The following is a 72,089-nucleotide window of genomic DNA, read 5'->3' as shown; positions in this document are numbered from 1 at the left end:
CTGATGACGGGCATTTAGGCTGCTTCCACTCTTTGGCTATTGTGAATAATGCAACTATGAACATAGGGGTCCAAATGTCCCTTCTAATTAGTGTTTGAGTGTTCATTGGATAAATGCCTAAGGGTGGTATTGCTGGATCATAAGGTGTTTTTATTTGTTTAAGGATTGTTCATACAGTCTTCCAAAAGGCTGTACCAATCTGAATTCCCACCAGCAATGTAGCAGAGTCCCTTTGTCTCCACAACTTCCCCAATAACTGCCATTTCCTGGTTTGTTGATATAAGCCAATCTCTCAGGTGTGAAATGGTATCTGATAATAGTTTTAATTTGCGTTTCTCTAATGATAAGTTGTAAGACTTGTGAGAGCTATGGTGGTTATCTTTGGGAGATGGGAGGATGGGGATACAGAACTTTGGTAATGGGGTGTCAGGTGGTAGCATGGTGAGTTAAGTGTACATGGTGTGAAGCTCAAGGACTGGTGTGAGGATCCCAGTTCGAGTCCCCGCTTCTCACCTATAATGGGGGGTCACTTCACAGGCAGTGAAGCAGGTCTACAGGTATCTATCTTTCTCTGCCCTCCTCTCTGTCTTCCCTTCCTCTCTCCATTTCTCTCTGTCCTATTTAACAACGATGACATCAACAACAACAACAATAACTACAACAACAATAAAAAACAACAAGGGTAACAAAAGGGGAAATAAATAAATATTTTAAAAAATTTAAAGAATATTTATTTTACTAATACAGGTTATGTAATATAATCTAAATTGCCAGGCTAGCATAAGGGTGTTTCTTCATGGGCTCTCTGGGTTGGAGAGAACTTGACCGGAACCAACCTGGGCTGCTGCTTACTCAGCGACACAGAAGAGAAACCAGGAACTCGTGATGGAATGGAAACGCAATGCAGTGCCTTTATTGATCAACGCCTTTTATATCTTAGAAACTGGAAGTGGCAAATTGGAAAAGGAAATGGCTAGGAAAGGGGATGGAGAAAAGGAAAGAGCGGGAGCATAGTTTTAACTGGTGGAATTAACCAATACCCTGCAGGCAGGGTGTTTCTAAGACAAAACAATGATTATGTAAATAGACCACACTATCAGCAATGCAGCAGGGGAAGCTGGTTTAATGTCCAACATAAATAATTTACTATTTAAGGGAACTATTTGGGGGATATGCAAGAAGTCTTGGAGATGACTTTGTTTTTAGGCTTTTGTGCAAATACTCCATAACATCCATCACTTGCACCTTTTTGTGTAAAATGGGTCTGTGCATGTTATCTGGGGGTGGCCCTGTCCCTACAGATTAGCAGGGACTCAGTACCCTCTGAGGCATGGAGGGCCAGCAGGGCCAATGCTCTGAGCACCTTGGAGGCCACATGCATGTTGGGGGAGCACTGGCAGATATCTTCCCTGCTACACAGGCTAGAGAAGCTGTCCTCCTGGTAGCACTGGTGCACCATTATCTCAGTTCTCTGGTAGGGAGAGCACTTGGTGATGTAGAGTGAATTGGGCCAGGTGACTGCTTCTCCAACAAAGACGCCCAGCAGTGCATCTGGGGTCTCATTTTTCATAGCAGTCACAGAAAGTTGTCATTGTGCGGAATCACATGTCATCCAGCACATCACTCCCAAGAGAATGTTGTGGCCAGTGTGGTGCAGGGCAGAGTTGCTGTCCTGTGGCGCACTGTGGGTTCCCTTGCCCCTAGGTACCTTCATGGATGGGGTTGGTGAGAGGAATCCGGGGCCAATATGGTCAGGCCTCAGGGCACCACCGGGGCCTCGTGCATGCCCATGCACAGGGATTGCTGCCAGGTGGCTTCTCTCTGACACAGGATGGAAAAGATCTCATGGTTGTGTGGGTTCTCATCTATCAGGTGCTAGGGGCTGGGAGTTCCTGGTGATGCCCTGGAGTGCTCTCCAGGGGGCTTTCCCACCAGCAAGGAGTCTGGACTTGGGGACCAGCTTCCCTGGGGTCTTGTCACACATCTGCTCCAGATAGACGATCTCTCATGTCCTCTCCTCCCTCTGTATATGGTGGGTGTCCCGAGTAGCAGTTTCAGACTGGTCCTTGTCCTTAGCAAGAGAAATGAAGTTCTTTTTTAAAATTGTGATTTATTTATAAAATGGAAATATTGACAAGGCCACCAGAATTCTGTATGCAATTCCCTCCCTTGACAGTTTTCCTATTCTTTATCCCTCTGGGAATTCAGACCCAGGATCATTATGGGGTGCAGAAGGTGAAAGGTCTGGCTTCTGTAATTGCTTCTCTGCTGAACATGGGCATTGGCAGGTGGATCCATACTCCCAGCCTGTATCTCTCTTTCCCTGGTGGGGCAGGGATCTGGGGAGGAGGGGCTCCAGGACACAATGATGGGGTCGTCTGCCCAGGGAAGTCCAGTTGGCATCATGGTAGCATCTGAACCTGGTGGCTGAAAAAGAGTTAAGATATAAAGCAGAACAAATTGTTGACTAATCATGGACCTAAAGGCAAAAATATTGCAGATGAATATTTGGGGTTCTGCTTTGCAGAAATGAAGTTCTACAGACAGGAATGCCACTCATGCTTTTCTGAACAGATGAGAAAGTAACCATGAGGCTGGTGCTGAGCCAGCCTAGAATCAGCAACCTCCTGTCTCTGCTGGAGGCTCTTCTAGGCCTCTCCAGGCAGGCAAATACCCACATGCTGCTCAGTGTTAGAGAATGCTTGATCCTGAAGCTGCATTTAAACTTTGAGTTAGAGATGAACAAGACATTGAGCACCAATACAGCTGTGGCGCCTGCCTCCTGTGGCCTCTTTGGAGTGTGGCTATGGTGACCAGCAGCAGCCTGCCACAAGGCTTTTCCCAGGTGTCCTCTCTGTCAGAAGCAGCAGTGTCCTCAGAAGACTCTTCCATGGTTTTTGGACTTTGGGAGCTACAGCTTGCTAAGCCAACCCTCTACCACTAGGCTATGGCTCTGTTCTGCTTCTGGCCTCAGGTTTTTCTTCTTCAAATTCCACTGGTGGGTGTCTTAGGCTCGGGCCCTGGTCCTGTGGGCTTTTGGCAACAGGTTTTCCTTCTTGTGATTCCATTGATGTGTGTTTGTATTGTTGTTGTTGTTGTTATTGATGTCATCGTTGTTGAATAAGACAGAGAGAAATGGGAAGAGTAGGGGAAGACAGAGAGGGGGAGAGAAAGATAGACACCTGCAGACCTGCTTCACTGCCTATGAAGCGACTCCCCTGCAGGTGGGGAGCCGGGGGCTCAAGCTGGGATCTTTAAGCTGGTCCTTGGGCTTTGCGCCATGCGCTTAACCCACCGCCCTATGGGCTGACTCCCAGAGTTTTGTTTCTTAACCTGAGTAGGAAGGTGGACACATGAAGATTCATTTTGAAATTTGTTGTGTACATAGAGGTTTATTTTTTGTTTTGGGTGGGGTTTTTTGCATTTTATGTACACTTATTATATTTCATAATTAAATCGTTCAGTGCTTTTCTGAGTCAGTAAAAATTATAAGTTCACTGAATGGCTTCATTCAAGTTTCTAATAGTTGTTGAAATAAGGAACAGATAGATGAGTGATTTCAAATCTATTCAACTAATTAATGACTACAGCCCAAATGTGTAAGGATCCCTGCCAGGTTTCATACTGTTAAATACATCATAGTGTTTACTGTTTAGTATTTAAGTAAAAGGAAAGTAAAACTTGGGGGCCCGGCAGTGGCGCACCAGGTTAAGTGCACATAGTACAAAGCACAAAGACCCACGTGAGGATCCCAGTTCACAAGCAGTGAAGCAGGTCCGCAAGTGATATCTTTCTCTCTCCTCCTCCGACCCTCAGTTTCTCTCTGTCCTATCCAATAAAATGAAAAAGGAAAAAAAAAACCCTAGAAGTGGAGTCGTAGAGCTGACACTGAATCCCACTGATAACCCTGGAGGCAAAACAAAAAAAAGAAAGTAAAACTTAATGAAAGACACAAAATAGCTATTTTATTTCACTATTTATAGAGTTCTTATTTTTTCACTATTGATTGACATACAACTAATATATATGATACATGTAATATAAATATGGAATTAGCACAAAAATGAAACCCTGAGTGCATATATATATATATATATATATATATATATGCTAGACACAGACTTTAAAGAGAAGAATATGTATTTAAATGTAATGCTTGCAACCAAATTTATATTAATGTTAGTTTTGAACATTTTAATCTATAATCGTACAACTTTGGAGAATGCTTGTGAGAAAGGAAAAAATGGCATTTATTCAGTATCCACTAAAAGCTAGAGATATAATATTTTTAGAGAGAGATACCACAGCACAGCTCCATCATCCACAGAGTTCCCCCCCCCCCGGACACCTATGGTGCTCCCATGTGGTGCCAGGGCTCGAATTCAGGGCCTCCTACAATGTAGGTACTTTCTGCTGCATTATCTATCTCCTTGCCCCAGAGTCATAACATTTTAAAAGTCATGGATAATAATAAATCATTCAACATAAGTGCTGTTATTTTATTTTCTCTTAATCTTTTGTTTATAAGTACTTCATTATTATTGCTATTACTATTATTTTACCAGAGCACTGCTTAGCTCTTGCTTATAGTAGTGCAGGGGATTGAACCTGGGTGGTGAGGGGAACAGGGAAGAAGATGGTAGAAAAAGGGAAAGTCCTGGATGAGCAGATACTAAAACTATTCCCCTTAACTGAAGATAAAACTTCAGTTTCTGAAATAGTAAATCACCTATAAGTTTAGACCAGGGAGAACAATAGCAACTGTTGGCATCACTTTATAAGCTACAGCTGTATGTAAATAACATTAAAGGACATAAATTACGGGGAGGTCTTGTGTGATACGGCAAATCATAACAATGGGATTTTCAAAGTTAACCAACTGCCAAATAATTTGGTTATAGCAATAACTATCTATTGTCTCCTTAAACCCTTAGACAGCAGGAACATTCACCATTCTCTACAAAACCCGTATTTCCCCAAGTCCTGGAACTTCTGGGGTGGGGCTCACTTTCCTGTATGCTTCTCCCAATTCATACCAATTGATACTGCATCCAATGATCCCAAGCTATTCAATGCAACCAATACCACCTCGACATGTTTCACTTTGGATTGTGTCCAGAGACGTCAGGCACGGAATGTCAACCCTCCAGCTTCATTACTCTGGTGAGGTCTTTCCTAACTCTTAGGACTCCTTAATTCCATTTCAGGTGGTTCACTTCTTAACAAAACCTCAAAACCTGGATATAGAACAGGGCCCATGAAATAGCGCATATGTACACATGTATCCATAAGTTAGGGGGAAATACACACCTGAAAGCAATAGTGCACAATAGTTTGCAGTGAGTCAATAAATGCAGCAAGCAAGTAGAAAGACCTAAAAAAAAAAAAAAAAAAAAAAAAACCATGAAGTACCTAATCAAATAATTTCTACTTAGACTTAGACACTCTCCGCACCTACTTCCTATTCCACTTCCCTCAATTACTCCAAAGCTAACCTTGTCAGACAAAGTAAGGATTGCAAAAGCTGAATAAGGGCAAAAGGCTGGCATAGTTTAAAGATGACTCTTTGGTCACTACCAGGCCACCCCACCACCTGGGGCTCTAGTCAGGGAGCCCTGGGGTTCCCACACAGACATGATAGGCCTAGACCTCTAACAGATCCCTCTCACCACAGTCACTGGCCATCTCCATCAGGAACAACATAATGGACCCCTTTGTGGGCCCCTGCAGGGCCTGTCCTCAATGTGGATCAACAATGCTAGGGAATGTTCCCTCCAAAGGGAGGTTGAACAACATACTCTACCTACCATCCGAGGAAGATAGGTCCTGAAGTTAAAGCAACCTGGAATGTTCCTAGCTGTAACCACAGAATGTGAGCTCAGACCTACAGGGATTCAGAGGTTACATAGTCTTGTCCTGAATATGGGTCCCAGATCAAATCGATAAGGGTTTACAGTTAACAATATTTATATACTTCTCCAATATTTGGGAGCTACTTTTTCCCTGATCCAACTTTCTAGTTCTTTTTCCAACTATGACACCATCTCCTCAGGCAATACCTTGGGTCCACCTGCAAGTTAGTTGTCAGACTTAGGCAAAAACTAGTAAAGTCATGGGCCCCTTGGAATATACCTAAAGTAGGTGTACTAGCTCTTTCCAAAACAGAGACCCCAAAATCTTCATCTGCAATATTCTTGCCTTTAGGTTTATGATTAGTCAACAATTTGTTCTCCTTTATATATTAACTCTTTTTCAGCCACCAGGTTCCAGATGCTACCATGATGCCAAACAGACTTCCCTGGGCAGACAACCCCACCAATGTGTCCTGGAATCCTGCTTCCCCAGACCCCTGTCCCACTAGGGAAAGAGAGAGATAGGCTGAGAATATGGTTCAACCTGCCAATGCCCAAGTTCAGTGGAGAAGCAATTACTTCCACCTTCTGCACCCTGTAATGATCCTGGGTCCATACTCCCAAAGGGGAAAGAATAGGAGAGCTTTAAAGGAGTGGGGAGGGGGGATAGGATAGGAAATTCTGGTGGTGGGAATTGTGTGGAATTTTATCCCTCTTATCTTATGGTCTTGTCAATATCTCCATTTTATAAATAAAAAAATTAAATGTGAAAAAAAACTTCAGTTTCTGTATTAAAATTCATGCAACGCAATGCATATTTCTGCTGTCAGGGGTATCCCCTTACTTTTCTTTAGTGACCACGATTGTCATGCCAAGACAGAATAAGTCACTCTATGAAGACTCCATTTTTCAGTTGTCAGAAGTTACAATGCTCTCGAGAGATCTGTAGTGGCCTGATGTTTCTGATTTATAGCTGTCTAATGTGCCCTCTCCATTCCAATTTAATTCAAGAAGTTGAGAGTCTATATTCTTTCTATTTTCTGTACTGAAAATCCAGACCTGTTTGTGATACTTTTTCCCCCTGCTTTTAAGATGTAGTTATTTTTAAAGCTCTTGTATGATACATTTAGTTACCTTCCCTGGGAAATCTGGAAACCAACACTGCCAAACAACTCTGAGAAAGGAGTAATCAAAACACATCCCTTTGCTCAAGCAATTGAGAATTTATTGGAAAATTAAGAGTATATACAGGAGCCAATTAAATTTCTTAGTAAGGTTTGTGTTCTTAAAGAAAATGTACCAGAGATTCCAGGGAAGCAAAAAAAAAAAAAAAAAAAAGAACACCTGGGTATTTAGAGATATTAAGGAGGGACACACATATTAAGGTGGCACACCTGGTTAAATGCATACATCACAGTACGCAAGGATCTAGGTTCAAGCCCCTGCCCCCACCTGCATAGGGAAAGCTTCACAAGTGGTGAAGCAGAGCTGCAGGTGTCTCTCTTCTTCTATATCTCCCCCTCCTCTCTCAGTGTCTTTCTGTCTCTATTTATATAATATATATGTATATATATGGAAAGGGAAAAATAGTAAGGAGTGTAAGTGTATGTATGTGTGTGTTTTGGTTAACTAGTGGTGTGGTATTTTTATTTCTCCAAAAAGTTCCTTCTTTGAGAGATACTGGAATATATACAAATGGAGTGTTTTGGGTATCTGAAGATTTACACCCAAGTTATGTAGGCCATGGGAATTTGTGAGGCATGAATGAGACAGCCTGAGCTGATAATCATAAAAATTAGAGGGTAGGCACATGGGGTTAGCTACAGCATTTGGTCTACTTTTGTATCTATTTGAAAACATTAATAATAACTGATCACCACACTTCATTTAGTCTTCCTTTGATTGTGAAATCAAAGTTCTAAATATTACCAGTGCCTCATGATCCCACGCACATCATTTGACACCCTCACCACCATCAGGATTCCAGCCAGGTGGCCTGGCCTGGCCTTTCTTTCTGGACCTCCCAGCCTCCCACAGTCAGTATCTGCCCTGCCTCACTGAGTGCCAGGGTGGGAAGGAGATAATGACAAAGAAGCTTGGGTACTGGGGCAGTTGGCACTTACTAAGCTCTAGCCTGGCTTTAACAAGCTCTACTCATTCAGAAATCAAAAGGAAATGATTTCCCTGTGTCTTTGCTCGGGACCAGTAGAATCTTGACTTCTCTGGGATGAGCTGACCCATTCTAAGCTGGAACTTAAATAACTATATGAAAACCAGTTTACTCATCCCTTACATTCTCCCCTTTCACTAGAGATAGCGACCGCTGCCAGCATCACCGTTCCTGTTTCCTCCAGCACTAGGCTGCATTAATCAATAGAGGTTAGAACTAACACAATGACAAAATCCAAATTAAAAAATAAAACCTTCCGGGAGTCGGGCTGTAGCGCAGCGGGTTAAGCGCAGGTGGCACAAAGCACAAGGACCGGCATAAGGATCCCGGTTCGAACCCCGGCTCCCCACCTGCAGGGGAGTCGCTTCACAGGCGGTGAAGCAGGTCTGCAGGTGTCTATCTTTCTCTCCTCCTCTCTGTCTTTCCCTACTCTCTCCATTTCTCTCTGTCCTATCCAACAACGACAACAACAATAATAACTACAACAATAAAACAACAAGGGCAACAAAAGGGAATAAATAAATAAAATAAATATTTAAGAAATATATATATATATATATAAAATAATAAAACCTTCCATAAAAACACATGGGAAGTTATAAAATGATAGTTTAATATGGTACAGTCTTTTCAACTAAGATGAAAGGAATTTGCTTTCCTTTTGCTTTGAATTTGCATTGAAATTCATAGTATAAGCCAAAATCATTTCTTTTGTTGTGTTCCCTCCACTCTGTTGAAAGTGTCCCTTCCCTTTAATTCACTGAATTACATCAGTGTGATTACCAGGCCTCTGTGGCTAAATAGAGCATCGGATGCCACCATTATTTCAGTGCACTTTCATTGAGGTGATCCCACCAATAAGAATGGAGTAGATTTTTAGTATTTTGAAGGCACAATTTCTTTTTTTTTAAATTTTTTATTTATAAAAAGGAAACATTGACTAAACCATAGGATAAGAAGCATACAACTTCGCACAATTCCCACCTCCAGAACTCAGTATCCCGTCCCCTCCCCTGATAGCTTTTCTATTCTTTAACCCTTTAGGAGTATGAACCCAAGGTCATTGTGGGATGCAGAAGGTTGAAGGTCTGACTTCTGTAATTGCTTCCTTGCTGAACATGGGCGTTGGCAGGTCGATCCAGACTCCCAGCCTCTTTCTTTTTCCTAGTGGGGAAGGGCTCTGGTGAAGCAGTGTTCCAAGGCACATTGGTGGGGTTGTCTGTCCAGGGAAATCTGGTCACATCCTGCTAGCATTTGGAACCTGGTGGCTGAAAAGAGAGTTAACATACAGAGCCAAACAAATTGTTGAACAATCATGGACCTAAAGGCTAGAATAGTGCAGATGAAGTGGTGGGGGCGGGGGGAGGGTCCTCCATTTCGTAGATAGCTAGTAGGCATATTTTAGTTTTATTTCAAAGGGCCTAAGGGCCTGTAGCTATACTAGTGTTTGTGGTTTTTTTGTTTTTTTTTTTTCCTGAGCCTAAAATCTGATATGCAGGTGGATCCAAGTTATTGCCTGGAGAGATGATGTCATGGCTGGGAAAAGGACCAGAAAGCTGGATCAGGGAAGAGAGTAGCTCCCTAATATGGGAAAGGAGTATAAACATTGTTGACTGTAAACCCTGTCTATTTGATGTGATCTGGGGCCCATAATTATCTTAGGAGCCTGTGTGACCTCTGCATCCCTCTAGATCTGAGCTCACATTCTGTGGTCATGAGTAGGAACACTCCAAGCTGCCCCAGAATTGACCCATCTTCCTCAGGTGTAGCATAGAGTATGTTGTCCATCCTTCCTGGAATATTCTCTACCATTGTTGATCCCAAGAGAACGATTTTCAATAGATCAGATATATTCATTAAAAAGCCATAAAGTAATTTGTCTTTTAAGTAAAGAACACATACAGTTCATAATGAGTTTGAAGTATTGTGTATTACCACTCTGAACTAAATAAATACTGCTAAAAAGAAAGAATACCAATCTGTTAGTAGTAAAAAACCTTTTCTTTATTATCATTTATTAAATAGAGACAGAGAGAAATTGAAAGGGAAGTGGGAGGGAGAGAGAGAAAAAAAGAGAGACCTGCAGCACTGCTTCACTGCTTGTGAAGCTTTCCCCTGCAAAGGGGGACCAGTGGCTTGAACCCAGGTCCTTATATACTGTAATGTGTGCTATCAACCAGATATGCCACCACCTGGCCCCTGACAGCTTTTCTTCTGCTGCAGCAAGATAGTTTCTGTTACATTTTTCTACAAGTATCAAGAGTCGCCACAAAATAACCTTGGTAGCAAAATCATGAATACTCTTCCTTTTTAAATTAATTAATTAATTTTTAACCAACGCACTGCTCAGCTCTGGTTTATGATGGTATAGGGGGACTAAACCTTGGACTTAGGACCTTCAGGCATTAAGGTCTTTTTGCATAGCCATTATGCAAAATGGGATTTATTTTATTTTTTATTTGGTTACTCTGGATATTTATTTATTTATTTATGTATTCTTGTTATTAGGCTTTGCCACTGTGAGCCAACTTTTTCAGCTAGAAAGACAAAGACAGAGTCATAGAGGGAGAAGAATCTTTCAGCGAGGTGCAGGTGGGTTTTGAACCTGAATCTCTGGCACAACAAAGCAGACACATTATTCAGGTGAGCTATCTTGCAGGCCCTCCCATGAGCACTCTTGCAGATGAGTCCCCCTTCTCACTGACAGTTGTATGAACTAAAAAAATGACCTTTGGTAGTTTTCCTTCTCCCACTGTTGCTGTTCTCTTGCTATAAGCCAGCCCCTCTGGCTGCTGCTGGAGAGAGGAGGCCTTCTGAGGCCCACTGGCTGGCAGGCATACACTCCACAGGCAGTGATAAAATAAGTGGTTTATTTTAAAGCCCTTTGTCTCCTTGCCAGCCTTCTCTTCTGCTCTGGACTCTCAGTTCAATCCAATCTAGTTCGTTGAACAGAGGAGTAGATGCTCAAAAAGAAAAAAAAAAAAGTGATACATTGTCCCTGCCCATTGAGAACACCCAAACCGGTAGTCGGTAGAGGGAACATGGAGACAGTCAGCAGGGACCAGTGAACATCACGTGAGAGAAAACTGGTGTTCACAGAGGTGGATTGGAATTCCACAAAGACAAAACGAACATCCTATCAGTTTGTGGTCTCTGGCGTTGGTGTCAAGGCTACTTTCTGGCAGCTGAGGCCACATGTCATATAGTTGAGCACAAACATCTGGCTCAGGAGTGGAAGAAGCTGAGGGAGGATCCAGCGGAAAGGAGAGAAGTTGCAGGCTCTGTGGCTGTTTTATGTCAATGAGGTGAATCAAACAGAGCTTCTGGGATCCACAAGATGGCTATTCACCTTCTGTCTGACAGATTTCTCAATTTTTTTCTTTATTATTTTTTTGATAGGATAAAAATTGAGAGGAGAGAGAGAGACCTGAAGCACTGCTTCACCACTCATGAAGGGTCTCTCCTGCCAGTGAACCCAGGTCCTTGTGCATGGTAAAACCAGGTACAGTACCACCTGGCCCCGTCAATATTCTACTCATATAGCCTGAGCTCATAGGAAGCACACAACAGGAATTCAAGGAGAGGAAGGTCTAATGAATTCCAAGTTATCATTGTATTGATGGGCTCTACATACACAGCGTGACCTACACTTGTCACTCAACCCATATGCTTATTCAGTCTTTAAAATTGTCCTGTAGGGTTGGGGAGATAGCATAAAGGTTATGGAAAAAAACTTTTATCAGGGCCAGGTGGTGGAGCACTTGCTTGAGTGCTCACGTCACAAGCACAGGCACCTGGGTTCAAGCCCCTGGTCTCCACCTGTGGGGGGAGGGCGGGAGGAAGCTTTACAAGTGGTGAAGCAGGGCTGCGTGTGTTTCTTTCTCCTCTCCCTCTCAATTTCTCTCTGTCTCTGGCCAATGAATAAATAATATATAAATGAATAAATAAAGACTAAAATAAAATCAGATAAATCAAAGATCGTAAGGGAGAGGTGGAACTATTCCCCTGTAACATCAACCACTACGTAAACCAGAATTACCCTCAATAAAGTGATTTAAGAAAAAAAGGAAGAAGATTATATCGCCTGAGATTCCAACATCCCAGGTTGATTTGCCATCATCACCATAAGTCAGAGCTGAGCCATGCTCTCTCTGGTAAAAATAAATAAATAGATAAATAAATAAATAAATACAATTTTTAAATTGTAGTGTCTTCGACTAATGTTCTAAGTTGATGACCCTAAAGAGGGCCTGAATAGGGAATTTTATTGAGTATTTGTGCTGTGATACCTTAAACTAGCAGTTTTTTCTGGGTTTAAGGAATTTTTTTCCTCTTCTAATTTTTTATTAGTGATTTAATAATGATTAACAAGAGGGACTTTTCAATGGTAAGGATCCTGCAAGAAGACAGTAAATGACTTTCTTAGTTTGCATGTAACCAGTGGGAATTTTAGTTTGAAAGAGGTCAGGAAGAAGTCGGGGCCACACAGGACCTCCCTTTTCTTCCTGAATGGCATTCTGTTGTACAGATAGATTTTCTTCATTTACTCACCAGCGGATTAACATTGGAAAAGTTTCTAGGGTTTTTTGTTTGCTTGTTTGTTTTTTGTCTTTTACACACAAAACTGCTATGATTATCCTTGTAAACCTCTCTCATTACTCCCGGATAAATACCTAGTGGTGGACTTGCTGGACATGATGTAAGTTCAAGTTTTTAGGAAGTGTTTTCTTTTCTTTTTTTAAAAATGATTTTTTTATTATCTTTATTTATTTATTTGGATAGAGACAGCCAGAAATTGAGAGGGAAGGGGTGATAGAGAGGGAGAGAGACAGAGAGACACCTATAGCCCTGCTTCACCACTTTTGAAGCTTTCCCCCTGCAAGTGGGGACTGGGGGCTCAAACCCAGGTCCTTGCACATTGTAACATGTGCGCTCAACCAGGTGTGCCACAACTTGGCCCCAGGAAGTATTTTCTAACAATTTTTATAGTACATGCCTATCAGCAGGGCTGAGGGCTCCACTTTCCTTACATGCTCGCAACAGCTTAGGAAAGTCCTCCTTTTTCAACACAGACATTCTTGTGAATATACAGAATTATCTCAGTGTGATCTATATTTGCTTTTCTCTAATGACTGATGACGTTGGATTTCCATATGAAGGTTAGGATCAGCTGGTCAATTTCTTTTTTTTTAATATTTATTTATTTATTCCCTTATTGTTGCCCTTGTTTTATTGTTGTAGTTATTATTGTTGTCGTCATTGTTGGATAGGACAGAGAGAAATGGAGAGAGGAGGGAAAAACACAGAGAGCTGCAGAGAAAGATAGACACCTGCAGACCCGCTTCACTGCTTATGAAGCGACTCCCCTGCAGGTAGGGAGCTGGGGCTGGAACCAGGAGCCTTATGCCTGTCCTTGCGCTTTGCACCACCTGCACTTAACCCGCTGCGCTACAACCCGACTCCCCAGCTGGTCAATTTCTACAAAGCCTGCTGGAATTTTAATAGGAATTACATTGAATTTACCTATCAGTTTGCTATTCAAATAATACTTATTCCTTCAATCTGTAAAAATGGAATATTTCTCTATTAAGATCCTTGATTTCTCTCATTAATTAATGAGAGAAATCAAGGATGTTTTATTAATTTTTATTAATAAAAATGTTTTATTAATTTTATTGCAGATTTTTTTTGAAATTTTTATTTATTCTATTTAATTAATTTATTTATTTTTTATTTAAGAAAGGATAAATTAACAAAACCATAGGGTAGGAGGGGTACAACTCCACATAATTCCCACCACCCAATCTCCATATCCCACCCCCTCCCCTGATAGCTTTCCCACTCTCTATCCCTCTGGGAGCATGGACCCAGGGTCATTGTGGGTTGTAGAAGGTGGAAGGTCTGGCTTCTGTAATTGCTTCCCCGCTGAACATGGGCGTTGACTGGTCGGTCCATAATCCCAGTCTGCTTCTCTCTTTCCCTAGTAGGGAAGCGGAGCTCCAGAACACATTGGTGGGGTCTTCAGTCCAGGGAAGCCTGGCCGGCATCCTGATGACATCTGGAACCTGGTGACTGAAAAGAGAGTTAACATACAAAGCCAAACAAACTGTTGAGCAATCATGGACCCAAAGCTTGGAATAGTGGAGAGGAAGTGTTAGGGGGATGGATACTCACTGCAAACTCTAGTGTACTTCTGCTTTCAGGTATATATTTTGCAGTAGTTTACGGATACGTGTGATATGCTCTCTCTCATAGAAACTGGTGTATATCTAGGTTTTGGGACTTTATTAGAAAGTGAGCCACCTGAGATGGAATTAGAGTATACTATGAAAGGAAAGGTCTCACCCAAGTAATGAAGCTGAAGGGTTGTCATTCCACACGTGAAGTCTCTGGACACAGTCTGAAGTGAAGCATGTGGAGGTGGCCATCGTTGCGTTGATTAGGTTCTGATCGGCAGATGCAATATTATTTGATATGGATTGGGAGAGGCATACGGGAAAGTGGGCCCTATCCAAGTGTTCCAGGACTGGGGGAAGTAGAGTCTCTATAGTAGAGATGTGAAGTTCCTGCTGTCTTAGGATTCCAAAAGACAATCGATAGTTAATGTTATCATCACATTATTTGGTAATTGGGTTAACTTTGAAAAGTCCTTTTGTTATGGTTTGCTGTATAGTATCCAGTATCTTGTATATAGCTGTGCTATTGGTTGCTTCTGATCTATTTGGTCTAGGCTTTTGAGAGAGTCCACCTATCAAATACACAGCCTATATATTAAAAAGATTCAGTCTGTGTTTTAAAAAACTTTGAGACATACAATTAATTTTCCCCTCTCATATTAACTAGTGATTTATATGACTACATTTTGCTAGGAGTGTACATAAACACCATTCCCACCACCAAAAGACTGTGACCCATCCCTCCCACCCACTCCCACTCCCCACTGGCCCAGGAAGCTGCATGTCTACCCCTCACCACAGGGTTTTTACTTTGGTGCCCTACTTACAATTTGGTCAGGTCCTGCTTTTAGTTTCCCTTTCAGATCTTCTTAGTCAACTTCTGTTGGTGAGTGGGATCATCCCATACTCATCTTTATCTTTCTGACTTAGCTCACTTAACATAATTCCTTCTAGCTCTGTCCAAGATGGGTCAGAGAAGGTGGGTTCATTGTTCTTGATAGCTGCATAGTATGCACAGATCTTTTATTTTCTTTTTTTTTCTCCATCCCCCAGCCCCACCCCCTGGCCACAGAACAGTGCTCAGCTCTGGCTTATGGTAATGCTGGGGACTGAACCTGGGACTTTCAGTGCCTCAGGCTTGAGTATCTGTTTGCATAACCATTATGCTATCTCCCCAGCCCTCCTCTGTCAAATGTATCGGTGAAAATTGTTTGTATTTTTGATGCTATTGTAAATGGGATAATTTTCGTAATTTTGAATTGTTTATTGTTAGTATATAGAAATACAAGTGGGGAGTCAGGCCGTAGTACAGTGGGTTAAGTGCACATGGCGAAGCGCAAGGACTGGTCCAAGTATTCCCAGTTCGAGCCCCCAGTTCCTCACCTGCAGGGGAGTCGCTTCATAAGCAGTGAAGCAAGTCTGCAAGTGTCTATCTTTCTCTCCCTCTCTCTGTCTTCCCCTCCTCTCTCCATTTCTCTCAGTCCTATCTAACAATGACGACATCAATAACAACAAGGGCAACAAAAGGGAAAATAAATAAATATTTTTAAAATTTAAAAAAATAGAGAGACAGAGAGAAGCTCATGAAGTTTTTCTTCTGAAGATGGGGACAGCCCCTTGAACCCTAGTTTTTGTGCCTGTTGATGTGTTTGCTTTACCAGGTAGTCCACCACTCAGCCCTTAACTTAGTGTTTTGTTGTATATATATATTTTTTTTCTCTCTCTCTCTCTAAATTAACTATACTTCTGTACAAGATTGATTAGAAGTGGCGAGAGCTAATATTTTTGCCTTGTCTCCATTATAGAGAAGAGAATTCAGTCTTTCATCCTTAAATATGATTTTTAGTACTAGGAATTTTTTAGTTGATAGAATTATCAAGTAAATAATTTCTTTTTTTTTTTATTTAAATTTTTAATTTAAGAAAGGATTAGTGAACAAAAGCATAAGGTAGGAGGGGTACAACTCCACACAATTCCCACCACCCAATCCCCATAACCCACCCTCTCCCATGATAGCCTTCCCATTCTCTAGCCCTCTGGGAGCATGGACCCAGGGTCGTTGAGGGTTGCAGAAGGTAGAGGGTCTGGCTTCTGTAATTGCTTCCCCGCTGAACATGGGCGTTGACTGGTCGGTCCATACTCCCAGTCTGCCTCTCTCTTTCCCTAGTAAGGTGTGTCTCTGGGGAAGCTGAGCTCCAGGACACACTGGTGGGGTCTTCAATCCAGGGAAGCCTAGCCAGCATCCTGGTGGCATCTGGAACCTGGTGATTGAAAAGAGAGTTAACATACAAAGCCAAACAATTTGTTGAGCAATCATGGATCCCCAGATTGGAATAGTGGAGAGGAAGTGTTAGGGAGGTACTCACTGCAAACTCTAGTGTAATCCTGCTTTCAGGTATATATTTTGCAGTAGTTTATGGATACGTGTGAAGTAAATAATTTCTTTTCTATTCCTGTTTTGTTCAGAAATTTTATCATGAATATTGATTTTTGTTAAATGTTCTTACTGCATTGGTGGAGATACTTTTCAAAGTATTCTATCAATATGATGTGCCATATCAATTGACTTTCTTTTTTTTTTATTTTTTATTTATTTATTTTTTTCCTCCTCCAGGGTTATTGCTGGGCTCGGTGCCTGCACCATGAATCCACCGCTCCTGGAGGCCATTATTTTTTCCCCCTTTTGTTGCCCTTGTTGTAGCTTCGTTGTGGTTATTATTATTGCCCTTGTTGACGCAATTCGTTGTTGGATAGGACAGAGAGAAATGGAGAGAGGAGGGGAAGACAGAGAAGGGGATAGAAAGACACCTGCAGACCTGCTTCACCGCCTGTGAAGCGACTCCCCTGCAGGTGGGGAGCCGAGGGCTCGAACCGGGATCCTTACGCCGGTCCCTGCGCTTTGCGCCACATGCGCTTAACCCACTGCGCCACCGCCCGACCCCCCATTCTTTTTCTTTTTTGCCACCAGGGTTAAGGCTCAATGACTGCACAATGAATTCACTGCTCCTGGTGGCCATTTATTTCCCTTCTTTCCCCTTTCTTTTTATTTATTTTATTTTTTTAGTTTTTATTTATAAAGTGAAAATATTGACAAGACTATAGGATAAGAGCGGTGCATTTCCACACAATATTCACCCTCAGAGCTCCATATCTAATCCCCTCCCTTGATAGCTTTCCTATTCTTTATCCCTCTGGGAGTATGGACCCAAGGTCATTGTGGGATGCAGAAGGTGGAAGGTCTGGTTTCTGTAATCGCTTCCCTGTTGAACATGGGTGTTGGCAGATCGATCCATACTCCCAGTCTGTCTCTCTCTTTTCCTAGTGGGGGAAAGCTCTGGGGAAGTGGGGCTCCAGGACACATGGTAAGATTATCTACCCAAGGAAGCCAGGTTGGCATCATGGTAGCATCTGGAACCTGGTGGCAGAGTAATGAAGCTAGTAATGTGTGCTCAACTAAGTGCACCACTGCCCGGCTCCCTTTGATTTTCAACTACTAAACCAACACTGCACTTTTAGGTGCTTGTCCTGACATATAATCCTTTTTATACTTTATTGAATTCCATTTGCTAGTATGTTTTAAGATTTATTTTATTGGGGTGGTGGGCCAAGAGAGAGTCCAAAGTATCACTGCAGCAAATGCAGTGCCAGGCACTGAACCGCCGGGCCTCAGGCATACAAGTCCTCCACTCTTAACCTGCTGACTCATTCCCCAACACCCACCAGTCTGCTAATATTTTAAAAGAGTTTTTGCATCAGTGCTTGATAGCCATGCATCAATAATTTTCTTTGGTATCTTTTTTGTCTGGTTGGTTTTAAATCAAGAAAATATTAACCTTCTGGAATTGACCACAATGGGCTTGTACAGATGTGGGTGAGCCAACAGAATTTGCATCACTGTAATTGCTGCGTTTACTCATTTTTTTCCTACTGAGAAACAAGTTAGCTACTTTAATTTCTAAAGAGTTATTTCTTCTATTTTGGAGAGACCAGAGCTCTAAATCCAGTGCCAGGCATCAAAGCTCACTCATAAGTTATTTTTAAAACAGAAACCAGATCTTATCTACTGGGTTGACCACCAAAATATAGTCACTATTTCATCTAAGAACCTGTCCAGTGTCCTCTATTCACACTGTCTGTCCTGTCTATTGCAGACATGATCAGAGACAGGTGGCATGCCAAAATGCCTCAGAGTCAAACTGCCTGGCTAAGCCCAGACAGGAGAGGAACAAGTTGTCACCTCTGCTTCTCTTCTGCTGTAAGAAAAGTTTGGCAAATGTCTCGAGGTGATTGTTGTCTGTGATTGTGAGTTCCTGTCACAGGCCTTAAGATCTGGGGAAAAAATGAGATAATCATACACATTTTTACTATTATAAGTGTTGATTGAAGAGACATATGAAGGTAGCAGGAAGAATTGTTTCTTTCTAAACTTTGCTTTAAATTACTTTCTTCTTCTGTAAACACACCATGCCATCTCAAGTTGAGATAAATATATAATTAGTCGACTCCATTAGTCAAAGTGTTTCCAGATGCCAGAGCCCCGTCAAGTATCAGAAGAATCTGTATATTGACAAGAAGTTTGTAGGGCAATTGATTATCCAGTGTTTGCCACAGCACAGAGCCCTATTACATGCTGTGACCTTAGTTGGTTTGGTTTTTTTTTTTTGTTTGTTTGTTTTTAGTCTATGTGAAATGTAAAGAATATTCAAACAATCACAATATTCTATGTAAGTGTGCCTTTTGATTAAAGAGACACTCTGATGTAGCAGAAAGAACTGCTTTTTTTAAAGCTTCACTTCAGTGGTGAGACTCAACCATCATTCATTCAGAAGCTCATGCATGTTCATCTCTTTCACAAGTCCTTGTTGAGTGCTTACCACTGATGTTACTTGCTGGATAGTATACCCTGTCTCACTATTCTCTGCACAGTCATCTGAGGTAGGTATTTTATTGATGAAGGAATTGGGGCTCATATTAAGAAATATACCAATAACACTCATAACAAATAGTAACCCAGTTCAAACACAAATCCTGGTAACCTGAATCCTACAACAGAATGCACTTTCTGTCTCTAGTTCTGTTGTACAACCCCTTTTAAAAACTCTATTCCCGGGAGTCGGGCTGTAGCGCAGCGGGTTAAGCGCAGGTGGCGCAAAGCACAAGGACCGGCATAAGGATCCCAGTTCGAACCCCGACTCCCCACCTGCAGGGGAGTCCCTTCACAGGTGGTGAAGCAGGTCTGCAGGTGTCTATCTTTCTCTCCTCCTCTCTGTCTTCCCCTCCTCTCTCCATTTCTCTCTGTCCTATCCAACAATGACAACAACAACAATAATAACTACAACAATAAAACAACAGGGCAACAAAAGGGAATAAATAAATAAAATAAAATATTTTAAAAAGAAAAAAAAAAAAACTCTATTCCCATCTTCTGTAATTTCCATACTGTCTAATCCTGAGTTCCAGAGGTGGGTGGCAGGGAATGTCTATTTTTTTTTTTTGTCCCTTCGTTATATTCCCAGCACTTCTACATTCCTTTCTTTGTCTCTTTCTTTCTCTCTTCTTTTTTATTGATTTAATAATAATCAACAAGACTGTAGGATTAAAGAGGTACAATTCCCATTGTAATAGTTCTGTAGCCCATCCCTTCCATTGGAAGCTTTCCTCTTCTTTATCCCTCTGGGAGTATGGACCAGAATCTTTTATGGGTGCAGAAGGTGGAAGGTCTGGTTTCTGTAATTGCTTCCCCACTGGACATGGGCATTGGCAGGTCAGTCCATACTCCCAGCCCGTTTCTATCTTTCCCCAGTGGGACAGGGCTATGCAGAGATAGGGTTCCAGGACATATTGGTGAGGTTGTCTGCCCAGGGAAGTCAGGTTGGTGTCATGGTAGCATCTGCAACTTGGTAGTAGAGTAGTGGAGCTGAAGGGTTAACATCTCATAACTGACAAGACCATTTGCTTCTGGTCTTCCTGACCCAACATTATAGGTGATTAACAATTTCATTTTATTTTTTACATTTATTTATTCCCTTTTCTTGCCCTTGTCTTATTGTTGTAGTTATTGTTGTTGTTATTGCTGTTGTTGTTGGATAGGACAGAGAGAAATGGAGAGAGGAGGGGAAGAAAGAGAGGGGGAGAGAAAGACAGACACCTGCAGACCTGCTTCACTGCCTGTGAAGCGACTCCCTTGCAGGTGGGGAGCTGGGGGCTCGAACAGGGATCCTTATGCCAGTCCTTGCGCTTTGCACCATGTATACTTAACCCACTGCGCTACTGCCCAGCTCTCAATTTACTATTTCAAACTTGAGACCCAAAGAAGACTTACTGTTTCAAACAGAGACCCAAAGATGTGCCCAGTTACCCAGAGAGAAAAAATAGAAATGTTATATTAGTCCACAGCTCTTTAATCTAACCCTATAGTCTTGTAGAGATGCCAAAGTTGATGCCACTCTTCAATCTTCAAGTTATGTAAAAGTAACACAAATGTTAAAGAAAATAACAAGGGATCTGAGCTACAAATAGTGTTAAGATAACATTGCAGGAAAAAATCCACCACTGAGATAATGTTATTCTCTACTTCTTTGAAGAAATCACCCATCTCTAAGATTAGACATTCCTATTTTTGTTTCAAGATTTACTTATGCATGTATTCATTTATTTATGTGAAATAGAGAGGAGAAAGAACCAGAGCAGACTCTGCCATACGCATTGCTGGGGGTCGAACTCAGTACCTCAGGCCTGAGGATTCAGCACTTCATTCACTGGACCACTTACTAGGTCACAATTTTGGGCTTTTTCTAAACCACAGAATCAGCTGAACAAACAAAACACCTGTCTCTGGGGTGATGGACTAAGAACCTAGGTTCTGAGCCATGTGCTGCCCTCCAGGTATATGACCCTGCCACGTGCCCAGCCAGCCTGAGTGAGGTGTTCTCTTACACACTTTACAGCTATGTTGTTATTCTGTAGGCTGTATCCTATCAATCAGGAATGAAAATAATCCCTTCCTCTCTACTAACTCCTCCCTCTGGCTCTTTCCCGCCAGACCTGATCTGCCAATTGTGCCGTCACCCACACCTCCCCAGAGCTATCTGTGGGGCCTGACCCTGCTCCTTCCTGCTTTCTTCTTTTCCAGTTCACTACATCCCCCACACTACTCTTAATGGTCAGCTTGGCAACAAAAGCAAGGGCTCTCTTCAAATTCTCCAAAGTCCTTCCTTTTGTTTCAGAGTAGTGATCTTCGGTCACAATATTTTCCTTTCATCCTCTTTTAGGTGACAGAATTCTGCCATGTAAGACACCAGGGAAGCTCCATGAATAGTGGAGCAGTGTCGTGGTGCTCCTTCCTTGTCTTTCTTTCCTCCATTCTCACTAAAGAGAAAGAAAGAAAGAAAGAAAGAAAGAAAGAAAGAAAGAAAGAAAGAAAGGAGGACATGAGAGAGAGGAAGGAGGAAGAAGGAAGGAAGGAAGGAAAGAAGGAAGGAACGAATGAAAAGAAAGAGAGAGAAAAGAAGGAGGAAATTGGGTCCATGAGATAGCACAGTGGTATCCTGTATACAGAAGGCCTTGAGATAGCACAGTAGCATCCTGTATACAGAAGGCCTTGAGTTCATCCCCTAACCCAGCTTTTCTTTCTTCTTTTCTCTTTCTTTTGTTTGTATTCTTTTCACTGGGGACTTTTACAGCTCTCGTTTATGGTGTTTCCTAGTATTAAACCGGAAACCTTGGAGCCTTAGGCATGAAGGCTTTTTGCATAATAATTGTGCTACTTGCCACCCCCTGGCTCATGCATTTTATAAAATGTGAGAGGAGAAGAGATGAAGTCAAGAAGTTTTATCCTTCAGTTCTTTGTGTTCAAGGACTCTTGGTGCTATAGTCTGTATCTGTTACCAAATGATCTGCATTTCTCTGAGAGACTGCTACTGGATGGTTTTACTCATAATTACAGTAAAAAGAATTGAATCACATGAACGTGAAGAAAACAAGAGAGAAAGAAAGAAGGAAAGAGGGGGAAAAAAAAGAAAGCTAAACTATCGCAAAAATTTTGTAGAATCTATGGTGGTTCTGGGGTGGGTAAGGAAAGAACTGTAGTGGTGGGTGTGGTATGAAGCTATATCCCTGTAATCTTACGATTTTTTAAATATTTATTTATTCCCTTTTGTTGCCCTTGTTGTTTTATTGTTGTAGTTATTATTGTTGTCATTGTTGTTGGATAGGACAGGGAGAAATGGAGAAAGGAGGGAAAGACAGAGAGGGGGAGAGAAAGACAGACACCTGCAGACCTGCTTCACTGCCTGTGAAGCGACTCCCCTGCAGGTGGGGAGCCAGGGCTCGAACCGGGATCCTTTGGTCGGTGTGCTTCCTGCCATGTGTTCTTAACTCGCTGCACTACTGCCCGACTCCCAATCTTATGATTTTTATAAACCATTATTAAATCAAAAATTCAAATAAATTAAAGGGGGGGCAGGTTAGGTGGTGGAGCACTTGGTTGAACGCAAACTTCACCACTTCACCACTTCACCATGCTCAAGGACCAGGGGTCAAGGCCTGGAGAAAGCTTCATGAGCAGAGAAGCAGGTCTTACTGCTAGTGTCTCTCTATCTCATCTTCCCCTCTCAGTTTCTCTCTGTCCTGTCAACTAAAAAAATAAATAAAATCAGGGGCCAGGTGGTGATGCACCTGGATGAGCGCACATGTTACACTGCACAAGCACCCAGGTTCGAGCCCCTGGTCCCCACCTGCAGGGGGAAAGCTTTGCAAGTGGTGAAGCAGGGCTGCAGGTGTCTCTCTGTCTCTCTCCCTATCTCCCCCTTCCCTCTTGACTTCTGGCTGTCTCTATCCAATAAATAAATAAATAAATAAATAAGGATAATACATTAAAAAACAAATAAATTAGTTTTAGAAGAGTGACCACATTTCATTTTATCTCTAAAGATCTTTTCTAAAATCATGTCTTTCCCCCCAATGTTCTGTTGGGTTCTTCCAGGACTCCCACCAAGGACGAGTCCATTTAAACATCTTCAGACCCCTCCTCTGACTTCTTCCTATGCCACATTTAGTGTCAAAGTGCTAATCTCTCAATTTCAGTATTCTACCAGTTTTCTTGTCTTTCACAATACTATAGGATTATCCTTCCCCGGATGTTAACTTTTTTTACATTTTATAATATTTATACAAGTCTCCTTCACCATGTTCTTTTCTCTTCAATCATTCAAAATAATTTCTTTGAAAAGGTTGACCCATCTTGAAGGAAATGGAGAAAGAGACATTACTTTTGTACTAAATAGGCCTCAAAAAATACATCACCTCTGAGGCTTGGGAGCTAGTTCAGCAGGCAGAGCATTAGCCTTGCATACCCAAGGTTCCCGGTTTGATCCCTGGGGCCACATGTACCATATAAGGCTTCTATCTTGTCCCTCTCTTCCTCTCTGCCTCTAATTAAAGTCTTACTTTTATATGTAGTGAAATAATTCTTTTTTTGTTGGTAATGAAATAATTCTTAAAAATACCTCAAAACTGGTGTACCCTGTAAGTACATATTAGCATGCACAAGACATGGGTTCAGATCCCTGGGTCACATCTGTAGGGGTGAAACTTCATGAGTAGAGAAGCATCTCTTTCTCTCTCTCTTTGCATCCTTTCTCAATTTCTCTGTCCTATCAAATAAAAAGAAAGAATAAGTTTTTTTTTTGCCTCCAGGGTTATTGCTGGGGCTCAGTGCCTGCACCATGAATCCACTGGTCCTGGAGGCCATTTTTCCCCCTTTTGTTGCCCTTCTTGCTGTAGCGTTGTTGTGGTTATTACTATTATTGTTGATGTTGTTCTTTGTTGGATAGGACAGAAAGAAATAGAGAGAGGAGGGGAAGACAGACACCTGCAGACCTGCTTCACCGCCTGTGAAGCGACTCCCCTGCAGCTGGGGAGCCGGGGGCTGAAACCAGGATCTTTACGCGGGTTCTTGTGCTTTGCGCCACGTGCGCTTAACCTGCTGCGCTACCACCCGACCCCCAGAAAGAATAAGTTTTTTAAAAATCCCTGCCAGGAGCAGTAGTTTTATCATGCAGGTACAGAGTCTCAGTGGTAACTCTGGTGTGGGGGCAAATAATAATAATTAATCATAATCATAAGAAAATAAATAAATATAAAAATCTCTCAAATTTTTATACAAAGTATTAATGAAATGTATTCCTGTATGTTTCTTATGTCTTGTTTCAACTGAAAAAAATATTGCACAGAAATCATATTTGACAGGATGATGGCATATTCAAAGAGAGGAAAATTATTTTTTTTCTGATGTTGAAAATACTTTTTTAAAATTAAAAACATTTTATTTTAATCAGAGAGAGATAGAGAGATCAGAATACTGTTCAGTTCTGGCTTATGGTTGGCATTGACTCTAGGGCTTCAGGCATGGAAATCTGATGCACAAGCCACTATGCTTCCTCCCTGGCCCAAAGTTAGAGTCTGAGCCCCAGTACACTGAAGGAAGCCTTGCTACTACGATGTTTTTTGTTCAGTTGGTTGTTTATTTATTTTGCTATGATGTTTTTTGCTCTATTTTTTCACTGTTTTAAAGAAATTATTTATAAAATAAAAAATATCAACAAGGCCATAAGAAGGGTAAAATTCCACAGAATTCCTACCACCAGAGTTCCGTATCCTATTCCTTCCCTTGAAAGCTTTCCTAATCTTTATTTCTCTGGGAGCATGGACCAAGGGTCATTATGGGGTGGAAGGTCTGGCTTCCTTAATTGCTTCTCCATTGAACATGGGTGTTGGCAGGTCAATCCATACTCCCCAGCCTGTTTCTATCTTTCCCTAGTGGGGCAGGGCTCTGGGGAGGTATGGTTCCAGGGTGCATTGGTCAGGTCATCGGCCTAGGGAAGTCAGGTTGGCATACGGTAGCATCTGCAACTTGGTGTCTAAAAATTCACCAAGATAATAAAGAACAAATCTTTTAATAATCAGGAACCTAAAGGCAAGAAAATAGCAGATGATATTTGGGGTCTCCACTCTGGAAAAAGCTAGTAGGTCTATTTTAGGTATATTTATTCCAAGAGGTTCATGACTTTACTCACTTTTTGCCTGAGCCCTAGAGCTAACATGCAGGTGGAACAAAGGTATTGTCTGGGGAGATGGCATCAGAGTTGGAAATAGAACTAGAAAGCTAGATGAGGGAAAGAGAATAGCTCCCAAGTATGGGAGAATTATATAAATATTATTAACTGTAAACCCCATTGATTTGATCTGGGGTCCATATTCAGCACAAGACTATGTAACCTCTGCATCCCTGTAGGTCTAAGCTTGCACTCAGTAGTCATAGCTAGGAACATTCTAGGCTGCACTCATTGCTGGATCCATCTTCCTCGAGTGGTAAGGGATTTTGGTCCAACCTATCTTCAGAGAATGGGGTAGTCCCTACCATTGTTTATTCACAATAAGGTCCTTTCTATAGGGCTCCACAAAGGGGTCCATTATTACGTTGTTCCTGGTGGAGATGACCAGTGATAGTGGAGAAAGTGGTCTGTTAGAGGTCTAGGTCCATCATGTCTATGTGGAGAGCCCAGGATTCCCTGACTAGGGCCTCAGGAGGTGAGGTGGCCTGGTAGTAAGAGCCATCATTAAAGTATGCTGGTTTCTTACAGGCAAATTCTTGGTGCTTGGTACTTACCTACAAATTTATACAAGTGATCTTTATTTTTTTAATTTATTTTCCCATTTTTGTTGCCCTTGTTTTATTGTTGTAGTTATTATTGTTGCTGATGACGATGTCATTCATTGTTATTGGAGAGGATAGAGAGAAATGGAGAGAGAAGAGGAAGACAGAGGGGGAGAGAAAGATACATACATGCAGACCTGCTTCACCACCTGTGAAGCGACTCCCCTGCAGTTGGGGAGCAGGGAGCTCGAACCCGTATCCTTACCCCGGTCCTTGCACTTTATGCCATGGGACGAGTGACCTTCTTAATCATACAAATTGAAAACATTCATCCCATGCATAGGGGATAATCTTAATTCCATATATACTTAAATATGCAATTAGCATGTACATTTCAAGCAGATTCTTATTGTCTTCTTGTCAATTATTCTCTCCAGTTGAACTATGCTAGCTTTCCAAATGCTAAGTGCTTTAGGCTTGCTGTTGGCTACATATAGATATAGCTCAGTTTTGCTTTAGGCTTCATTTATTTCATTTATTTCACAACTTCCATTTGCTAAGCATCTACTGCCTAGGTCTGACCATCTGTGGCCACTGAGTACTTAAAATGTGACTAGTCCAAGTTAAAAATTTTGGAACCTTGGTCATTATTTTTTCTTTTTCTTTTTTTTTTCTTTTCTTTTCTTCCTAGAGCACTGTTCAGTTCTGGTTCATGGCTGTGAGGGAGACTGAACCTGGGAGTCTCTTCACATAACCATTATGCTATCTACCCCCTCAATATTAAAAATTTTAAGCGTAAAGTACTCACCAGATTGCAAAGGCCTAATAGGGGGGAAATGTAAATAGTCTCCATAGTATTTTCTAGTGAGTACATTCTGAAATACTGATACTGTGGCTATCTTCAGTTAAATCAAATATGACAAAACAAGTTAAAAATTGAAAATAGGTAAGTTGAGTTGGTGTGATAGTTCACTGTGGAAGGTGGGAGGCTGGTGCTTCACCAGGCCAATGGCAGACTTCAAGCCCCAGCACCAAATTGGGGGGGGGTGATTTCTATGACACTATGGAAGTCTCCAGTGCTGTGCTGTCTCTCCCTCTGTATGTCTGTCTCTATCTGAATGAAAAAGTGGCTGGGAGAGGTGGAACTGCATGTGAGCAACCTCTCACCTTCCCTCAACTTCACAAAATGGAACCAATAGGCAAAACAATTTTTCTTTTTACTTGAGGTGTCATTATTAGAATTTTTTAAATTGTATGTACTTAACATTTGTGGTTTTGATTTGATTTGCCAGACAGATCTATTTTCCGTGCTCTATACACTCAGAAACGAATAAATGAGAGCCTGGGTGGTGATGGGACACCGGAGAGAGCACTCATGTAATAGTGTACAAAGACCCAAGTTCAAGCTCAAAGTCCCCACAAGAGGATGAGTGGTGAAGCAGTGCTGCAGGTCTTCTCTGTCTCCCTTCCTACATCCACCTTCCCTCTTAATTTGTCTCTATCATAAATAAAATAAAAATTTTTAAGAAAAAGAAATGAATGAGACTGGTCAAAGTTTTCTGATCTTTGAGGACAATTCTCTATACTCTACCAAGAAGTCAAAGCAAAATAGGGTGTGATATACGTACTACAATTCAACCCAATTTTCTCATTTCGGGATTGAGAATACCAAATCTCAGTTCAGTCTGTATGCCTTATGCACTAGCCACTGAATAAAAGTAGGAGATAAGGTACTGATTCAGTACTAGTGTTTCCTGTCATCAGTGGAAAATGCTATGGTTGGTGTCGAGGGGAAAACACTCCCATTTCTAGAGAATCATCTAATCTGCTACCAGAAGAAATGCTTCGATTATAATGATTTCAAGAAACACATCCTCCACAATTGACCTGCAGCCTCATGTAGGAGGGACCAATAGGACTGCCCAGAGAGGTCCAGGATGTACACCTGGGGTAGTGAGTCATTGTGACATCATCAGTGATGGTCTTATTTAGCCACTGCTGGATCTCCAGTCTCAGTTGCTACCTCAGTCAAGTCCATTCCTCTACCATGAGTGTGGAGCAGCTAAAATCAACAGGTCCACATGTACCTTGAGGTGACAGACTGGCTCTGGTGATTATGCCCATTTTCCTATTTAAGAATAGTGTTTTGTTTTGGGAGAATTATGTTGTCTAGTGTCCTAGAGATGATCCTCATAGTTTCTCTCTTTGCTCTGAATAAGGATTCCTCTTCAAGTGGTTTAAAATGTAGGGCAGAAGCCCTAGTCTGTTGGAGATTTCTTTGGCTCCCTTGGTAATTCTTTTTTATATTCAATAGGACAGAGAGAAATTGAGATGGGGGTGGAGATAAAAAGGGAGAGAGAAAGTACAGTAAAAAAAAAGTATTTTTTGCCCTGGTAATTAAAAAAAGAATTATCATTAAGAACTAAGGAGAAAGAGAGAGAGAGAGAGGAGAGAGGATGAATCAAAGCATCACTCTCACACATGCACTACTTGGGACTGAACACAAGATCTCATGCTTGAGGGTGTCATCTCCCGGGATGCTCCCTTGTAATATTTATCAGGGAGCAGGGAGCTATTTCTTTCCTTACTCTGGTAAGTTTGGGGTTAACTTGGGACAAACACTCATAGTAGACTTTCTTCCTTCTATTATTTATTTATTTATTAGAGACAGAGAAAGAGAGTGTGAGAGAAAGAGAACACAGTACCAAATCTTCTTTCAGTGTAGTGTGGGCTGAGCTCAAATTTGGGATGGACACACACACACACACACACACACCAAAGCAGAAGCAGTACACTACCCAAGTGAGCTCATTGGCCCATACATTAGACTTCTTGCAACTATACCAGATTCCATCCTGGATCCTGAGAACTGATTCTTTCTGATTTATCCTTTAAAAAGAAAATTATACTTTGGAAATGATAAAATCCATGTGCCATGTTTTACTCAAAATAAGCTGCATTGGTCACACTCAGCTACTTTCCTACATTTATAAATAGGCAAGCTGGAATTTAATAAGTACGTTTCTGTAAATGTTGGGCAAATTGAGTTCACCCAAGTTAAATGTAGGAGGGTGGTAGTTGTGGATCCCAGACTACTGTATTTGAACTGTAACTGTGAATACATAGCTACCCTGCAGGCTTAATTTTAGCTAGACGATCTACCAGAAATGTTAGCAATCTGTCTTTTCAGCTTACTTTTGGTCTTTCTCTTTGTGAAAAGTCAGATTTTTTAAAAAGTATAGAATCCTTCATTTCATATTTGAACTCTAACAATTTAAAGTATCTGAAGCTACAATTTCAAGCAGTTGCATGTTCTCACTTGAAAAAAAAAGTCATAGTAATGCATCTGTGTAGCTATAGATTTATATTGAATATATATATCCCTTCAGTTAGATGTTTCTGTCTTATTCTTGTATTGAGATTGTCAATACAGGAAATTATCTTTAAAAATTTTGTTGTTGAAAAAAACCTAAGTCTTAAATATTTGAAACTTCATGGTAGATAATATGAACATGTTGATAAATACCCAACAATCAAATGTTTATAATTCATGTTTCATCTTCAAGACTTTTTAATTTTAAAAGTAACTAAGGACAGTTTTTAACAGATGTTTTCCTCATTCAATAATGATGATTGAGTAAGAATTCTCCATTTCACATTCAGTACTGGCGCTTGGAATTGCAGCAATGGGTACAGTCGCTACTACATTTACCATCTGGCCATATGGTAGAAGATACATCTGCCAAGGAGGACAGACATTCCATTAAAATAACAAAGAATAGAGACACAGTCTCCCCCTGCAAAAAAAAAAAAAAATCCATTTTATTGAGAGGATAATGGCTTACAGTACAGTTGTTGATACATGGGAACAATTTCTCACCTCCCCCTGATAGGTGTCTACAAAACACTCTCACCCCTATAGCCCAAGCTTTAAGGCAGATCAACAGGCATCAGTTAGATATCCTCTTTTTCATTTCTCTGACTATTGCCATGTAGCTCCTATATGTCATCCATGTCATGAGTTTTGACAGTGAAAACTTGAAAATGTGTGTAACTAAGTCTCTGACCTGGAGCAGCAGAATCAGGCGGAAACACATTCATGCAAGGAAATTATCTTCCTATGATGTCATAAGTGAAACAGAATTGTACACAGGGTGTCACAGAAGTGCAGATGAGAACCATGCCTAACTGCTGGAACCCAGGGATGATGAGGTCAGGAGACAATTACAGAGATGACGGTCTGTGAGTTGAGTATGAGTTCTTGGCAGAACATAGTGTAGAGGCTGAGAGAATAGTCTCAGTATCAGGCACATTATCTGGGCTTGGATGCCTGTTCTGCTATTTGCCACTCAAGGAATCACAGACATGCTATTTAACCTTTCCATTGTCCAGTTTCTCTGTGGAATGGGCATAATCATGGAGCACAGCTCATGGACCTGAAGCAAGGGTTATGTGAGTGAGGTTTAGAACAATGCATGGTGATTGGGATGTCCTCAGTATTTGCTAGTGTGTCGGCAGCGGCAGGCTAAGAGCAAGGAGACAAGAAGGAGGGTGGCAGACTTGACTTGCTAAAACTGAAGTATGAGGTGCCTTTATGTGGAAGTTGGGAAATGGCAGGGTGAGTGTACAGACTATGGTGAAAGAACCTTTATGCCACAGCTAAGCGGCTCATGTTTATGAAGATTTGGTAAAATATTTATTTTATCTTTTTTTTTATTGCTACCAGGTTTGTTGCTGGGGCTCCATGCTGGCACTATGAACCCACCACTCCTGGCAGCCATTTTTTCCCTTTTATTTTTCTCTATTTTACTAGCTAGGACAGAGAGAACTGAGAGGGGAGGGGATATTAAGGAGGCAGAGAGAAAGAGAGACACCTGTACCCCTACTCCACCACTTGTGAAGCTTCCTCCCTGCAGATGGTAATCTGTGTGATCAACTGGATGTACCATCGCTCAGTCCTCCCTGGTAAATTTTAGGGAAACAGTTCAAAGTTGTATTAAAGAAAAGTAACTAAAAGCCAGATTAGTGAAGAGGTTCCTGATGAGAGAACATAGTAAAATCTCTATGGTCACATTCTGGCAAGAGCACAGATTTAAGTTATTTACAAGATAAAACTGACAGACATGATCAATTAGATAAAGGGAAATTATTTAGAAGGTGTTATGAACAACTCAGATTTCTACTTTGGATGAGCTGGTAAAAAGATGAGAGAAAAAAAATGAGTTTGGTAATGAGGCTTGGATCTGTTAAGACTTGGGCGGCTTGTAGAGTGATCGAAACTCATGTACAGGCCCACCACTGACTTGGTAGACAGACCTGGATGGCAAGACTTGGGACTTTTCTACCTATAATCCTCATGTAGACTTTGTGAGGTGAGTGAGGACATGATGCAGGTTGCATACAAGAAAAGATTCAGAAGTGATCTGGGAAGTCTGACATGTGAAATACCCAGAGAGAATTGATTCAGCAAGATAGAACGGTCACAGAAGGAGAAGGAAACGTAGAAGGGGGATCATGGGAGATGATGGAGGGCTGGCGAAATAGCTCAGTTGGACAGTGTGCTGCTTTGCCATGTGTATGACACAGGTTTGGGCACGACTCCCATTGCACTGAAGGAAATTTTGGTGCTGTGATCTCTTCCACTGACTCACTCTCCCTCTGTCTTTACAAAAAAAAAAAAAAAGGATAATGAAGAAATTCAAGGAAGAAGAAACAGCAAGTCCTCCGCATTAAGACTCTTGGTGTTAATGTCCCCGGTCAAATGCCAGGGGAAATTTCTGGAGACCATCTAAGCTTTATAGCTACAGAAAAAGACATCAGATTTGCTGAATAAGATCAGACCTGGCCTATCCCAGAGAGGTCTTCCCAGCCTTAGCAAGCAGGGTGGCTCCTAAGTATGTGACAACAAACATTGGTGGAAACAGTGGAACAAGGCCTGTGGTGGTTAGGGGTGTTTGATACGAGTTCCAAGAAATTCTGCATATGGTTGGCTTCAGGGAGAGCTTTCGAGGCACTCGAGAGTTAAAGTTTTGTTGCCTTGCTATGACTTAAAGACTGAAGTTATGAGGTTGATCTAGTAGCATTTGCCTGTGTTGGGAGCAGAAGGTGCGATGGGGACACAATAGATTGGTCCTTTTCTCAAACACATCTGAACTCCTGTCTTGGTCTTAGGCGACTTTCTGTCCAGGTCTGTCTATACTCAGTTGTCTTATTTCCGTCCTTTGTGTGTGGACCTGTTCCATCTCTTACATTGGGGAGTCAGTTTCTTCAGGACAGGGACCACCAAAGGCTGTTGTCCCTTCTTGAAGCACGGCTGTCCATCCCCTGTCCAGCTCAGGATTTTGGTACCGTGCAAATCCACCAGACTTTGAACCAAGTACAAGAGCAGCCTAGCAGTTGCCGAGTTAACTCCCCCAAACTGAGTTGCCCAGTTAACTCCCCCAAACTTAGCTTTGCAGGGTTCAACAGCCACCTGCTGCAAGTGTGGGCCTTGAACCCTGAGTTCCCAGAGGGCACCCCAGGGCTGTTCCAGGGGTCTCCCCGCGGCCTGGCAGTGTGGGGTAGGGTGGTCCTGGCCACAAAGAAGCCCTCCCCTCCCCCAGCTAAGTCTCCTCTGGTGTGTCCACGTGGTGACCTGCTAAAGCCCGGGTGCTAGAAGTGGAGGGAAAACGGAATAAAAGGAACGGGGAGGAGGTAGACTTTTTGTTTTCTTTTTCACTGTTTTCTTGCTTTTGAATAAATATATAAAAGACGGGGTGGCTTGGGGAGGTTGGAGCGCCGCGGTCCCGTTCCGGCAGCCGGCCCTGGCTGTGCAGACTGCCGGCCGCGCGCCTCTGCTCGAACCCGGGCGCCTGGAGGCGGAAGCGGCGCGGAGGACGCGGGAGGGGGGCGCCCCGGCTCCTGCCCGCCAGCCCGCCCCGCGGCGGAGGATGTCAGCAGCGTCCCCCCGCTCGCCAGCGCCCCCGGCCCGGGGAACCCGCGCCCCGGGGCAGCCCCGCGCCGGCCCTTCGCCGCCCGCCGCAGCGCCTCCGCCTCCCGAGGCCCCGGGGCTGCCTCCTCGGGCCGCGCCGGGCCGCCCCGCACTGCGCATGAGCGGGAGCCCGGCGAGCCCGTGAGAGGAGCCGCCGCCGCCGCCGCCGTCCATTCGCTGCGGAGCCGGAGGAGGAGGGGAGCGGCCTGGAGGACACCAACATGGTGAGGCACCGCGACCGCCCGCCGCCCGGGGCCGCCCGCCGCGCACCCGCGCCCGGCCCCCGCCCCGCCGCCCGCCGCCCGGCCCGGCCCGAGGCCCGCGTCCCGACCCCTGGCGCGGCGCTCCCGCCCGCCTCTGCCGCCTTGCGCCCCTTCCCGCCCGGGCGCCGCCGCTACGCGAGCGCCGAGGAGGCGGAGGCAGCCGGGCCTAGTTGGGAGCCCCGGGAGTTTGGGGCGCGGGGAGACCCCGGAGGCCCGGCCCGGGGAGGGGGAGGCGTTGGGCGGGGGGAGGGGACGGGGCAACGGCCCGGCCGGGTCGGGCCCCTCGCCGGCTCCATTGTGTCTGGCCGGGACCCGGGTCGGGGTTCCGGGTGAGCAGCCCCCCCACCCCGCCCGGAGCCGGGCTCCCCCGCGGGCCCGGCAGTGGGGAGGACTCGGCGGCGCCCCGCTCCTCCTCCTCCGCGTCGCCCGCGCCGGCGCCCCCGAGCCTCCCCGCCGCTGCGCTCGCCCGGGCGGCCGCCCTGCCGCTCCGTCCCCGCTGCCCGCGCCCCGGCCGCTCCGGGGCCGGAGTTTCCCCGGCCGGCGGCGGAGGTTCCATTTCCCTCCGCTGAGCAGTGGGGACCCCGGGCGGGGGGCGGGGAGCAGTACGGAAGTGCAACCTGTTCTCGCTTCAAAAAATTGGGAGACACACGGACTCGCTACCTTTCCAGCTCGTAGAAATACATGCTTTTTTTTTTTTTTTTTTTTCTTGCTGGGGTGGGAGAAGTAGTGGTTTTATCCTGCCGGTTAAAGATCACTGGTGATCTTTTTAAGAGCGGTCTGTAAGTTGTCTATCTTTTGCTGGGGGGTGGGATGGAGGGGAGTTTTCCGAGCTGGCAGGCAGGCAGGCAGGGAGAGTCCTAGTGACCTGTTGACATGTGGGCTACGAAGTACCTGACTCTGTTGGGCTCCACTGGTTTTCCCGGACCAGTGTTTGGCATTCTGTAGCATGGGCAGGAGTCGGATTCCATGCACATTACTGTATGAATGGATAGCAAAAAAAAAAAGGTATTGTTGTCCCTTTGCTCATGGAGCATTGTCAAAGCCACTTTGAGGAGGGTGCTGAAGAGAACACCCCCCCCACCACCACACCACACACACACCCCAGCATCTTTTCGTTTTATTCTTTAGTTGGTCTTATTTCTGCTGAATAACACTCACCAGCCTCCTCCTTGGGAGTCTTTTTTTTTTTTTTTTTAAATGTCATGTGTCAATATATGGTTCAGTTTGCTGTGTCTTTAAATTTATACCCTGTAGTCATGTCCGTAGTCATTCCCATTGATTTGTTTGTATGGAAACCACCACAGGTCAGTGTTTGGATTGATCAGGACAATATTCAAGAGACCCACTCATTTTCAGTTTCTAGCTTAAGAATTTTGACTGTTACAGACATTGAGCCTAAAGAGTCCACACTCCTGGCAAGGATATTGAGTAGTAAGCTGGAAGGAATGAAATATAACTCCCTGGTAAACACCGAGAGGACGGATATGTGTTCTCTTGGTAATAGGGTAATAGTCTACAAATCAGAATCATCCTCTAAAATCCACGGTCTTGATGAACCTCATCACCTGTCCAGGAAATCAACCTTTATGTGGTTCATATGAGAGTTTTAACAAGGAGTGGAACTTTAAAAAACTTTTATGCTTTCTTTAAGATTTACTGAGAGGGAGAGAGGGAGCATCACTCTGGCACTGATGATGGAACTTTAAATCTCACTCTTTTTTTATGTCTTGAGCTCTCCTACTGAACCCCAGCCTCAGAGGTTCTCCTGAGTGGGCGTGGGAGGTCAGTGCATGCTTGCTGTGGACTGGGCCTGGGTTCTAGCCCTGGTACCTCGTGGGAACACCGTGGCACAGGGAAAAAGCCACTCGGGGACCAAGCTTTAGTGCTGTATGATCTCTCTCTTGGTCTCTATCAGAATTAAATGTTTTAAAAGTTAGCCTGGGGCTGCCCCCCTACCCCCAAACACACACCAGCTAACTTGGAAATTTAGCCATATTTCATATGATAGGAGTAGTGATAGGATATTGCTAAAACTTTCTGTGACTGAATTCATGTCACTGTTCCTGTTAAGTGCTCAGAAACTTAACCACAGTGGGCCCTGACAGAAGTATTAGTCCGTAAGAATTTTATAGTTTTTCATTGTAAATATATCTTAAAGTTGTTTCTTAATGATTTTTATGCTGTTTTCAGTTTTCTGGTGTGTATACTGGTCTATTTCTATTGTCAACTCCAAGATAAGCTTAAATGATACATTATCTGAAATATTTTATGTAAGGACAAAAGTTGTTCAGTTAACATCTAACATAAAAAGAACTCCAAATTTCGATACTCTCCTGTTACTACTACTTTTCTTCTTTCTTTCTTTCTTTTTTTTTTTAAAGATTTATTTATTGAGAGGAAGAGAGAAAAAAAACCAGAGCATCACTGGCATATGCTGGGTTTCAATCTTGGGACCTGTGCTTAAAAATCCAGCCTCTTATTACATCTCCTAGGCCTTATGTTCAAACTATTAAGTGTTTAGGAGTTTGAGACTGTCTTGAGTTCCAGTACACAGACACACACACATATACACACAAACTTAAATACAGATATTTTATAATTTTCTTTTTTCTTTTTTTTTTTTTTAATATTTAGTCCCTTTTGTTGTCCTTGTTTTTTTGTTGTTGTTGTTGTTGTAGTTAATATTTTTGTTGGCTAGGATAGAAATGGAGAGAGGAGGGGAAGACAAAGGGGGGGAGAGAAAGATAGACACCTGCAGACCTGCTTCACTGCTTGTGAAGTGACTACCCTGCAGGTGGGGAGCTGGGGGCTCAAACTGGGATCCTTAAGCTGGTCCTTGCGCTTACTCTTCTTCCCTTTGCAGAAGAAGAAATTGAGAATCGAGGTTTTGAGGTTCAAATGTGCTAAGTTGTTAATTGCAGAAGTGAAACTATTTTCTTCTGGCTTGCTATTTTGGCCAGTATTTGTGGCACATAGAAATCTTTTAGCTCACTTGAGATCTAGAAAAATGACTGAAAATTGAATTTGAAACTATATTAATTATTCATAGGAAAACAGCTATTAAGGAATATTTTAAATAAAAAACTCAAATTAATTAAGAGATTAGTTAGCATGCTTTTCATAGCAAAACGTGTTTTCAAGAAACCATCAGAACTTATAACTTCAAATGAATGGTGGTCTGTTCAAAGGTTCTCCTTTGAGAACTTGTTTAATATTCTTTTTTTTTTAAAAAAGCAATTATTTTTAAAATTTTATTTATTAATGAGAAATATAGGGGATTTATTTGCTGGTATATATCTGGTATATGTGCTGCCAGGCATTGAACTTGGGACCTCATCCACTGTGCCACCTCCCAGACCACTGTTTAATATTCTTTCGCACATCCACAAGTAGATTAGGGCTCTTTCCTTCACTTCAGTGTTTACACTCAAGCCTACTGTGTGTAGATACAGTTCTAGATACTGAGGGTCTGGAGGTGGGGGAGGGGCATGGGTGCAGTGAGGGCTACAGTGAAGCACTGAGACAAATAGTAAACATAGTAGAAAATTTCTTTTTTTTTTTTTAACCCTTACAATAGAAATTTTCTTGGGAAGTTAAGTGTCGTGGAGGGATAACAGCAGTGTTAGTGTAGGATATTGGGGGTGCTTGGGCACAGTGGGTTAGGGTTGCAAGATGGTGTCTGCACCAGTGCTGAGATGAATTTTGAGCAGAGTAGGAGATGAAGGATCAAGCCTTGAAGAAATTTGGTGGGGAGAGAGTTTGAGGAACAGTGACACCAACCAGTGTGACCAGATCAGTGTGTGTGTGTGTGTGTGTGTGTGTGTGTGTGTGTGTGTGTGTGTGTGTGTGTGTGTGTAGGGGCAGGGGGTGGGACCCTGTCAGGCATCAGAGCGGAAGAGGCCTGAGTGAGGAGTGGGGATAGGCAGGGTCTGCCTGGCCAGCCTCCCCCCAATACCTTTTCAGTATCATATTGAGACAGAAAGGAGACACTGAGGAGAGAACCACAGCATTGCTGCACTACTGCGTGTGAGGCTTTCGCTGTGCGTGGTGGTACAGGGGCCTTGAGCCCAGCTGGTCGTGCATGGTAAAGTGTACACTGCTGCGTGAGCTGTCTCCCCTCCCCCATTCTCAGTGTGTACAGGCTTAGAAAATTATTACTAGCTTCATTCTGGGTTCTTATCATAATGGGCCACATTGAATGGTGACGTAGTTGTTTCCATAACAAATCAAATGATCCCACATCAACATTTAAGTAATGAATAAGGCCCTTTTGGCATGTATAGTTTTTTAAAAAAGTTGAATATAAGATTAATTCATGTGGTGGTAGTGGTTCTCCCCCAAATTAAAAAAAAAATCTCATTTAAGCCAGTTGACAAATTATGGCCTTATACACTGGTCATGAATGAAAATCTGAAAAGCTCACCTTGTAAACCTCAGTACGTGTTGTTCATTGTGACAGTATCAGCCACGCTGCCTGATGGAGAGACAGTTTCGAATGGGATTCAGACAAGCTCTAATGCACTTGCTGTTTACCTAATCACTTGAGATACGTACACCTCCCCTAAGAAAAAGCAAAAGGGAAAGGGGAAAAAAGCCACTAAAGTGTCTTTTAATACTTTGTTGAGCCCATTTCATGGAATTAGCACCTAACCACTAAGCCGCTTGTCTGTGTTATAAACCCTAAGAGATGGACGGACCAGGTGTGGCGCGCCTTGTAGAGCGCACGCGTTTACATGTGCGAGGACCCTGGCACAAGCCCCTGCTCCCCACCTACAGGAGGGGAGCTTCAGGAGTGTTGGAGCAGTGCTGCAAGTGTCTCTCTCCCTCTCCTCTCTCATTTTTGTCTTTATCCCCTATATGTGTGTGTATATATATTTGTGTACGTGTGTGGATTTGATTGTCAGAAAAGTCATAATGCATTTTTCTTTTTTCTTATTATTGACTTAGAAAATTACAAAATAAATAGGGGTACAATTCCATGCTGTTGTCACCACCAGCTTTCTGTGTCCCCATTCCTCCACTGGAAACTGCAGTAGTTCTTCCAATCACAGATATGAGTTGACTCATTTTTTTAAAAACTTTTTTATTATTATCTTTTTATTGATTGGATAGAAACAGCCAGAAATCCAGAGGGAAGGGTGGGATAGAGAGGAAGAGAGACAGACACCTGCAGCCCTGCTTTACCACTCATGAAGCTTTCTACCTGCAGGTGGGGACCGGGGACTCGAACCTGGGTCCTTGTGCATTGTGACGTGTGCCACCTCCTTGCCTATTTTTTCTTATGGTCCTGCCTTCCTTTTTTTTTTTTTTTTATTTAATTTTATTGGTGATAAGACAACAGTGGTACATCCATTCCCTCCATTGGAAGCTACATCAGTTCTAAGGTTGCAGACATGGGTGAACTATTATTTTGACAACTGTCTGTCTATACTTGCATATATTTACCCATTTGTTTTCCATGGTCCCATCTTCTCTTCCTTTCCAAGTCACATACACACCTGTTACTACATCCAAACGTCCCTCCCTTTTTCCTCTTCTCTCTCTGGGTCCTGATGGAGTTCAGGGCCCTCTGGTCACCTTCCCCTGTCACGTCTCCCCCCACTTGGGAGTATGAACCAAAATTCTTTATGGGGTGCCAAAGGTGGGAGTTTTGGTTTCTGTAATTGCTTCTCTGCTGGACATGGGGGTTGGCAGGTCTATGCATATCCCCAGCCTGTTTTTCTAACATGATGTATTTTTCTGTGAAAAAGTGCATCATTGCTTTTCCAACAGTCTAATATATCCTCCAGGAATCCAGACACCAAGCCTGGTGGGGCAATTAAAAAAAAAAAAAGGCGAGCAAGAGATCTACTTTAATTTTCTTTCCAAAAGTGTATTTTATTTCATATGAGATAGTTTCACATCAAAGAAAAAGAAGCCAGGACTCCACTTTGCACTTGTGGCCCCAGGTACCTCGCCAGGAGCCTCAGGTATATAGGTCTGGCCCTCTCCCAGCACCAAATTATGAGGCCCGCCTTTTTTTCCCCCCCTTTTGTTGCCCTTTTTTTTTTTTTTTTAATTGTTGTTGTAGTTATTGATGTTGTCGTTAGATAGGACAGAGAGAAATGAAGGAAGGAGGGGAAGACAGAGGGAAAGAAAAAACACCTGCACACCTGCTTCATCACCTGTGAAGTGACTCCCCGTGCCCACGTGATTCCATCATTCCTGACACCCCCCCCCAATAGAGGGTGAGAGACTGCCTCCCAGACCCTTGTCCTCCCTCATGGTAATAAAGCATGTGCTCTACTGACTAAGATCAGCCTGCCTTTTAAGCCATTATTCTCCAAAGCCTTCTGATGTATTACATATTTGAATCCTTCATTTAACAGCAAGAATCAGCTAAAGTGCATGACCTTACCATTGTTACGGTAGGATTCTTTCTTTTCCACAAGTGTTCCGAGTATTTACTTACTACTCTTAGGTTTCTAATGTTTCTGAATTTAAGATTTGAGTAGAGAACAAATCTTAGGAGGTTACATTTTTCAAGGATCATTTATTCTCTGTGAAACAAATATTGCATGACTGTTGAGTGCCAGTCATTACCGAAGTTCTTTAAGTATGGAACTTTAAAAAAAATCTCATGGATTTTTTGTTTTCTTTTCACCTAAGTAATCTTTTGGCTAATTCAAGATTTCTTTAGAAGGGTGTTTATGGTGAAGAGAAGCAACTTGCGATGATCTGCTTTGCTTGCTTATTAGGAATTCAAGCAAAATGGGAGCATCAATTGAAATATCCAGGTTAACTCGAGTATTTGATTAGTTAAAATAGCCTTCTCGGCTATCGGGAGGGGATGGGATATGGAGATCGGGTTATGGGAATTATGCGGAATTGTACCCCCTCTTATTCTGTGGTTTTGTTAATGTCTCCTTTCTTAAATTAAAAAATAAAATAAAATAAATAGCCTTCTCTAGACCCAGATCAAACATTTACTCCATTTACAGTGGTAGTCATTTTTTGAAATTCTGGGAGAGATGAGAGGAGAAAATCTTTTCGTTTCGGTTAAGGAAATCTTTGCTTGAGACCTGTGAGTGAGGACCAGCTCAGAGCTGACTTAGCCCCTGGAGCTCAGGGCTTGCATACCAGGGGCCTGGTTTATTCCCTAACAGAATTTTTCTCTCCATTTCTTTGTTTTTGTGCCTTCCTTTCCCTCATAAATCTTTTAACATTTTCGAGAAAAATACTAAGAACATACAAAGCCTATTTACATCTCATGTGTGTACATTCTCAAAAACTTTTTTTTCATGTGAATTTCCATAATATAAATAGTTGAGTGGAGGGCAGGGTTACGTAATAACATAATGGTAATGCAAACAGACTCTCCAAAGTCTCAGGTTCAATCCCCTGCACCACCATAAGCCAGAGCTGAGCCGTGCTCTGGTTTAAAAAAAAAATGGGGGAGCTGGGTGGTAGTGAAGCGGGTTGAGAGCACGTGGGACAAAGTGCAAGGATTGGCGTAAGGATCTGGTTTGAGCCGCCGGCTCCCCACCTGCAGGGGAGTCACTTCACAAGCGGTGAAGCAGGTTTGCAGGTGTCTTTCTCTCCTCCTCTCTGTCTTCCCCTCCTCTCTCGATTTCTCTCTGTCCTATCCAACAACGACAGCAACAACAATAATAACAACAACAACAATAAACATCAAGGGCAACAAAAGGGGAAAGAATGGCCGCCAGGAGCAGTGGATTCGTAGTGCAGGTACCGAACCCCAGTGATAACCCAGGAGGCAAAAAAAAAAATTTCAAATGTATCATTGAGTATACACTGCCTAGCTCTTACAGTGTATCATTCCACATTTGATTTAGTAGACATATAGCACTTTTTAAAAGGAATCATTTTAAATTATCATTTGAAGTATAAAAAGCTTACAGGTAAATAGTACTGAGGGTTTGTTTTTTCTCTTAACTCTTTGAAATTATATACGTATACGTTCATTTTCTGACCATAACCTGTACCTGTAAGCATTTGCCCTGATTTTTCACTGCCTGCTTATAGATTTTAACCACCTTTAAAAATAAAATATGAAAGGACTTTAAACACCTTTGAGTTATTTATCCCAAAAAATCACTTTTTTCTCTTTCAAAAAAAGCCCACAAGGGAAGTTCCATTCCTATATTCGTGTGTGTGTGTGTGTGTGTGTGTGTGTTTGTGCGTTTGTGCACACACGCACGCTGAATGAGCATTTTAGTCCGAATGTAAAATTGTTTACATTTGAAAGGAGAAAAGTCTGGGGCCAGGTGGTGGTATGGTTAAGCGCACATACTGCAGTGTGCACAGACCCAGGTTCAAGCCCCCAGTCCCCACCTGCAGGGGGAAAGCTTCATAAGTATTTGTGAAGCAGGGCTGCAGGTATCTCTCTGTCTCTGTCCCTTTCTGTCTGCCCCACCCCTCTCAATTTCTCTCTGTCTCTAATAATAAATATTTTTAAAAATCTCTAAGAAAAATAAAAGTCAGTTGATAACTTTTCCTTAAAAATAGGTGAGGAAGTATTCTTTACTCCCCTTGCCTTCAGTGCACACACGTTTGTCCTTCGTATTTTCCCCTTTTTACTTGATGGCAATATAGAATAAGTAAAAAAACTCTTGCCTTCAAGCCAGGCACCAAGGTTTTCAATCCTGATCTGCTACTTTTGATAAGTCTGTCTTCAGGCAAGTCCAGCTCAGAGGCTGGGTTTCCTCTGGTTCAGTGTGCTCTGTGGTATCCACTGTGCAGGGCTGTTGGTATTTAAATTTCTTCTACAGTATTGGCACACAGTAGAAGCTCAAATGCTAGTTGTTGGCTAATTTTTCTTATCTTTTTTGTTATGACTATTATTATTTTACCATTTACGTAAAATTACTTTTTTCTCTGGGGTTTTCTTTTTTCCCTTGTGGACTTCTAAGGGAGTTTGTTAGATACAGTCCTGAAAATTTAACTGAGCTAATTCATATAATTGTCACATTCTGCTTACAGATGAAGAATTGAAGAGATTAAGTAAACTGCTCAAAGTTTCACAGCCATTTAGAGACAAAGGTGGTGTGACAAAGGTGTGCCCATGAAAAGCTGCCTTTGGATGGTGTGCCGCTTTACCTTGCACCTGAGCCTGCTCACCCCTCCCCCAGCTGTGTTGAAGGAAACTGAAAAAATAAAGCAAAACTAGTCACAAAGGTGGGATTGAAGTCCTGCCAGTCTGCTCGAGACTCTATACTCTTAACTAAATCACACACACACCCCCTCACCATATCTGTGTAGAAGGGAGAGGAATTCCAGCTACTCCAATTTTAATTCTTAACGTGGCTTTCCTTCCTGCTGAACTTTGCCACTAGGTAAAAGTCTCCGTGGTATAGATAGTCATGCTGATGGAACTGACTCTTCATGATCATTTGAATTTAACTTCATGCCTGTAATCTATGAGGAGACCTTTTCTAGATGAGTGGCTTGGAATATTGGTAAAATTAGGCTGTATTTGCTAAAAGCTGTGTTGCATATGTGGAAAATATGACTTTTTGAATTAAAACTCCTAAGTTTCAAAGGTAGAACTTTTAGAGTCAGCATACAAAGTTTGTAGTGAGAAGTGTTTTATCTTGGGGGCCAGGCAGTAGTACAGCGGGTTCAGTGCACGTGGCATGAAGTGCACAGACCAGCGGAAAGACCCTAGTTTGAGCCCTGGCTCCCCGCCAGGGAGTCGCTTCACAGGCGTGAAACAGATCTGCAGGTGTCTTTCTGTCTCCCTCTCTGTCTTCCCCTCCACTTTTGATTTCTCTCTGTCCTATCTACCCAACAACAGCAATGGCAACAATAACAACAATAACAATAACAAAATGGGAAAAATAGCCTCCAAGAGCAGTAGATTCGTAGTGCAGGCACTGAGCCCCAGCAATAACGCTGGAGGAAAAAAAAAGTGTCTTTAAAACATTACCTTTGGGGGGTGGGCAATGTCGCACCGGGTTAAGCGCACAAGGATCCTGGTTTGAGCCCCTGGCTCCCCACCTATAGTTGGGTTGCTTCACAAGCAGTGAAGCATGTCTGCAGGTGTCTGTCTTTCTCTCTACCTCTCTATTTACCCATCTCTCGCTATTTCTCTCCTATCAAAAAAAATAGCCACAGGAGCCGGATTCACAGTGAAGACACCGAGCCTCAGCAATAACCCTAGAGGTGAAAACAAACAAACAACAAAATTACCTTTTATGAGCTAGATTAATTATAGATCCTGAGGTAACTAGAATTGAGTTTAAAAAAAAAATGATTGCTTTAAGGAGATTAAAACTTTGACAGCCATGTCTTTGAATTAAAACTGAATTTGAAACTTGGGAAGATCAAAACTCATTATACTAAGATGAATATCAAGATGAATGTTACTTTTTTCCTCTATACATAAATCATTTTGGGCCACTTTCTGACATGGCTTTGGTGGGTAGTGGTGGAGAGACTCAATCTGAACATCACTCTTGCACATGCTATGCCAGGGATCAAACACAGGACTTCACATTTGAGAGTTCAAGGTTTTATCCACTGTGCCACATCCTGGACTGCAATGGTAGTATTTTTAACATTGATAACCTTTGTTAAAATTATAATTAGTGCTCTATCACAGGGGGCAGAATTTCCCTTTTCTTTTTTCTGCCCTCCTTCTCATCCCTATACCCCCTCCCCATTCTCTTAAATTTCCTCCCTCTCCCACTATTTTAGACTAGAATTAAAAATCATTAGAGTTTACCCTGTGTTTCACAAACTGAGTAATGAATTTTCTCAAAACTTCAATAAAATCTAGTTTTCATTTTTGAGTGTGGACGATTGTATTGCCTAAACTTAATGTCCACTCTAGTTACACAAGTCTTAAAGTAAATGAGTCTTGTACATTTGAGTGCTGAATATTGTCTCTTGTTTCTGCTCTTAGGAAGAAGATCAAAACCGGGTTTGTAGTGGAAATAGGGAAAATCCATCTTTTTTTTTTTTTTTCTCTCCCACATCCATTTTCTGTCCACTTTGTCATCCTCTGTAAAACAGGATTTTTTTTTCTTCTACTGACTAGATACTCCTTTTTATTAAGTTGCTAGAAATTTAAACCTTTGATGATATTCTCAATCAGAACGTTTGTCTTGTTGCCCCCATGCGGCCCAGGGAAGGAGTAGGAAGATTATTTTAACTCTGTTAATTAGGCTTGGGGAAAAAGCAGGTCTTGAGTATATATACCATCCTAGCTTTCCTTGAGGCTAAAGTAAACAATATTGAGTAGGGTTTCCCTAGCGGGGAAACCAGTGTTGAGATCTATTCTAGAGAAATGGTATGAACGCACTCTAAGTACAAGAAAGGTAGAGAGTTCTTACAGACTTTGCAGGCATGGGAATGATTGTTGCCTGGCAAGGAGGAGCCTAGACTGTCAGCCCGTTTAGCCTTCACGTCGCTAGACATGGATAGTTACAGCCCTTAACTGTGTTGACATTGCACTATATACTGGAAAATCTAACCAGTTAAAGTAGTTCATACTCATATGTACAGAATTTGTTACACATACTTTTCAAATAAGATATGACACTGAATATATTAGTTTTGTTTATGTAGACAAGATGGGTTTTTTTTTCTTCCCCTATTTTCTTACATCTTGCTCTCTGACAGGAGAGCGTTAGTTGAGTGAACAGCTCTTTTTAGCTTGCAGAAGTGACATGTTTTTCCTTCTTAACTATAAGTGATTTGAGTTTTAGGAAAGAAAGCTGCTAGATTTAATACTGAATAATAAAGACCCAGATAAGCTGGATGATTGTTTTGCTTCCTTCAACTTTGAGGAGGATGGGAGAAAAGTAATTCAGCCAAGTTGTATCAGATTTAGTGTAAAAGAAATTTTACGGTGTGGCCTATAGTTAGTATACTTCTGTGTATTCCAGCACTTTTTTTTTTTTTTTTTTTGGCTCCAGGGTTATTGCTGGGGCTCAGTGCCTGCACCGTGAATCCACTGCTCCTGGAGGCCATTTTTCCCCCTTTTGTTGCCGTTATTGTTGTAGCCTTGTTGTGGTTATTATTGTTATTGTTGATGTTGTTTGTTGTTGGATAGGACAGAGAGAAATGGAGAGAGGAGGGAAAGACAGAGAGGGGGAGAGAAAGATAGACACCTGCAGACCTGCTTCACCACCTGTGAAGTTACCCCCCCCTGCAGGTGGAGAGCTGGGGGCTCGAACCGGGATCCTTAAGACGGTCCTTGTGCTTTGTGCCATGTGCGCTTAATCTATTGCACTACTGCCCGACCCCCATTCCAGCACTTCCTATACCATCAGTTGATTAGTCAGGGCTGGTCATAATGACCCTCAGTATTTACTCCCCTCTTATTCAAAGGATTAAAATAGTAGTAGTCTTTATCTCTCAAGTAAGGAGGGCATACTTTTTAAAGGTACTTTTCCATAACAAGTTGAAATCAAAGTGGTTTTCTATCTCTTTTTAAAATTTCTTTTACAGTTTTCATGTGTCAAAAGTCATTTCTAAAATACACTTAATACTGAAGAATATTGCGGGTAATATCACTAGATCTCCTTCCCCCCCCCCAACTCCTGTTACCAAAGGTCTTTGTCTCTATGCCACCCCCATAGAGAACCTCTGTAATTCTGCCACAGTCTTAGATATAGGCTGACATTTTTTTTCATATTCGTATAGGCAGTTCTTCATATTCTGCATATGCGTGAAGCCATTCTGTGGTTGTCCTTCACCTCCTTACTTGCTTCACCAAGCATAATCTTCTCCAGTTCCATCCACTGTATCCCAAAGGACACAATATCATCTTTTTATTGCAGAGTAGTACGCCATGTCCCCTAACTTTTTATCCAGTAATTTGCTATTGTGAATGAAGCTGTTATAAACATGGGGTTGTGTATATCCCTTTGAATCAGTGTTATTATATCTTTACAGTTTATGCCTAGCAGTGGAATTGCTGGATCACAAGGTATTTCCATTTGTATTTGTTTAAGGATTCTCCAGGGCCCTGGCAGTGGGGCACTGGGTTAAGAGCACACAGTGCAAAGCACAAGGACCGGCACACAAGAATCCTAGCTCGAGCCCCCTCCCCCCACCTGTAGGGGGGTCACTTCACAAGTGGTGAAGTAGGTCTGCAGGTGTCTATCTTTATCTTTCCCTCCCCTCTCAGTTTCTCTCTGTCCTATCTAAAAAACTGAAAAAAAAAAAATGACCACAGGAGCAGTGGATTCCTAGTATAGGCACAAAGCCCCAGCGATAACCCTGGAGGCAAAAAAAAAAAAAAAAAAAAAGATTCTCCACCTTGGAGAATGGCTGCACCAATTCACACTCCCACCAACAGTATAGTAGAGTTCCTCTTGCTCCATCTTCTCCAACACTTAGCTTGTGTTTTATTCATGGAGCCCATTCTCACAGGTGTGAAGTGGAATCTGTGTGGTTTTAATTTGCAATTCTCTAATGATGAGTGAATTGAAGTGGCTTCCTCTTAAACAGAAATTCAAACAGCTACTCTTCCCATTTGATTTCATTGTGGCTTTGTTACAACTGGGTAATCAATCTTCAGATGACATTTCTTACAGAGAAGAACCGTAGCTATTTAAGAGCTGTGTCATTCATGTAATGGAATATGAGTTACCTGGTGTCCAGAGGTAGTGAGATTATTAGTGAGTTTACAGCTTCTCAGTTTTCTTTTTGCTTCCAGGGTTATTGCTGGCTCTTGGTGCCTGCACCACAAATCCACTGCTCCTGGAGGCCATTGTTCCCATTTTGTTGCCCTTGTTGTTGCTGCTGTTGTTATTGCTGTTGTTGGATAAGACAGAGAGAAATTGAGAGGAGGGAGAGAAAGACACCACTTGTAAATCGATCCCCCTGCAGGTGGGGAGCCAGGGACTTGAACTGGGATCCTTGCGTGGGTCCTTGTGCTTCACCTATGTGTGCTTAACCTGGTGTACCACTGCCTCGCCCCCACAGCTTCTCAATTTTAATGAATCGTGATTTACATTTAAGTTGTCTCCTTCCCTTCTGTTCCTTCCCTCTCTTACCTTTACCAGAGCTCAGCTCTGGTTTGTAGAGGTTACAGAGAGAGGTTGAACCTGGAACCTCAGAGCCTCAAACCTGAAAGTATTTTTGTATAATCATTATGTTGTCTTCCTGACCCTTTTAGTTATGTATAAGCAGTAACATTTATAGAGGGAGGATTTGACATCAAGGCATAGACATTCATATTTCCAGAGATAGGTTAGGTTTTCATATTTGATTTTTACATAGCCATATTTTTACTGATGATAGGTAGAAATATGTAATTTGTTGGTAGTCTTTTTCCTGGAAATTTCGGCCTATTCAAATCCATATCCTTGAGAGCTTGTTTGGAGGTTCTGCAGGGGCGTGCAGCTACTCGTATACCCTTGACCGAAGACCGGTCCATCTCTATTCAAGGAAGACTGTCCTCTTCGACTGAGCGCGCAGCTTCGGGAGGGACACACATGGAGTGGTGAGGGAGGGAGGGGACACCTGCCTAGCCAGCCAGATCAGCCGAATCAACCCTGGCGATCAATGGGGTGACAGATGTCGCAGCCAGATAGCCGTCACATCCTTGAATCCATATCCATACGCATATGCAAGCTGTGTGGTTTATGAAAAGATTCATGAAACCTCTGTATTTGCCCCAATTCTACTAGCAATAAAAGTGAATGGTTTTTGGGCCAGGCGGTGGCGCACCTGGTTAAGTGCACACATTACAGTGCGTAAGGATCCGGGTTCAAGCCCCTGGTACCCACCTGCAGGGGGAAAGCTTCACAAATGGTGAAGTAGGTCTGCAGGTGTCTCTCTGTCTCTCTCCCACACTGTTTACCTCTCCCCTCACAATTTCTGTCTCTATAAAAAATAAAGTTTTTTTAAAAAAGGAAGTGAATGGTTTTTAAATTTTTTATTATCTCTATTTATTTATTGAATAGAGACAGCCAGAAATGGAGAAGGAAGGGGGTGATAGAGAGAGAGAGAGAGAGAGAGAGAGAGAGAGACACCTGCAGCACTGCTTCACCACTCGCAAAGTTTTCCCCCTGCAGGTGGGGACCAGGGTCTGGAACCTGGGTCCTTGCGCAATATAACATGTGCTTAACCAGGTGCGGCACCACCCAGCCCCAAAAGTAAATGGTTTTTAAATGTCTTTTCCCTCATATGTAAAGTTAGGTGTTTGAGGATTATGACCTGTCAGTTTGGACCAGAGCAGAGGCACTGCTTACTCCCAGAACACCTGCTATACTCCTAGAAGTAGCTCGGGGAAAAGCCCTTCGTATTTTTGCTGAGATAGTACTTGGGCCTGGGAAAGGCAGAAATAGTTCAGGCATGCTGACATCACCCAGGACACCAACTTGGGTGGAGGGGGTTGGGTAGCAGAGAGAACATAATGTGTGATACTCGGCAGGGGTGTAAGGGGGTGGGCGAGGGGAGCTTAATTACTGATTAATTACTGATTGTGCTTAACGTTCTGCTCAGATGAGACATCAGTCTGTGTCCAAGGAGAATGGGGTTGTGTCTGGAGACTATCTGGGAAAACCTGCTAGGCTCAAACTAAGGGAAGAACTTTTTTTTTTAAGAGGAGAATCTTATTAAATATCATCTTGGTTAGAAAGATGTCTGACAGGCTGGGAGTATGGATCAACCTGTCAACGCCCATGTTCAGCGGGGAAGCAATTACAGAAGCCAGACCTTCCACCTTCTGCATCCCACAATGACCTTGGGTCCAGAGGGTTAAAGAATAGGAAAGCTATCAGGGGAGGGGATGGGATACGGAGTTCTGGTGGTGGGAATTGTGTGGAGTTGTACCCCTCTTATCCTCTGGTTTAGTCAGTGTTTCCTTTTTATAAATAAAAAATTAAAAAGATGTCTGATACTTGTTCATTTTCCATTGCTTCCAGTTTAAGTGAAAATTTGAGGAAGTTCTTTTGATAGTTATCTTGATTCCTGAAACCTACCAAGAAAAATGTGCTCATATTTTTGCTTTCTCACATTTAATTTTGTTTATGTATCCATGTACTTCTTAAAACAAGAGTGCTGGGGAGAATCATGCCCTATATTCTTTATAAAGAATGCACTTGAGGACCGCAGCAAGCACCCACTAATGTCATTGTTCCCAACAATCACTTGTCTCTCCTGGCTGGCTGGATAATGCCGCCTTTCCTGTGCCCTGTGCATCCCTTACAGAGCTGGGAGTTTGGTCAAGTGATGAGAGCTGTAGGAATAACTGTGCTTCCCTTCTCTTCAGCGCTGCTTTTAGGAGAAATGCAGAGTGGTTGGTCTTTTTTTTTTTTCCCCCGCTTCTTTCAGTTTCTTTTCCCAAAAAAAATTGATTTCTTTAAAGGTGGCCTTTTGACTAGTAAGTAGATAGAAAGTAAGGCATTTTAATATTTTATGAGGAAAAAGGATTGCTAGGAATAGTTAGCCATAATGAAATGCTCAAATTTTATGCAAAAATCACAGAAGACTGAATTTATTTTTTGGTTTCAATAGAACAAGTTGAAATCATCGCAGAAGGATAAAGTTCGTCAGTTTATGATCTTCACACAATCTAGTGAAAAAACAGCAGTAAGTTGCCTATCTCAAAATGACTGGAAGTTAGATGTTGCAACAGACAATTTTTTCCAAAATCCTGAACTTTATATAAGAGAGAGTGTAAAAGGATCACTGGACAGGAAGAAGTTAGAACAACTATACAATAGATATAAAGGTGAGTGTTTGCTTGTGACTCTCTATGTTTTGAACTATTGATGTCTTTCCGGCACGACATGCTTCTTGTGAGAACCAAGTAATACAAAGAATAGAACTTGTGTGAATGTGTCTTAACAGATCTTTAAAATTACTTTGAGATCTGAGAGAAATTTCCTCTTCACAAAAAGTTGTCAACTTCTTTTATTTCCTTCATTCTGCTTCCTTTCAAAATCAATGTGTCATTATTTTTTTTTACACGTGTAGAGAGAAGCCGGAACACCACAGCGGTTCCTGTGGTGCCAGGGACAACTGGGAACCTCAGGCAGGAAAGCCCCATGCTCGGCCAGTCAAGCTGTCTCCCCCCAGCTACGTGGCATATAGGCATCAGTATTTCATTCCACTTTTGTTGTTGCCAGTGCTGCCCTGATGCAGGATGACTTTTTCAGATAGAAAGAGACAGAGACATAGGACAGGGCGAGAAGGAAGGACCCCGGAGCACCAAGTTTGTTCTGGTGTGGTAGGACCGGGTTTGAACCTGGGTCATGTGCTGCACGGCAAAGCAGGCATACCATCCAGGTGACCTATCTTCATGTCCTTCCCCTTCTCCCCCCCTTTTGTAATGTGATTTTTTTTAGTTTAGTTTAATGTAATTTTTAAATTTGAAAATAGGGAATGAGGTCTGAGGCTTTTTTCATAAAGCTAAGCTGAATCAGTTTTCAGAAAACGTTCATAATTTAGTATCCAAAGAATTAAAAAGCATGGACTGGGTGGTAGCACACCGGGTTAAGGGCACATAGTATGAAGTGCAAGGACCCATGCACGGGTTCCAGTTTGAGCCCCCGGCTCCCCACCTGCAGGCGGGTCACTTCACAAGGGAGGGAAGCAGGTCTGCAGGTGTCTGTCTGTCTGTCTCTCTCCCTATTTCCACCTACTCTCAGTTTCTCTGTCATACCCAACAATAAAGAAGAAAAGGCCATCAGGAGCAGTGGATTTATACTGCAGGCACTGATCCCCAGCAATAACCCTGGAGGCAAAAAAATAATTATAATGTTCACTTTTAAAAACTGAAAGATACACCGTAGCTGGGGAAGTAGCCTAACTGATAAAGCTCAACTTGCCTACTTGAGGTTCCAGCTTGATCTCTAGTGCTGCGTGTACCAGGGCAGTGCTCTGGTTTCTATCACTGATGTAAAACTCCCCCAAGTAAATACAATGCAAAATAGTAATTTACAGTAAATGAATAAAGAAAAAGTTAAGAATTTATCAATCTTTTCCTTTATTATTTCACAACTTGTATTTTTATGTAAAATATGTATACAGTTTCTTTCAAGTACTTTTCCTTGTTCTATTCTTTTCTTCCCCGAGCACTGCTCAGCTCTGGCTTATAGTGGTGCTGGAGATTGAACCCAGGACTTCAGAGACTTGGGCATGAATGTTTTTTTCTGCATAACCAATATGCTATCTCCCCAGCACTCAAATACTTTTCTAAGAATGGAGCTACATTTTAATGCACAATTCAAACCCAAAAGTCAATGGATATCTGTATTTTTTATTTCTTGAGATATTAGCCAGTCATATTTATCCTTGTATTTGTCATTACTTAAAAGCTTTGCTATCCAATCAGTATATTGATTGGTTGGGATTTTCCTTTAATTTGAACAACAGGTGTTTTATTTTTCTGAGGTTAGGATTAAATAGCAGTGTATAGGGTGGTTTTTATTTTTTTTCCCTTTTTTGTTGTTGTAGTTATTGTTGTTATTGATGTCATTGTTGTTAGATAGGACAGAGAGAAATGGAGAGAGGAGAGGGAGAGAAAGACAGACATCTGCAGACCTGCTTCACCGCCTGTGAAGCGACTCCTGCAGGTGGGGAGCTGGGGCTCGAACTGGGATCCTTACTCCAGTCCTTGCACTTTGTGCCACGTGCACTGAACCCACTGCACTACCACTCGACTCACGGTTTTTATTTTTCATTATTTTTCATTTATTTATTTTTTGGTATTCTTGAGGTGATTGCTGTGGTAAAATGAAGAGCAAACTTGAAATTATTCTGTATGCCATGATGTTGATTTAGGATACCTATTGAAAATAAGAATAAGCTCAATAGAAATCATGTATTCCAGTGTAGGAGGCTTGATTTTCTGACTGTGTATCAAGTATAGTATTTTGTCACGTGTATAAATGGAGCTTTTGAACAGTCAAGTGCCTATTTGTATACCTCCTCTACCTTAGCTGTGCTATTTCAGGGGAGAGAGGCTTTAACTGTGTCAGGGACAGTGTCTGTTAAAGTTACATTGCTTCACGCCTTTGGTCTCTTCTGATTAAACAAAAAACAAAGGTTATTTATGTAGTGGGATAGAGGAGAGCAAAATTTGGGTCTGTTTTGTTGTATGTGATGCTGGGTTCAAACCTGGGACCTCACACCTATAAGTCTTGTGCTCTACAGGTGAGCCACTTCCTTGGCTTCAACGTGATTTGATTTTCTTTTCTTCTCTTCTCTTTTCCTTTCTTTCTCCCTCTCTTTTTAAAACAAAACATAAAGCATTTTTTCTTTTATAACTGTAAGAAGTAACATACCATATTTAATATTGTCGCAAATTTAATATTGTGATGTTATTTTTAAAGATCCTCAAGATGAAAATAAAATTGGGATAGATGGTATACAGCAGTTCTGTGATGACCTGGCATTGGATCCAGCCAGCATTAGTGTGTTGATCATTGCATGGAAATTCAGAGCAGCAACACAGTGTGAGTTCTCCAAACAGGAATTCATGGATGGCATGACAGAACTAGGGTGAGTATATAATTACTGGGTGAAGTTAGGTACAGTACTGTAAGAACTACTCTGGAGTTGAATTGTTGTGATTCCCCCCCCCCCTTTTTTTTTGTTATTGGACAGAGGCAGAAATTGAGAGAAGGGAAGGGGGAGGTAGGGAGAGAGAAAGAGACGTCTGCAGTATTGCTTCACCACCCTGCAAGCTTTCTCCCTACAGGTGTGGACCAGGGAGGGGCTTGAACCCAGGTCTTTGCATATTGTAACATGTGTGCCCAACTGGGTGTGCTACATCCCAGCCCCAAGGTCATGACTGTTTATGTAAATTTAAATTTTCAGTGGCTCATAAACATTGGTATAAATAGAAAGAGGCTAATATGCTCATTGTTTTGCATGTTAAGCATTTTTCTGAGTTTGTCAGGTGGTCTGTGTAGTTTGCTGGATACTGTTATAATGTTTCTAAGAGAGATTCATAATATTAAAATAAACTACTGCTCATATTTATCATAGATAAAGGAGCAAGTTTTGAATTATTTTCTAGTGTGAGACTGAACTCTGAATTTATAATCAAATGCATAGTATTTAGCAAGTTACTAAACACTGTGTTTTAATTTTTTACCTTGACAGGTGATTAACTAAATGAAATATTGAAAAGTGATGGGTAGAAGTTTTGCTTATGGCCTTTAGTTGTTTACATTTAAGGAAACTGCAATAGCATTCACTTTATGAATAGGTAATAGGCTGCTTTTTCTGTTTTTAGTGGATAACTGTTAAATAATAATACCTAACATTGGTTGACCATTTTTTATGTTTATATCAGAAAATGTGCTGAGTATTTTCTTTATCTTCTGCTAAACAGCTTTGGGAAAGAAAGAATATCTTGGTTTCAGAGAAATTAAAGACGTAAAATCAGAGCTAGAATTTGTACTCAGACATTAAATTTGAAAGACATTATCAAAGTCCATATAAGACAACAGGGCAAAACTTCAAAGTTGTTTTATTGTGAGGGGAAAATATATAAAAGAAAACTTGAAGGTCTAAGTAGTGTTGGTTGCAGGAAGCTGACATCACCCCTAGTGCTTGGGGAAGTGAACAATGAAGCAACCTTGAAACTTAAAGAGATCCACACAAGGCTAAGATTCAGAGCGCCACACATGGCTAAGATTCTCAGGCAGGGTTGTGGGTACTACAGAACCATGATACCTGCTTTGCTTAACACTTTGGTGGAGAAGCTGGCTGGAGATCACTTGCTGGGGAACCGTGGTTCGTTGCAAACATGGATGAAAGTGCTGGGACTTTCCATCACCCTGAAACCTTTGCCCTTTGCAGAAATGAACCAGTATTAAGAAAAGCTTCTCCTCTTCCTTGCTCTTCCTTCCTTCCTTCCTTCCTTCCTTCCTTCCTTCCTTCCTTCCTTCCTTCCTTCCTTCCTTCCTCTCTTTCTTTCTTTCTTTCTTTCTTTCTTTCTTCCTTTCACCTCAGTTCGGTACTTAGTCAAGATAAGCCTAGAAATCCAAATTCCTTTTTATTTGTTTAACTTAATTTTATTTGACAGAACAGAGAGAAATTGAGAGGGAGGGAGAGTCAGAGAGGCAAAGAGGGACAGAGAGATACCTACAGCACTGCTTCACCACTCATGAAACTTTCTCATGTCAGGTGGGGACCAGGGGCTTGAACCTGGTTTCCTGGGCGTGGCAACAGATGCACTTAACCAGGTGCATCACCAGCCAGCCCCCAAATCCAAATTTCTTTGGAGTAAATTGATTGTAGATTCACCCTAAAGTCTCCATTTGCTACAGATTTGCACTTTCTAATAGTGAGCCAGATCTTAAGAAAAAGGAAATTACACAACCACAGAGAGTCACAAAGTAGGACAAAGAAGAGTGGGTTTTAAACTGAGAAGGGCAGTCTGAGAGATGGTGCAGTGAGTAAAGGCTTGGAGTCACAAAGGTGAGGGGCTGAGTTTGATCCCCAACACTGTATGTGCTAGAATGTTGCTCTGGTACTTCTCTCAACAATAAATCATCCTCTCCTCCGCCTTTTTTTCTTACCAAAGCATTAGTTAGACTTGGCTTGTGGTGGTGTGGGGGAATTGAACCTGGCACCTCAGAGTCCCAGGCATGAGGGTCTTTTTGCATGACCATTATGCAGTTTCCTCACCCCTTCAATAATAAAGCTTAAGCAAAATGCTGTAAGAGGGTAAGTCACTTACGTTCTATTGCCAAAGTCAGTCCTACCCCGAAATTTGCAATACTAGAACCACTTTTATTCAACCCACCATTTTTCCATTTGAAATTGAATTAATATAAAGTACAGTGAACTTCTCAGTCAAATATTTAATTGGCTAACTTAATCTGCAAGGTGTTAATAAAGAACATAAAAGGGACAAAAAGCAAATATGATTTAAAGGGGGGAAGCTGTGAGACATAGACATACAGTAGAGGATTTCTAGAGGCTTGGCCATGGAGTAGCAATCCTTGAAAGATTGCTTCTCGGATCAGTTAGATAAAGCAACAAAAGATCACCTTGAACATCACCACATTACAACTGGAACTTCTGAAGAAACTCACAGAGCCATAGACGGGTGCAGGCTCATGTGGAAAGATGTGAGGGAGAAACTCAGGACATGTGCTGACATCTTGGTAGCTATGCAGCAAAGCATAGGGCCAGCCCCAGGAAAGAGGGAAATTTATCAAGAGAAATCCTGATCAAAAATTAAAATCATGAGGTTTACCCAGGCCATGGCATCAGGCTCCCAGAGGCTGGAGTACAAATTGAAACAATATAGCATGACTGTATTTTGTTGTCACAGCCACTGAGTCTACCCAGAGTTATGCAATGGAGCCTCATTCCCCCCATGACCCTTAAATAGTATAGCCACAGAGCCACCTGCTGGCTAGACAACAGAAACCATGCTTAAGCTGCAACCTCAAAAACTGCCAAACCATGGGGAGGTTGTGGGGGGTGATGCAAAAAAACAAATACACAAAGATCTGGAAAAAAACATCTATGAAATAGAATTCAGAAAACTCATGAAGACAATTCAAGAATCTGATCTTAAATATACAGACACAGATTCAAGAACTGGGTACATTTCACCAGACTTAATAAAACGCATGCGCGCGCGCACGCGCACACACGCGCACACACACACACATATGAAGAAAGTTGCAGGATGTGAAGGATACTTTAAATAGCACTAAGTTATATAAGAGGCTGAGGAGAGAATATCAGGGCTAGAAGGCACAACCTCTACACTCTGTGACTTGAAAGTTATTAGAGAGGGAAGGTTTGTGAAAAGTGAAGCAGTTCTCTGTGAAATAGTAGTCTCCACCAGAAAAGGGAATGGGAGAGTTATTGGGATCCCTGAGTACAAAGAGAGGGAGAAAAAGTTGAGAACATACTCAAAAAAATCATAGAAAATTTTCTACACCAGGATAACACTCAAAACATAGATGTCCAGGAAGCTGAAGGAACACCCAAGTTTCTGAATCCCAAATGGCATATACCAGGACACATCACTGTAAAACTATCCAAAGTCAAGGACAAGGAAAAAATATTGTGGTCTGCTAGAGAAAGTAAGAAACTTACTTAGTATAAAGCTAGGGCTATCAGACTTTCAACAGATTCTCATCAGAAACCCTAGAAGCAAGGAAGGATTGGAATGACATATTCAAAATCTTAAAAGTTAGAAATTGCCAACCATGAATACTCTCTATTCATTAAGTATGTGGAAGAAGTAGAAATCTCAAACATACAGAAACTGAAGGAATTCACCACCACCAATTCTGTCTTGCAAGAAATGCCAGAAAGAGCCCTATAAGAAAAGAAGCAAAGGAACACCAACTCTAAATGAGGTGATCAGCAGTAAAATAGAATCAGGAATGAGGTGATCAGCAGTAAAATAGAATCAGGAATGCTAACAACAGGAGGAAGCACAGACATAGGAAAAGAGGGCAAAATGGATAGAGTGATAGGATCAAATGTTGGTAAACCAAGGCCATTTAGAAAAGAATGTCATAGATACTGTAAGCTAGATACAACACTCACGGTAACCCAATGAGACTCCAAGGAAATTGAATAAAAGGAGCCACAAAAACCCATAAAATGCCAAAGCGCTTCTGAGATAAAAAGAGAATAAATGGAGGCATCACACTCCCTAGCATCAGTTTATACCACAGTGCAGTAGTAGTTAAAACATCGTGGTATTGGAATAAAAGTTGACACTTGGGTCGGTGGAACAGAATCAAAAGCCCAGGTATTAGTCCACACATATACAGCCACCTAGTAATATGTGACAAAGGGGCCAGAACCACTTAATGGGGAAAAGAAGGTCTCTTCTACAAATGGTATTGGGACAACTGGACAGCCACACATAGAAATAGGAAACCAGGCCACCACTTAGCACCATGCACCAACATAAGATCAAAGTGGACGAAAGACCTGAATATTAGACCAGAAACTCTAAAATATATAGAACATTCCCTATCTATGCCTCACCTTGGATAGAACTGGAAAGAGTAATGTTGGATGAGATGAGTCAAAAAGAGGGATGAATGTTGATGACCTCTTATAAGTGGAACTTGGCAGACAGAACAGGAAGGCAGACACAAAGTAAACCTTTTCCTGGGGGTGGTGTACTGCACCAAAGCGGAGACTCTGGGGAGCGTGGAGAAGAGGGGAGACTCTGGGGGCGTGCAGGGTTTGGACTGTAAGCTGACTTTGGGGGAGGAAGTGGGGGAGCTTTCGGGTCCTAAGCCATGGGTGAGATTATTTTGCAGACACCTGACATGCAGAGGTGGGACATTGTACCCATGTACCAACAACTATGCAAAACCATTAGTCTCACAATAAGAGAAAGAAAGTTCTGCTTTAGGCCACTGTGTGGAAAGTAAGACTTGGTACCTAGACCCTTTAAACTCCTTGTGAGTTGAGTGCTTTGTAAGGAAAAAAAGCTCAATATTGAGTTGAGATCATTTTGGTTAGAAATGGGAGGGAGCTCGGCAATTCATTACTATACTTTGTAAGAACAAGAAATAAGTTTTCAAGAATACTTCCTCACTTAAGCCAGAGACAAGGCTTTCAGTAAGTTTAGAAGTTAAACGTGGTTTACCATGCAAAGAATAGCTACTATCCATCAGGTCCCAGAGAGAAGGGACAAAAAGAGAGATTTGGGTGTAGTAATAGGGTGACATGCGGCTTGGAGAGGAAGAGAGGATTGGACCTGGAAGGAAAAGAAGGCAAAATATGTACAAATGTAGACAGACGGTAGATGGCAGTCAACCCAGACCTGCAGCCCTGGGAGAACCATGGTGGTTGCAGTGGAGGGACTTGGGGTTCACAGCTCTGGTGGTGGGAATGGTGTGGAGTTATACCTCTGTTGACATGTAATTTTGTAAATCAGTATTGAATCACTAATTTAAAAAAATTATACATATATATATATATATATATATATGTCACAAATAATAACTACCACAGTCTTACTTTTTGCTGTATAGTCTCATCTGTTCACTGCAGTTGACTTTGTAATCTGGATATATTGATAGTCCAGTGAATTGTGTAATTAAAAGTAGTAAAAATTTCTTTGAACATTTAATCACTCCAGACTAGCTTCTCCTAGCTTACTCCATACTTGTTTGTGTAACATAAAAGATAAAAACTGTAACTGCTTGATTTTCAAAACAAGTTCTATGAAGTTAATATAAACTGTCATAGAAGTAAGTTCTTAATTTATAGTGAAAAAGTTTATCTTTTACAAAATTAATTTTGCAATGTAGATGTGACAGCATAGAAAAACTGAAGGCCCAGTTACCCAAGATGGAACAAGAATTGAAAGAACCAGGAAGATTTAAGGATTTTTACCAGTTTACTTTTAACTTTGCAAAGAACCCAGGACAAAAAGGATTAGGTAAGATTTTTTTTTTTTTTAATTTGGTGTTACAGACGTATTCCGATACAGGGACAGTGTTATTTTGTAATGGAAAGTATTTTGAATATAAAATCTAGGAAATGTCAGTTACTGAAAAACCAATGAAAAATGAAGTTCTGTTTAACTGGAAAAATACCGTTACATTCAGTATTGAGGCACCCTGAATAGAACCATTGATTTCTTCAGAAGTACAATACAAAATAATTGTTTCAATACAAAATAATTGTTTGAAATTGTGCTAGCACACCTATGTTTCTGTGTTTATTTTGCCAGACTTGTCTTTTTTTAATGATTTGTTTAGAAGCTAAAATAATCCCCCACCATTTTTTTATTGGATAAGGCAGAGAGAAATTGAGAGGGGAGGGTAAGATAGAGAGGGAGAAAGATAGACACCTGCAGACCTGCTTCCCTGCTTGTGAGACGGCCCCCCTACAGGTGGATTCAAGGGCTCGAAACGGGATCCTTGCTTGAGTCCTTGTGTTTCTTCATACTATGTGCGCATAACCCAGCGAGCCACCACCTCAACCCCCTGAAGCTAAACGAATTTGAAAAGAATGATCATCATTCATGATCTTCTCTAGAAGAAACCATGTCAAAGCTGAGATCACTCAGTTTGTGCTGTGGGCAATATCCCTGCGTGTATTTGCTTTGGGGAACGGCTAGGAGAAATATGATTTAACGGTCTTTTTAAAATATTTACTTATTTATTCCCTTTTTGTTGCCCTTGTTTTATTATTGTAGTTATTTTTGTTGTCTGTCTTCGTTGTTGGATAGGACAGAGAGAAATGGAGAGAGAAGGGGAAGACAGAGGAGTAGAGAAAGACACCTGCAGACCTGTTTTCATCGCTTGTGAAGCGCAACGTACGCTTAACCTGCTGTGCTACCACCCAACTCCCTGATTTACAGTCTTACCAGAAATATTAGATAGTAGTGGATGATGCAAAATAATAAACATTTGTGTGAGTGATTTGAATAAATGGAAGATTGGATAAATGCAGGAAGAATTAGGAAATGCTCCCTTCACAAGATGGGATGTGAACTAAAGGATTTAGCATTTGACTGGGCAAGGAAGGGCAAACAGTGTTTTTTGTTGTTGTTTAATTTATTTATTGGGGGATTAATGATTTACAGTCAGCAGTAAAATACCATAGTTTGTACATGAGTAGCATTTCCCAGTTTTCCACATAACCATTCAGCCCTACTAGGTCCTCCTCTGCCATCATGTTCCAGGACTTGAACCCTCCCCCAAGCTCAGAGTCTTTTACTTTGGTGCGATACACCATAAATGGTTTCAGTGAGAGGATCATGGCAAAGGAAGGTTCAAGACTTGAGAAGTTATCCTTATTGAAGAGAGAGTGTTTCAAATGCTGGTTTGAGATTAAATGGTGAGTCAAACTCAAGAGCCACAGCCATCTTTTAAAAGCAGAATAGAAAATTTTGAGTTAGAATGTGGGCAGTGAAGATTTTGATGGTGGCATCAGTTTCCATTCAGTGCGAACCTAGCGTGCTTGGCAAGGCATTAATAAGTATTTAAATACATTGCCTCATTTAATGCTTAACAACATGGAGATTTTCTTTTTCAGTAATTCACCCCCTGCCTGTATGGGCTGGAATGCACCATTATAGACTGAGTGCTAGCCATTCTTAGCCTCATTTTGCAGGTGAGGATATGAAGACACAGAAAGGTTAAGTAATTTACCCAGTGATGGCAGTGAGTTTTTCATTTTGAAGACGCCATGGTTGATGTGACTAATAGGGGCCTTGTGTATCAATCCTTTATTAGACATGAAGAAAGAAGGGACTGGGAGATAGTTAGTTCAATGGCAGAGTCTAGGACTGGCATGAGTAGGGTCTCAGGGTCAACGCCTGGCACCATATATGCCAGAGCTAAGTGGTACTTTGGTTCCTCTCACATTAAAAAATAGACTAGAGGGAGAACAGGATCATGTGGGAAGTGTTGAAAAGCTGGAAAAGAAAGGATGAATAGACAACGTCTGGGAAAGCTGGCTAAAGGATGATTGAAAATGATGAAATGAAAGAGCCACAACATATCTGTAAAGCAAAATTCGAATCCGTGAAGCTTCTTTTCAGCTGATTGTTCGCTTTAGGTTGGATCTTATTCTGAGAGGCGAATCCTCTCCACAGCCCGACTGGGAGGCCTGGGCTGCATCTCCCATCCATCTTCCCGCCTGCATTTTCTCCATCTTCTTTGCACTGCCACCACCTGTTTAGTCAAACTGTTGTTTTCTAATTTCTTCTTTTCCTTTCCACAAATATGTATACATTAGAGTGATTATTCTTATGTGCTAAAAATATAGACTTAGCAGTTGACAAGTTAAATTGTTATGACTGTCAAACGTTTAAAAGGTTCGATTCTCATTTCCCAGTGACTTACTGGGGCCCAAGATAATGACTTTATTTACTGATTGCAGATAGAACCAAACTGAGAAAGGGAGAGAGACAGAAATACTTGGAGCACTGCTTTACCGCTCACGAAGTTTCTCCCCTGCAGGTGGGGGCCAGGGACTTTAACCCCAGCCCTTACACATGGTAACACATGCACTCATCTGACTGTGTCACTGCCTGGGCCCCAGTCAGTCACACTTTCGAGTGTTTTGATACTGAATCTTTATCTGCTGTATGTCATGTAAAGATCTTCCATTCTGTAGTGTTTTCCTGTTATCAGTGCTGATTCCCTTTGCTTTTCAATTTGATATATCTAGTGCCACTGGTTTACTTTGTTTCTGTTTTCTTTGTTGCTGGATGTGCGAAGATATTTCCAGAGCATAGATGAGGAAGTGTTCTGCCACTGTTTTCTGTTTCTGTGCATTTGCTAGTTTCTGGTCTAACACTCATGACTTTGATCACTTTGGAGACGATTTGTACACAGTGATATGTCGTGTTCCCATTTCATTCATCTGCATGTTTCAACACAGTTTTCCAAACATCATTTGTTGAAGAGACTCTCTGTGTTTTGAGCCCCCTTGTCAAAAGTTAGTTATCCACAAGTGTAGGGGCATCAGTATTCATAATAGTGTCCTAGAGGTTAAGATCAGTCAGCCAATAACAGAATATAAAACTGTTTAGCATTGTGGGTACAGCAGTCCTTTAGGAGATAGCCCCTAGTAGTACATTGAGAATCAGTGATTCTCAGCTGGGAGCACTTTTGCCCTCCACAGAGCCTATTACTGTGTCAGGAGAGAGATGTGTTTTTTGGTTACTGCCACTGTAAGTATGATGGGGCTGTTTCTGGCATCTAAGGGGTAGAAGCCAGGAATGCTGCCAGTGCTGAGTGCAGAGGACAGCCGCTGGCACCAAAAAAGTGTCTTGTATGAAATTTCCTAAGTGCTGAAGCAGGCTTGGGAAACCGTGTTATGTTATGTATTAACATTTGAATGGGCCTACATTATTGAGCTTAAACTTAAGTCAGGCACCCCTGTGAGGTAGTGGTCCTCTTTTTTCATTGAAGGGACTGTATTGAGGGCAGAATGCATGCCTTGAGCTTGCCTCTATAGGAAATGAGAAAAAAAAATTTTTTTAGTTGGCTTAACACTGATTTACAATATTACAGGATTTAGTACTATAATTTCATAGCTACATTAGCTACATATATGACTCACCACACCTACATCCAAAATTCTTTAGGAAAATTCTAATTCACAAACACTTGGGACACATTTTTAAAAAGCTGTTTTTAGTCTTGCAGAAAAATATTCATGACATTTGAAATAATTTATTTTTAATGTTACAGATCTAGAAATGGCCATTGCCTACTGGAATTTAGTGCTTAATGGAAGATTTAAATTCTTAGACTTATGGAATAAATTTTTGTTGGTAAGTTCACATCTTCTGCAGTTCTATATTTTCTATGAGATGTGCTTGTTTTAAGATAAATCAAAAATTTAAACATGACTAACTTAGAGCATGTAATGGACACAGACTGAGAAATCTGATTGATAGAAATTCATTGCATACGTTGTTTTTCATTTGTTTAGCGTCATCTTGTTTTTCTGCAACTCTTTGCAGTGACTTGTATATTTCTGTTTAAATAGGAACATCATAAACGATCAATACCAAAAGATACTTGGAATCTTCTTTTAGACTTCAGTACAATGATTGCAGATGACATGTCTAATTATGATGAAGAAGGTAAAGTTTTATCCTACCTTTTTTTAAAAAAAAAAAAACCACATATTCAGACTGCTGGTCTACTTCTGTTTGGAACTGGATTTCTGTTTTTTGTTTTCTTCTTCCTCTTCTGCTTTTATTTGTACTGCTTTGAATATAAGAAATGCCTTCATCATTAAAAATTTCAAAAAATATTTAATTTATATTTTTATTTATTACTGTATAGAGACAGTAATTGAGATGTGAGGAGGAGGTGGAGAGTTAAAGAGACAGAGATACCTGTAGCACTGCTTCACCACTCATGGAGCTTTTCCCCTGCAAGTGGGGCCATAGGCTTGAACTTGGGTCCTTGCTCACTGAAATGTCTGTGCTTAACCAGGCGCACCACTGCCTGGCCTCCCTTCATCTTTTTTATCAATCTGTGCTATTCCTTTTCTTTAAATACTAAGTCAGTGTCCATATCTTACAGAAAGACATGAATAATTTTCATTCATGTTTTAGGTTTTTAGTTAATGTTAGGAAACTGCTATCTTCTTAATGTACGTGTGTGTGTGTGTGTGTGTGTGTGTGCATTTTGTCTTGACTGAATTTGATTGCCAGCTTCTTAAGAAATCTCTTTACTGGGGGAAATAATGGTTTGCAGAACAGTTGTTGACGCTGAGTACAGTTTCTTACTTCCCTGAAGTAGGGCATGCACACCACTCCCCTCCTTACCCAAGTCCCTCTTCACCATAATGCACTGGATACCCTCTCCCCTTTTTCATCTCCCCCTTGTCTAGAGTTCTTTGCTTGATGGCAAACTCTTTTAAGCTCAGTGACTGTCTAATCCACTTTATTTTTTTGTAGCGATTAAATAATGATTTACAGAATTACAAGATTATAGGGTTCTAGTTCCACACTGCAGCCTCCACTAAAGTTCCACTAAAGTGTGACCCCTGCCCACAGTAACCACCATAGTTCTGACAAAATGGCTTTCTTATTTGGAATACATGTCAGCTGCCTGCCATAGTGCCATTGGCATCTCGTAAATACCCACTATTGAATGCTTCTCTGCTTTTCCTTCATGTGTGTATGAAGAGGATGCTGCCTTGCTGCAGGGACATGTGTGTTTGCTTTCGTAGAACTGACACTGCTTTCTTGATTTCTCTACCTGATGAGTTTTTGAGATTGTTGAGTAGACAGATAGTCTGAAAAATCTGCAGTTATGTTGACCCTTTTAAGGGTATTCTGGAATAACTTAATCTAACTGGTGATGTCACTTTCTTCTTTTTGTTGTCACTGTCATTCATCTTCACTATAAAGTGAGGAATGTCTAATTGCCCATATGAGTGATAATTGGGCTTTCTGTTAGGCCTTACACAAAACTGGAGAATTTCCTGGTTTGGATGCTAGCATGTGAATTTATAGATGCAGGCAGATAAGCAGGTTTAAGTCATTTAGTAATTTGTTAAGGAGTAGATCAGAATTTACTACTTTCTGGTACTTGCCTTTGTAGGATTGTCACCAAATGCCTGAACACTTGTTTCCTTCTGTTTGCTGTGTCTGTTCTGTTTGGCATCGTGCCACCGTGCTGTTACTATTCCTTGGGCAGACAGTTTTGAGCAAATTTCTCCCATAGTCTGACATCAGCGGTTTACAGAAAATTATAATGTTATTGATTACCACAATAGTATTCCATCATTAAGGGAAGGGAGTATTGAAATCTTAAGAGAGAATATAAATGATATTTTAAGTAGATACCCTAGATTTTTGGAACTCTTGTCACTGGAACTATATATACTTTACTGTAGGTATTTTAAATTCTACTCAACTATTGAAAATGGTGAAATCAGTTTCTTTCCCTCATCGTGGATGGAGCTTGAAGGAATCATGTTAAGTGAGATAAGCCAGAAAGAAAAGGATGAATATGGGATGATCTCACTCATAGAGTTGAGAAATAAGAACAGAAGGAGAGGGGAGTCGGGTGATGGCACAGTGGGTTAAGTGAAGGTGGTGCAAAGCGCAAGGACCGGTGTAAGGATCCCTGTTCGAGCCCCCAGCTCCCCACCTACAGGGAAGTCGCTTCACAAGTGGTGAAGCAGGTCTGCAGGTGTCTGTCTTTCTCTCCCCCTCTCTGTCTTCCCCTCCTCTCTCCATTTCTCTCTGTCCTATCCAACAACAATGATACTAATAGCAATAATAACTACTACAACAACAACAATAATAATAAAAGAACAGAAGGGGAAACAGCAGAACTTTGACTGGGCTTCTTATTATTGCACCAAAGCAAAGGGCTTGGGAGGGTGAGGGTAGAAGGGTTAGGTCCTGGCGCATGATGGTGGAGGAGGGCATAGGCTGGGGGTGAGAGTGTTTTGCAGAAAGCTGAGAAATTTATACATATACCAACAACTGTATTTATTGTATTTATTTATTGTTGTAAACTATTTAAAAGGATAAGGATTCTTTTGAAATGCTAGCCTTATTTCTGCTTTTTTTCCCCCTCAGGAGCATGGCCTGTTCTTATTGACGACTTTGTGGAATTTGCACGCCCTCAAATTGCTGGGACAAAAAGTACAACAGTGTAGCACTAAAGGAACCTTCTAGTATGTACATAGTCTGTACAATAAATACAACGGAAAATTGCACAGTCAATTTCTGCTGGCTGGACTGAACTGAAGATCAATCCTCACAATTCAGACTGAGGGTTGAGACAAACTTTAAGGATACATCTTGGACCATATTGTATTTCATTCTTCTAATGGTGGTTTGGGCTTGTCTTCTAGTCTGGGCCGCTCTAAACATTTATAATTCCAACATTGTGGATTTCATCTTATATCTGTGGACCATCCTAGTTTACTCTCCCATAAGTCTTAGAAGCTACATGGTGATTATTTTGAGGTTTCCATTCTTACGTAAAGCACAATGCTGTCTTCATCAGAAAACAGTTTGATATAAGAATTAAACATGAACATCACAATTATAAAAACTTCTTAAATATATGCTTTGGGCTAATTGCAAAGACTATGCTAAGAGCACTTCCAACAAGAGTGATATATTTAAGTGTACCAGATCTGGAATGGTGTTTTGGTTGGGAAATTTTTTTTTTTTCCCTTTCTGGCAAATCACATGTATTGTTGACGTGAATAGCATATCTAATGAAAAATGTCAAAATAACCAAGGTGAAAAACAAAATTTAGGTGTGCCTACCTGAAAATTTTAGTGTTTCAGACCCTCAGTTTCTAAAGGTTCCACAGAACCAGTCTGCACTCACCTTCCCCCTGTTGATACAGAGCTGTCCTACAGGGAGCTTTTATTTAGAAAATGTCTGCATAATGTTTGATTCTATTCCTTTCTACATTATGCACTATATAATTGGATTTCATTATGACTTTGAAATGCTTATATGCCTGTCGAATAAGTTGAACTATTTAATTTGTTTTGAATGTTTTAGATTGCTACACAATACAATATTCTAAATTTAGGCATGAGGGTTTATTTTATTTTATTTTGTCAGTGCACTATGGAACACAAATGAAATTCTCTTAATTTATGATAGAAGGAATTAAATTCTGAAAATGGTCATGATGAGCCATGAAGTTCAATCCTTATAATATAGGTACTGCTCTTTCAGACAAATAGTCCATTTTTGATGACTTCTTATTTTGTTGAAACTGCTTTAACTGCTAATCATTGTGGTTGCCAAATACTCCAGGAGCAAAGATCTTCGAGCAGGCATGCACCTGTTACAGACTACCAATCTGACTTTTACTGTCACTACTTAATCTGCTTCTGTTTCTGTTTTACTCTAATTATCTCAGTTTTCACATCAAAGCAGAATTCTGTCTTGTATGTATTTTTTTTCATTGCAAGACCCATGAACTGCTTTCATGCTGAAAATGCTCATTTCTCTGTTTGCCTCATGGTGTGAAGAAGGGTTTATTGTTTTCTTAAACATTTCTGTAAGGCAGGAAAAAAAAATGTAAAAATTCAGATGCTGGATGGCTATGGTCTTTAGCAGAATTTTGTTTTGCTTGCTGTATACAGGCACTCTAAAAATTATCAAAGAATTGTACTTCAGAACAGCAATATGCTTATGTAGATGTGGAAATGATTTTAAGAAGCAAAGATGTAACTTCTTTTTATTTACATACTTTTCAGATTGACTAGAAAGCTTTCCCCATAGACACATTAATACTCTAATCATTTTTTTCCAAGAATACAGTTCTACCAAAAGAACATTGGAAACATCTATTCAGGTTATTGGAAATATTTCTTTAAAAAAAATAGAAAATAGAAGATGAATCCTGCTGCTTTCAGTATTTCCTGATTTCATATTTGTAAATATGAAGAGAAACTTCAATTATGAAAATTTTAAAGATATATATATATATATATATATATATGTACTATTTTGTTTCCTGTATTGAGGATTTTGAGTTATGGTATTGTTTTTAGATTGATTAATTTGGGTATGCTGTGTCTTGAAATGAGATCCCACTAGTCCCCCCCATACAACTTTTTTTTTTTTTTTTTTTTTTATAAAAGTCTGATATTGGTTTGTGGCCTAGCACTTTGGGTTTTACAGACTTTTCCTTTTAAATGCAAGTTCTTTTCAACAAAATAGTGTTTGTCATCAGTTTGGTACTAAACATTTATAATTACTGTGTAATTATAAACAAAAATACATAAAGCTTTGAATATAATTATGTAGCATAAAAGTCAAGGTTGTTCACTCTATGATGGCATCTTAGAATTAAAACAATACTATTACTAGGGCTGCAAAGAGAAGACTGGTGTAATGTGGTGTGGTTATTCTGAGGATAAATGGTTACAGGGATTATTTTGTACTAAAATGCATATAAATGTGGCAATGTTTGTGTGAGTGTGTGACTGAAAGAGAGGTGGGGGGAGGGGTACATGTACACACACACACGCACACACACACACACACACACACACACACACACACACACTGGTTTAATTCCTGGTGTAATGTGGTGTGGTTATTCTGAGGATAAATGGTTACAGGGATTATTTTGTACTAAAATGCATATAAATGTGGCAATGTTTGTGTGAGTGTGTGACTGAAAGAGAGGTGGGGGGAGGGGTACATGTACACACACACACACACACACACACACACACACACACACACACACGTTTAATTCCTGAGTCTTCAGTCTCCATTCTGGCAAACTCCCCATTAGGGATTCTGTGTTTTAAGTTGAACCACAGGTACAGTTTCCTTTTTTGCCAAATGTCAAAACACATACACATTTCAAAATAGAATGCTTTTTCAAGTCAAGTGTATAAGATCAGAAGTACCCATATAAAGATACTTGAGATCGAGATTATCTTTAGTGACTATCATTTGCATATTTCTGTAAGTTCGATTGTGTTTCTTACAATCCCTGTCATCTTACCAACAGAGGCAATAAAAGCTTCAGTGAAATTGCCATGACTACATCTTCTCACATATTATTTCAGTGTAATATACTTTAAAGACTTCAAACATAGTTGAATACTTTTCCAGGAAGAATAACTACTCATGGAAAGAGCTTTGTAATGGCAAGTTTTAGGGAGAAAAGACATGCCAAGTTTTGTTTACTACATTTAAAATGTTTACAAGTATACTGGGCTGCTTTATTTAATTAACAGTACTGTAGTTGTGTAATATGGCATTGTAAGTATGTGTACATCATTAAACTTTAAAAAGTTTTAATGAGAGAAAGTAATCTTAATAAAATAACACGAGAAATCTTTTATATAATATCCTTACTGGGGAGTTTTATTTAAACAAAGTATACTATTTTTTCTCAGATAAGTGAATAGAGTATTCATCTATTTTTTATTTGATGATAAGTTTGAATAGATGTAGCTAGTCTAACGTACACTTTCAAACGTTTACTAGTAAGACTAATTGTAAGCCTATAACTTTTACATATGAATGACAGAAGAAAGTTAAACTTGATGAAAGAATTTGGGAACATATTAAAGTGGTGCTGGGAAGTTTACTATAGTTTACAAAATCTGCCTCTGTAAACCTGAATCAACTTGTAGGAAGAATTAACTTACGTAGTTAAGTGTGTTAACTTGTGTACATTTCATCGGAAATACTTATTTGACACCTCAGCAGTCTTTCAATGTCACTTTATACTTTCAGCAAAATGATATCTATTGAATACATAGATGTTTTGATAAGATTTATCAAATTTGATGTAATGATAAAATGTTTTTAAAATGTGAACTATTTAACATAAATGAGGACACAGTAACTGCGTTGTGATTTCTACATAATGTGATCTAGGGTTTAAATTACAGCTCATCATTTCATTGATTATAAATGAGTATATTTCTGAACTCTCGCCTCCATTTTTACAATCACATAGCACTAAAGTGTTTTATAGAAACATAAAGTCATAGGTCATGGCACCTTTACCCTGGATCTCTGAGGGTGTTACATTTTGTAGTTAGATAAACTAGAAAGTTCCTACTAGGACGAACGACCTTTCCCAGGTTTATCTTTACTGCTTGTTACCATTTTGCTTGAATATTTGTTTGACTTGTACCTGGTTATGGAGACAGACAGTGTTTGTTTTTTTGTAAACTCATAATACATGCATAAGTGGTTTACCAGAATGATCTTTCCATCTTGTTTTGTTTAGTGGATTTTTGGGTAGTTGGCATTTCTGTTCATCTGTTCACTTCATAACTTTCCATTAGGTTGAATGTTTTGTATCAGTGTGGCTCGTGACTCCTCTTTGGTTGATCTTTTTTTTTAAAAAAAAATATATATACATATATATATGTATATGTATATATATATGTCACAAATTAGGAAATGAAGCTAAAAGTTGCACAGCCTTTGTTGTAGATGAAATTTCTAAAAGTAATGTTTCTATTTAATGAAGCTTTAAATAAATTATTTTGGGAATCATTTTATAATTATCCTTTTTTTTTTTTTAATTGCCACCAGGGAAATCTCTGGGGCTCAGTGCCTATGTGAATCCACCACTCCTGGTGGCCATTTTTAAGAAAGTTTTTTTTTTTTTTTTAAACCATATGTTTGAAACAAAGATGTATTGAGAAGGAAGGGTGAGAAAGACACCTGCAGCCCTATTTCATCACTCAGGAAGCTTCCCCTCCCCCTGCAGGAAGGGACATAGGGCTTGAACCTCTGTCCTTCTGCATGGTAATGTGTGTGATTAGCCAAGTGTGCCACCATCTGACCCAGGTCATTAATTGCCCCTCCCCCTTTTTTCTTTTTTCATTTGCTAGGACAGAGAAATTGAGAGGGGAGGGGAGACTGAGAGGGAGAGTGAAAGAGGCACCTGCAGCCATGCTTCACTGCTCATGTAGCTCCCCCCAGAGGTGGGTACCAGGGACTTGAAGGGTCCTAACACATTCTAATGTGCACTATAGCAAGTGTGCCACCACCCAGCTCTTAAATACCCATTTAAAAAATATTTAGTCATGAGAAAAATAGAAAGAACCAGACATCACTCTGGTACATGTGCTGCTGGGGATTGAACTTGGAACCTCACACTTGAGAGTCCAGTGCTTTATCCACTGTGCCACCTCCCGGACCATATAAATACCCATTTTTAAATTGAATTTTTTTTTTTTTTTTTTTTGTCCAGCCAGAGCACTGCTCAGCTCTGGCTTATGGTAGTGTGGGGGATTGAACCTGGGACTTTGGAGCTTTAGGCATGAGAGTTTCTCTGCATAACCATTATGCTGTCTACCCCATCTTAAATGCATTTTTAATTTAAATTTAATTTTCTGAGTATTTTCATAATTTTTTAATATGTGCTGTGCAAAAACTATTGTAGTTTGTGACTTAGAGCATTGGGTTTCAGACTGTACTGTTAGATTGCTTTTTTTAATGAGATTGGGCCCTGGCAAGCAGAGCCCAGTACCTCACTCTACTTTTATCTTTTGTAGATTACTGACATTTTTTATTAAAATGTTTTTTTAAATATATTATTGGATAGAGACAGAAACAGAGGGGAAGTGGAGAGAGATAGAGACACCTGCAGCCCTGCTTCACCACTTGTGAAGCTTTCCCCTGCACGTGGGGACCAGGGACTTGAACCCAGGTCCTTGCACACTAATGCATGCATTTAACCAGGTGCACCACCGCCTGCCCCCCTACTTTATTTAATGAGGTTGGGCTATGGCAAGCAGAGTCCAGTACCTCTGTCTACATTTTATCTTTTGTAGATTATTGACATGACACATGATATCTGTTTTAGAGAAAGAAATTTCGGTTAAATATTGTTAAATGTACATTGCCTCTTTGGCAATTTTAATAGAATGGACAGGGGTGGAGTCACAAAAAATAAGTCATCAAATAAGTTTAAAACAATGAGTTTTGAACCAAAATAGTGAAAGCAGAACTTAATTTGAAGCAATAAAAAGTATGAACCTTTATAGGTATTGTAGTAGCTGACGGGGAGAAAACAAAGGTGGGTGATAGAGCATTATGTGGCCACACACACATGTGCGCAGGCGCCTGTTCTGTCTAAATACTTACACAGAATTTCAAGTCATGAAATAGTCTAAAGCAAATTGTAATTACTCAGGTGATTCAAATGAATTTTTGCAAAAAAAAAAAAAAAAGAATTTGAGTAGGGCATAGGTTAAAGGAATAAGGGTATTAATTAATGGAAGCTGTAGACAGTGACTGCCACTATATACCAAAGCTCCATGAGAAATACTTCATCAGTAAGGCTTAGAGATGGCAGACTTAGAATCATTTAAACATAGCATACTGATAGTCTGAAAGCAAATTTCTTAATCCTAATTCTATATTAAAGTTCATTGTATTAAATTGATAACGAGATGAATAGATGGTGAGTTTTAAAATACTCATGAAGAGTTTTTGTCGTGATACTTGTAAAATAGCTTTATGGCATGTGCTGTGTACACCATGACAGTCACCTGTTGTAAGTGTACAAGTCTCAGTGTACAGTTGTGCGACCAGCCCAGCCCAGTCTTAGCACAGTGCTTGCCTTAGTGCATAGGAAGATGTTTTCTTATCTGCTCTGTAGTTAATGCCAACTCCTGCCTCAGGCATAGGGTGGAAAAGGTTTGATCTAGAAGTTTTCCCTGTCTAGAAATTACACAGACTCATGCAACTTGAAGGTTTTTCTGGCTTCTTCCCCTTGGCATGATGTTTTTGAGGTTTATTCATGCCGCAGCATATACTTGTACTGGGGTGCAACCTAGTCTACTCTGCACGTCTGTCTTGTGCTCCGTTCACCCACTGACAGACATTTCCTTGCTTGCATTTTGTTTTGGTTAAGTGTTGAATATTCATGTCATTGTACGGGTGTATGTGTTCATTTCTTTGAAATGGACTAGAGTCAGTTTGTTAGTGTTAACTGTTGGGTTTGAAACATTTGTGTTTAACTTTCTTTTTAAAAAATATTTTTATCAATGGATAGAGACAGAAATTGAAAAGGAAGGGGAAGATAGAGACACCCGCAGCCCCGCTTCACCACTCATGAAGCTA

At 41.2% G+C, this 72,089-nt stretch overlaps 1 protein-coding gene across 2 annotated transcripts; it reads left to right on the top strand.

Annotated features, from left to right (window-relative positions):
* The first annotated feature begins 27,870 nt into the window (after nt 1-27,870).
* Nucleotides 27,871-68,036, top strand: DCUN1D1 (defective in cullin neddylation 1 domain containing 1). 2 transcript variants are annotated; one of them, XM_060172026.1, is made up of 7 exons: nt 27,871-27,964; nt 49,564-49,780; nt 52,386-52,554; nt 58,314-58,444; nt 62,217-62,299; nt 62,518-62,614; nt 65,078-68,036. In XM_060172026.1, exons 2-7 carry the CDS (start codon nt 49,606-49,608, stop codon nt 65,155-65,157), a joined length of 735 nt encoding a protein of 244 aa, XP_060028009.1. In that variant the 5' UTR covers nt 27,871-27,964; nt 49,564-49,605; the 3' UTR covers nt 65,158-68,036. The 2 variants fall into 2 exon arrangements, with proteins under 2 accessions (XP_060028009.1, XP_060028008.1); XM_060172025.1 differs by lacking the exon at nt 27,871-27,964 and adding an exon at nt 32,895-33,048.
* Nucleotides 68,037-72,089: the final 4,053 nt, after the last annotated feature.

This window comes from Erinaceus europaeus, chromosome 14 (assembly GCF_950295315.1).
Source record: "Erinaceus europaeus chromosome 14, mEriEur2.1, whole genome shotgun sequence".
NCBI lineage: Eukaryota > Metazoa > Chordata > Mammalia > Eulipotyphla > Erinaceidae > Erinaceus > Erinaceus europaeus.
The sequence above is the reverse complement of the archived record's forward strand: the minus strand, read 5'-3'. Positions and strand labels throughout refer to the sequence as shown.

Coding starts and splice junctions, on each gene's coding strand:
- DCUN1D1 (XM_060172025.1), top strand. Junction 49,781..52,385: donor ACTATACAATAGATATAAAG/GTGAGTGTTTGC, acceptor TTATTTTTAAAG/ATCCTCAAGATGAAAATAAA. Junction 62,615..65,077: donor GTCTAATTATGATGAAGAAG/GTAAAGTTTTAT, acceptor TTTCCCCCTCAG/GAGCATGGCCTGTTCTTATT.